Here is a 72,089-nt window from a genome sequence, read left to right as displayed (position 1 = left end):
AATAGTCTGACATGGATATAGCGTTTCAAATGTAGTCATTGGACTTTTTGCAGTCAAGATGACACGGTCGCATCATTTCGTGGAGAAAGGAGAAGAAAGTAAAAGGCAGAAACGTCATTTATTGTCTCGCACAATAGCTGAAGTTTTGGCACAAATTCATGCCAGCGATTTTGAAGATGACATGAGTAAGCTCGAATCCAGACCCAGAGAGTTTACACCCAACCAAAGTCCACCAGTATCACCCGAAAAGTATTACCGTATTCGAGAGACGGAAAAGCGCTCCTCTAGAAAATTATGAACTAACGCTTACACGTACACGGTGAAGTTTAAAGACTTCAAGTCCGAAGTACAGTTGGTGAAAGCAGAGGGGTTAATAATTGAGGTGAGGGTTTCTTTGTTAACCACACTGAAACCACAATGTGAGGTCAAATAAGACGATTGTTTGAGACTTTTCATTCATCGGAGCCGCCCGTTTTGATCGAGTTTAGCAGCCCGGCAGAATTGACACCTTCCAAAGTCATCGACAAGATCCAACACGTGCAACAATTCAACGACAAGTTTCACATCACCGATGGAAAAACGACGCTGTTCATGACCAACTTGTTTCTTTACTAAGAGACCGGACAACGCAGAAAAATATTATTGGTGGACGACCTTCGTAGCCTCAAGCAAAGCCTCGTCCAAATTAACACCATTCAAGACAAGATATCTTTAGCCAGCGCCATCGTGGTGGGACTAAAGCATGCCGATAAGAAGGACACGGCAGAATATAAAAGAGCCTGGAAAACTATGCAACGATCGGACCGAGCCAAAGAACGAAGAGAAGCAGAACTACTGTTACAGCAAGCGGAGATTTTCAAAGACACACCCTGTGGCATTCCTGAAATGCAAAAATTGCTAGACGTCTTGGCTCCACGTACAATCTGGAAAATGCACCCTCAAGAAGTGCGTGGAGCTCTTGTTTCGAGGCAGAGATTTCAAAGACGGAAAATACATTCACCTCTATCATAACGATGAACATGTGTATGCCATCACAAGTATCACTGGATGCCTGTGATACGGTTAATATTATGAGAAATGTGACTATGGCTATAGCAATCGAGAGCAACACAATCATTGCGGATCGAAATGCTCATGATGTTTGGCTTCTCAACCCTGTCTTGACGAAGGGAGAAAACGATGTAATTGCAAAGCCTGTCAGCGAACCTTTGTCAGCCCTACCTGTTACCAATAACATCTGAAGACGCAAGGTTCACAGCAGAAAACTGCTTGTTAACGGATGCGATTGTGCCCTACTTGTGGACAAGGCATACTTACCAATACTGGCCGTCATGAATAGCCTATCGTGTGCTAGAAAATGGCGTTAAACCCTATAACAACAACAACAACAACCAATAGTGCCAAGGCACACATTTTTCGAGGAAAGAATCGATGTCAGCTTTGTCACCAAATCGTGGACTTGGAACACGAATGCTTCATTCACAAATGCCTTTACAAACATCATGAGGGACCCGATGACCAGAAGAAGAAGGAACTTTCATCTTTTTCGATTTCGAATGCATGCAAGATAATGACATTCACATTACAGATTCCTGCGTGGCTCATCGAGCGTGCGAGAAGTGCATCCAAGAGCTTATCTTTAATCATTTCCCTCACTCCATCACCATTCCTGCAGGACGTGAAAAAATCTTTCGGGGACCTAACATGCTTGCCGATTTTGACCGATGTATCTTAGACCACATCGACGAGACGTGGAGCCAAGAGGATATCGAACGTTACGGAGATTGTCATCGCCATGCCACGGCAATGGCTCAGAATTTCTCGGTATACGATGGACAGTTTCCTCTCAGATACTATATGGAACAAAGTACCAAACGTTCGAAAGTGACTTTGAACGGAGCCAAATTCATTTCAGTGGAAATGGGACAAGTGCAGTTTAAAGATTCGATGAGTTACTTGGCCATGCTTTTGAGCCGAATGACTAAAAGTTTGGAATGAAAGAAATGGCCATAGGATATTTCCGCACTTTTTCAATACCGAAGCCAATCAACACGCCGTTCTACCCCATTGGCGTGAGGCTTATTATTACGACTCCGACAACATGCGCACCGAACAACGAGAAACTTTCTGAGCTTGGTACCACACTCATTCCTCTGACCCCTTCGACTTTCAGGGTATTGTCGTTCTGAGCTGGACATTCTACACCGTTGCTGTGAACAATTTCGAAAATTATTCATGGAACACGGAGGGATCGATCATTGGAAAAAACCCGGCTCCATCGCGAAAGTGTGTTCCTTTGTATACTGCCAATGATTCATGCCCGAAAACACCCTGGCTATCATTATCCATCAAACGCCCAACTTTGTCAAACGTCGATACTCGGTCAAAGCCCTACGCTGGCTATATTACCTATGCGACAAGGAAGACAAATGGATTCAACATGCCCGAAACGGAGGAGGTGAAAAGACCATCGGAACATATTCTGTGCATGGCTGGACTTAGAAAACCCCAAGATCGTGTACAAGTTGAATGGGTGGTTATTTCACGGATGTCCTTTCTGCTACCCTCTGTCACAAGATGAAGCCGGGTTGGGACTGGATATGGAAAGACACCAAAAGCAACTGAGTTTATTAGATATTTTAAAAAAAATTATAAAAGCAAATTAAATATTAACAAATCTGACACCATTAAAAACAAAAAGATAAGGAAAATTATAAAGTTCCTAACATGGAACTATCAACAACAATTAACTCAGTGAGGAAAAAACCCAAACATGAATTGAAAAATTGGAATTTCAAACAAACGTGAATTAAGTCTTACCACCGATCAACAAAATAAAAGTAGATGATCTACACCCCAACATAAACAAGCTTGAATGTATTGTTCATATAACGATATTGAAATGCATGTAAATTTGAATGTATCGTTCATATAACGATATTGAAATGCATGTAAATTTGAATGTATCATTCATATAACGATATTGAAAGGCATGTAAATTTGAATGTATATATCATATGACGATATTGGAAATTTGAATGTATCGTTCATATAACGACATTGAATTGCATGTAAATTTGAATGTATTGATCATATGAGATATTGAATTGCATGTAAATTTGAATGTATCGTTCTTATAACGATATCAAAATGCATGTAAATTTGAACGTATCGATCATATAACGACATTGAATTGCATGTAAATTTGAATGTATCTTTCATATAACGATATTGAAATGCGTGTAATTATGAATGTATCGTTCATAAAACGATATTGAAAAGGGAGAGAATGAAATTATGAAGCTGTCGATCGTTTCCATAACGATATTGAAATAGGAATGAATGAAATTATGAACCTATCGATCGTTCATATAACGATACTGAAATAGGAATGAATGAAAATATGAACCTATCGATTGTTCATATAACGATATTGCAATAGGAATGAATGAAAATTTGCTTAGATAGCAATAGTGAAAATAACAACATGGAACACAATATATATATATATATATATATATATATATATATATATATATATATATATATATATATATATATATATATATATGACTATCGTGGCGCCCATTTGGCGTCCAAGATTTACTTCCGGTTCCACTCGCCCTAGTCAATGGTCAGAGAAGTGCCCACGCATCGTCCGCCCCTCTCAGTCTGTTGAAGGATCCCTCGAAAGCCCACACAGACCCGATGGTCGCGAAGCCTTGGTCCCTCGCATTGAGAAAACCAGTACACTCTTCCGATCCAACGTCACCATAACACAGCGTATACGTCACACGAAACCACACAGAGTTCTGTGACTCCTCATCAAACCATGTATAGGGCATGACAGCATGTATACGGCATAGCAGCATGTATAAGGCAGCTAAAATTATAACCAAACCGTAAAGTACATATGACACGGTTAAGTACTCCTGCATTGATATATGTTGCGCATGCGCGCACATGAATTTTTTGCCCATTACATTACTCGTTCAATGGATGCAGCTTATAATTAAATTTCATTTTGTCTGTTCAGTTACCACAAATAGCTAACTCGAACCAGACTATAGTATTTCTAATATGGCTTTGTATAACCTAGGTATTGACTCTGTATAATTTATAATAAATTCTAAAACATCTAAAGTATGAAACAATTCTGTCATAAATCGAATAGTAATAAAAAAAAATGCTTAAAGCTAATTACCTCTACAGTTGGAGATTTGCTCCCGTAAAGGTGTTAACACCTCTTAGTCTCATCCCAACATACATGGTTGGTTAGGACATAGAAGTGGCACCCTGGTTTTATTCCCAAATAGTGTTGTATGCTATGGGTTTCCCTGTCCACCCACCAATGTGCTATAAGTTTTTGTGTCATAAAATAATAAAATAGTAATTTATTTTCCAGGGTTACTCTTTGTTTAGTTCGTCAAATGTTATTGGTTTCATTATCCCTTTGAGGTTTGGAGAAAATGTACTATCTTCCCTTTGCCTGGGTTGGCAGTGGGCCTGATTTCCATTTTCTCACACGAACTTAGGAGAGTACGAGCTCCCGCTAAAGTTATATAAACTTTGAGGTAGTTTCCTTCTTTATTTGCTTATTTGTTTGCTATAATAGTGACTCTGCCAGAGCCAGGAAAATACAATGTGTTTTGTTCGTGGTGTTGATGTTATTTGTGTATGGACAAATATATCCATATCTATAAATAGTAAACAATAATATGGCTTTGTATAACCTAGGTATTGACTCTGTATAATTTATAATAAATTCCTTGAGCACAGTAAGGAAGATGTAATTGCACTTGGAATATAGTCGAAATTACAGTACAATTTCGAAATGTGTAATCAAGCTTGAGAACTCATGACATGGCTCATGTAATTCAGATTTGCAGAACTATGAAAGTACATTTTGAGGAAATTCTGGATGTAAAACTGTGAGTATATTATTTTGCCATTCTTATTTTTTTTTATTTTTTTTTTTTGGGGGGGGCACCAGACAGATGCCTTCCCCCATTTCCAAAAAATAAAAGTATTTTATGTTTCTGTGTTTCCCCCTCAGATGTGTTGTATGTTTTATTTAAAACAAAATTTTATATCAAAAATGTAGTTTTTAGAATTTTTGTTGGGGTATTTAATTTGAAATTTTCTTTGAAATATGGCTGTTGTGGGGTGAGAGGATGGGGTATGGGTATGGCATCGGCTCGCATTTGCGCTACTCGACCCTTCGGTCTGTAATACCGATTCCTCCCTCCCCCTCTCTCCCCCAATTCAACATAAATTGCGATATATCAGCCTGACGGTAAGGATCTGTTCTTCGTAAGACGTATTGAGTTCTTATTGTGGTTAATATTCTTATTTGTGCCAAGTATCTTATTTAAAAATCTTTATCACCTGTCCAGAGGATATTATCGTAATTACTATATAGTCTATAATTTTTAGAACGATTTTGTTTTCGAAGTCTACATCTATGAATAAAATGTTATTTTGTTATACTTATATTTTTTGCATATTTCCATTATTAACTTTGACCTAATACGTTTAGTTTTATCACATTGGGCAATCGTATGTAGTTTGGTGAAGTTCGCTGTTTTACATAAAGGGCATTTCGGCACTATCCTGATCATGCGACGTTTGATTGCTTCTTCTCCTGTTAGTCAGGCGTTGTGCAGGTATTTAAAAAAGTATACTTTGTGTTTTGACAGATCTTATTTTTTCCCAATTTTTCCATGTTTTTGTCCAATTTACCCCCAGTTGTCCTGCTCTGCTCTACATTTTATATTTTTGGCTACCTCCTCCCTAATCCAAGCGTGACTTTTACTTATTTCTATTTTCCATAAATCTGTTTTGTCCCTATATTTTACAATTAGTTCTCTTATTTGTTTAAATTTGCATGGTACTTCGAATTTTTTTATTAATTTGTTATTTTTGTATATCTCTGGTCGGTTTCTCAAGGTGAAACCAAACCAGTAGATGTACAGTGTTTCCCACGCTGTAGCCGGGTCTGATTGTAATTTTTTAAATCTATTGATTATGTTGGTTAATTTTAGTAGTAGGGGGCTCAGCAACCCCAAGCCCTGTCTACTTTTGGCCCTATATGTCTATTTTTTACATAATGCATTTTATGATTCCATATATAATCTATTATTTCATTGTCTATTTTGTTTAAAATTGTATTATCCATATATATGGATTTAATTATGTAGTTAATATTTGACTATAAATAAGTCTTGGCCACTTGGGCCCGCTCCATGATACATAATGGCGCCATGGGCAGATTTTCACATTTTCTCTTATTTTGTTGATATTATATTCATAGTTTTATACAGCTTCTTTTTTTACCAAAGTAAATCCCTAGAGCATTTACCGTGTCTTTCAGTAGGTGTGTGTGTGGGTAACCCAGGGTGGTTGCCCCTTCAGTTACCTATTTTTAAGATTTCGGTCTTGTCGTGGTTTATTTTGGAACCCGACGCTTTACCAAATTTTTCAAATTCTTCTACTACATGCTTATAGCATTTCCCCTCTCTTATAAAGTTGGTGCAATCATCTGCATGTTGAAGCATTTTTAATTCTTTTTTTAGGTTTGGTATTTGTATGCCTTGTATTTCTGGGTTGTTTCTTATCTTGTGACTTAGAATTTCTATTGACATTACGTATAATATCATTGATAGTGGACATCCTTGTCTCACTGATCGTTTTATTTCAAATTCTTTCGTGCATTTCCCGTTTACCTGTGCACATGAAGTTATCCCAGTGTATAGGATTTCGGTCCATTTCCGGAAGTTGGGTCCGAAACCAAATTTTTTTAAAACATTCTCTATATAGTTTTGTTCTAATCGGTCGAAAGCTTTCTCCTGGTCGAAGAGTACCATAGCACCCTTCGTACCAGTTTCATTTAAGAAGTCAATTATAGTTTTAATGTTTGTTTTGTATATCCCTCCCTTTTCCCCCACAAGTTTGATTTACATTAATTATTTTGTTTATCCCACACTTTACTCTATTTGTTAAAATCCTACTTAAAATCTTATAGTCCGTGTAAAAAGTTGATATGGGTCTCCAGTTTTTAACCTCGTCTCTATCCCCTTTCCCTTTGTATATAATTGTGATAACCCCCTCCGTCATAGATTTAGTCATTTTATTTTTACTTAAAAGTATATTATTATACAAAGCGTTTAAGATCGGCGTTAGTTCACCGTGGAACTTTTGGCAGAATTCCATCTTTCCCTGGCGATTTCTTTTTAGTGAGTGTAGCTATACTCTTTGTGATTTCTTCATCTGAGATGACGCCATCACATTGGTCTCAATGTACTGTTGATGTCATCTCACAGTCGACATTTTTTAGGTAGATTACGATTGTGCTGAAGTCTATGTTCTGTGTGGTGTATTATAATTCTTTATAATATTGGGAAATACTATTTAGGATATCTTCTTTTACAGTATATGTTACGTTGTTTATTTTGATTTTGTTTAAAATTGTATCACCCCCTTTTCTAACTTCTTCTCCTTTATATAAGATTTTTGCCTTGTTGTAGATCTCTGTAAATTTTCCCGCCCTTATTATTCTCCCCTGATTTTCGTCTTCTTCGACGATTTTAATTTTGTCTGTCAATCGTTTTTTTCATCGTCGTTTGTTGTTTTGCTTGGTTCTAATTTGAGTTCGTGTGTGTCTTTTTTCTGCTTTTTCGCCCTTCTATTTGAGTACTGAATAGATATTCTTTTTATTATGTTTTTTAAAACATCCCAATCATTTATTATATTAATATTTTCTTCATTTTTGAAGGTTTCAGTTTCTTTTTTTATTATTTCTACATATTCTTTGTCATTTAAAATCTTTTTATTTAGTTTCCATAGTCCTGACCCCCATTTTTCTCTTTTTTTCATTTTTAGGTCCATAGTGAACATGAAATGGTCTGACAGTATTTGGTTGGTTATTGCAATATTAATATATATTAATGGATCATAAAAATTCCCGTAAAATGTATCAATCCTGCTAGACTGGTTTTGTTTATAGTTAAATGTAAATTCTCTTCTTAATATGTTCTGTTTTCTATAAATGTCATGTAAATTGTGTTTATTTAGTATATTTATCATTTCAGTTCGGTATATTTTGTCACTTGTTGTTAGGTCAGTCGTTCTGTCAATTTCTTCCTCTGCCCAATTGAAATCCCCCCCCCCCATGATTAGATTTTCCATCGAATATTGTTGTAGGTAGTTAGATAAGTTTTCTATAAAATTTAGTTTCTTATTTCTATTTGCTGGCATGTACACATTTATTATATGCCAATTTAACATTTTAACATGTAGCAACCGTCCCTTACAAAATTCCCCGTCCTAAAACCTTTCCAGCTTACTCCCTGTTTATTTTTTATTATTGTTGCTACCCGTCCTCTAATATCATTATTTGTAAAATTGTTGCATATCACTATTGCGTTAAGTTCGTCTTCTAATAAAAATTTGAATTCTGGCGTAATTTCATTGTGTGTTTCTTGTATCATTATTACATCAAAGTTTGTTTCTTTGGCTATTTTATCTGCTTTCGCTTTGTCTATCCCATTGTTGTCTATAGTAGCGATCCGGAAGTTTGTTTCTTCCATTTTTGCTTCACTCCCAGGTGCTGCATCACTTTTATATAGAATTAATTGTATGTATTTCAGTTAAAGTTATTATATTCAATTTTTTTGTTTTGGTATTTATATTATGTTTACATTCCTGTGGGACTCTGGATTGGTCCCAGAGCCTCGTTTGATTGGTTGCTGCTTTCTGTAAGCTGTGAGTTGTTTATGGTTTCCATGTCTGATTCGTATTCGCTTTTGTTTTCCGTGTCAGTTCCATTTTCGTTTTTTGTTTGTTCTGTCGTGGTTTCAAGGTCCTTGTCTTTGTCTTTCCTTTTTTTATGATTTTAGCCCTTACGGGCGGGATTAATGTTCCTTGTGTTTTGTTTAGTATTTGGTACACATAGCTCGACTCCCCTTCAGGGGAGGAGTCATGCGACGACGTGGCGTGTTTGCGCTTCTGCGCCGATGTTGACTGCGCCGGTGTTGATGTTGATGTCATGGGTTTGATTCCTGGTGACTCTTCTTGTTTCCCCTCACTCTCTAAGATAATTTCATCCTCAAGTTGTATTAGAAAATACGGGTTTTTCCCCAATATTTAATCCTCGTATTTGGGGGTTCCTGGACGGCAGGTCTTTTTGGGGTCACAAAGTCTTCCCACTCTAGATCTTTGCCGATCGTATTTATTGTGGGTGTCTGAGTGTTTCCATAAGGTGTGGTTGTTGTGTTATTTAGTTGTGAGGTTGTCTGGTCAATTATGTCCGTATTTACAAAATCAATAAAATTTTCGCCATTTCTTTCCTCATCAACAGTTTTTGTTGTATTTGTAGCCGCCGCATTTGCATATGTGCTTGGGGCTAACGGATTTGTACAGTCTCTGGGCGCATGCCCAGTTTTCCTACATTGTGTACAGGGACGCTCGCACTCACATCCCTTGTACCACGTTTTTAGCAGGAAACCCAAAACATAGAAAAATGCTGGGAGCTTGGCTGCGTCCTCTTTGGCAACTGTAATGATTTCTTACCCCGCTTTTTATTTTCTGGTACCCCCACACAGTTGACTTTTGTTTGGGTTTTAATGTTGATCTGGAATTTCTGTTTTATTTTGTCTATCAGAGCTTCGTTATCAACTTGCAAGGGGAGCCCCGAGACCATTACGTCTCTTGTTCTGGGCTCTAACCCTCTAGTGAATTGGGGGGCTTCAGACACCTTTGCTGTCATTCCCTTAATGTCTATTTGCCCCATGTCTAATGGGGGGGGGGGATGGTGTCATAGTCTTTGGGGTAGATAATAAATCTATTTCTCCCTCCATTTTGTATTCCCTCAATCTCATCTGTGGGTAATCCTTTAGCTTTGAAAGTGGTGATTATGTCTGATTGTCGGGGGCAATCTGCAACGTCCCCGAAATCTAGCAGTTGGCATCCTTTGGGGTGATAGGCTATTAAAATATCTCTCCCATCCGCTTTCTCTATTTTAACTGCAAAGTACTCATCAAGTCTTGCCCCTTTATACATAATTTTATGTCCCTGGGCCATAAAACTATTTGGAGAAAAAATTCCCAAAATGTTTCCAACTCTAGCACACTGTAGTAGAAAAGGTACAATTCTCTATACTACACAATTACAAACAAATGCAAAATTAAGTAATACAAAAAGGATTAATTGGTATAATGGATCACTGCTGTGGTCCAAATTATGTATCAGCTAATCCTAAGAGCGACGTGAATTTCGCTCATATGGTCTCACGCTGTTGCGTAAAACTATGTGTCATGTATTTATTAAAAAAAAAAATATTTCAAAATTACAGATTGCTACAAACGAAAATTTAAATTGTTAAGCAACAAACATATGAAATCAATGTAATTATTGAATTAATAAAAGATTACGAACAAGTAGTTTCAAGTTGATATAAAGCGCACCCAAAGTACTTCTGCACTCATCGATATCCTCTTGTTTGTTTCTTAATGCCAGCTAAAGGAAAACAGTTTATGCCTTTATAGCTTGCATGTTATTTGTAGCTACCAAGCAATTTTATGAAATCTGGTGTCTATCGCAAAATCGGAAACAATGTATCAAAAAGTTAACGTGGAATGTAGCAAAACAGCTGGTATGTTGCAGTCCACGACACATCTGCTTTAGTTCATTCAGAAACTAATTTAATCAACCATAACATATTGCATCTACTATGCAAATGTACATGATTTGTTTACAAAGTAGTTCCTAATACACTATTGGGCACACGTGTCCTGAGCGTGGGTGCAAATGAAGGTGTGCAATATCGTAAATTATTGAACAATTCTGATAATGAAAAGTTAACGGAGAAAAAAATGAGCATATAATAATAAAAGGTTACTGCATTTGTATGGGAAAATATGATATCGTTTTGCTGGATGGATATAATGTACTCCCAAAGTCGTGCAGTATTTCCATCCGTAAAATTCGTTCATATTTTCCCCTACAATCACAGTAACCTATAAATGTTAAACTAAATGTGTCTGATGTATGTCTGGCCATGCAACGAATTCTTAAGTTTGACGCTGCGCTTAAAAAATAATAATAATAATCTGCGCGTTCAAGCATAAATGCAAATAATTCGTTTTCGCAAATATAAATTCTCATCAAAAGCAATGACACAGATTAAGCAAGAGATGAACATTATTTAGTAAAGGTAACCTTCAACTGATGAGAAATTATTTGCTGTTGAAACGAAATGTGGTAAAATGAAAAAAAAAATTGAAAATTTGTTTCAAGAACACCATACATGCACGTCATGATTTTGCAAGTTTTATTCCAAGGTATCGATAACGTTTTTATCATTAATAGTCTACATCCATTTTACTTTTATGCTTTTGGTTATTTGTCTTGTTTTTTCTTCACCGATGCATTTTGAAACCTTAACATAAATATACCTTCAACGGAGATACCCTTTGGTTTTCATTTGTTTTTGGCCTAAGATGTAGAATATTCATTTTCTTCTTTCTAGATTACGATGATACATTCATAATTAGAAGTAAGCGCTTTGGGTTTAATCAGCTAGGACTTGGGGAGAGGGCTCCTAGCACTGGCCCAAAACAATGTTATGAGTTAGACAATTATACAACCTGCAATCTACAATACTGAAATAATCTCAGACAATGTAATGACTTAAACAACTATATAACCTACAATCTACAGTACTGACGTAATTTTAGAAAATTAACCCGTCCCGTACACCATTTTCCTGAGATAAGAGTTTCAGCAAGGTTTGTCTATGCGATATGGGCGCTAACCTATAGACCCAAAGATCGCCACATTTTATGGGAAACACTACTTTGACATCGCCTCACCGATGCTAATGGAATAACATTTAGTTATACTAATGGAATGAAATTTACTTATAGCTAATGGAATGAAATTTAGTTATACTAATGGAATGACATTTAGTTATACTAATGGAATGACATTTACTTATACTAATCGAATGACATTTACTTATACTAATCGAATGACATTTACTTATACTAACGGAATGACATTTACTTATACTAATGGAATGACATTTATTTATACTAATGTTATGACATTTACTTATACTAATAGAATGACATTTCGTTATACTAATGGAATGACATTTACTTATACTAACGGAATGATATTTACTTATAATAATGGAATGACATTTACTTATACTAACGGAATGACATTTACTTATAATAATGGAATGACATTTACTTATACTAACGGAATGACATTTAGTTATACTAACGGAATGACATTTACTTATAATAATGGAATGACGTGTAATTATACTAACGGAATGACATTTACTTATAATAATGGAATGACATTTACTTATAATAATGCAATGACATTTACTTATACTAATGTAATGACATTTATTTAGAGGCAATTTGTTTTGTCATGTCAAATCTTTCAACAATATATCATGTAAATATTCTCTACCCTAGGCCATATATCTCTTGGTTCTATCGGAACCAATGCTTCTAAAATCGTTTGTCTACTATAAATGTTTCTATTTTGATGGATATGACTGACCTGTCTGGCTCGATTTGATTAACCTGGCTATTAAGCTTTACATCCGAACATTGAATTTCATATAATCTACCTAATAAACGCGTCGACTACTACACTTGGCTTTATCCTAATCAGTCTTACATTGACAGGTTAATTAACAGTTCATTTTTGTACATTTTAATATTACAGGGCGTCTTGGTATAACATAAAGGATTAAAATACGTATGTTTCAGATGTTGGAAAGAATTTGAATAATTTTCCATGAATGGTTTTATTTTCCCGCCAGCTTCGTATGCAAAAGATTTAGAAATAACCACACGATAGCGTTCTCGCGCTGTCGGCGACATGAGCGTACATACCTTTGATTTAACTCCATTACTTATACACTATAGCAGGCATTGATGCAATACTCTTTCATTTTTCTTTCTTTTTTTCTTCTTTTTCTTTCTTTCTTTCTTTCTTTCTTTCTTTCTTTCTTTGAAGTTTAGTTCAAGCATATTGTCTTGTGAATCAAACAGTTGGGAAACAAATCCTTTCAGCTTAGGCTGTCCTCTACCTGCAAATCATACCCTATCGATATATATTATCAAAACAGGCCATACACATGGTATATACTTATGTACAATTTGTACTATATCAATCTACAAAGTGTAAGAAAAGAGAAGAATCGAAATGACTCAGGGAGGAAGACGAATTAACAAGAAGTAATAAGAAACCCTACTATAGTAAAATGACCTTGACATATCTTGTACACTACTGCTTCCTTGTCAGAGTTTGATATTGTGTATTATTAAAAAGTCTGTCAAGAGATACCATATTTGGGATGGCTGTTTTTTATCTCTTAAAAAGAAGAATATGACGTAAATGGAGTGGTGAACTCATCAACATAATTTCATATTTTAATTGTAGATCAAAATAGGATTAACTTGACATGGTAAAATACATTGCTGCTTTTCATTCTCTCGAGGCAAGTTGTACGTTTTTGCAGTTGGAGTACTAGTTATTTGAGAAAAATTGGTGACATTGATATACAGCATTCTGGAAGCGAGATACAGCAATCTGTGGAAGTCACACGTAGGTAAACATTTTCTGTTTATGTGCCATGCGTGTGCTTAGTCTCGTCATATTAATCTTACAATAAATGAGTATAACTAAAGAAGAGAGATTTAAAAAAATGAAAATTATGAAATAAGTTAAGTTTCACTCATATATTCATCAACATTCATGAAATTTTCAATATCAAATGACTTACTTTTCTGTTCAAATTTCACCTCTTGCCCTCCTTTCGTTCACTGCATGTACCAATGCAATATTAATCTCTCAATCTTTACAGTTTTCGGCTTATTACTCCTTCGTTAAGAATAGCCGTTAAAAATTAAAATGAAAACTACGTAATATTAGCTAAATATCTTAAATATGCCTTATGTATGCAGATATCGAAGATATATTGAATTTGCTGGTAAGTACGATAACTAGTGTATGGTTTAAGATGTATTACCGCTAGTGTGTGAGAATGTATTTTCTTCAAGCAAAGATCTTGGTTCAGCAGAAGATAATTGCACATTTTAAGGCAAATACGAACTACCCATGTGAGACACAATCTCAATTGCATATTCAGACTATTGTGGTTCATTCGGCTCTGTCATATATTGCGGTTTCACTAATCACTAATGTCAAAGTAGCCATAACACAACATGCTCAGGCACCCTGAATATGACCTATATAAATGTATACATCCAAGTGTCTCTACAGTGGATTCTACGGTGTGTCGAATGAACCATGTGTAGGTAAAGACTTGACACTTACTTGTATTATTAGTTATAAACATCTTAGTGGTGCTTCAGTTACATTATTTAAAATTTTATGATAAATAGTTATTGATAATGTTTTGTGTGACATTAAAACTGGGTAAGTTAGCTTTTATCTTCGTATAGTGGAGCCATTTACAAAGACATGGGGGTGTTTTAGAAAGCAGGGTACAAGAAGGCGATTTTATGTAGCTGGTGGTCTGCGTGGGCCACATATTCAAATAGTGACCTACTAAAATGACAAAGGTAGTGTGCAATAAATTACATAGAAATTTTAATGTTATTTATGTTCATATGTCACTATATGATAATTATATGAAATGTCACGTGACCAACAATATGGTAATTATATAAAATGTCAAGTGAACAGCAAAGATCGACACGGCTTCGGGCTGGTTAGTCTTTGCAATTGTCGTCCCTTGCATATACCATCTTCAGCATTACCTCTGTTGTCACTGTGGTCATTTCACTAGAAAGAAAGTATCGTAATAACAGAAATTAATCGATCATGGATAAGTCACCATTGTAATCTCCGTTTTTTCAGGAGCCTGGAGTGTAACTGAAGAGCACAACGCTGAGAAGTCGATGTGTTACCGTTATGCCATTCAGGCCTGACATTTTTGTTCCCATATACATTTATACCAAAAGCTCACATTATTTACCAGTGCCGAAAATTTGTCTAAATACCAGACAGTGACACTAGACACAACGGCCGGTATTATTAATGTGTCAACATTTAGCTTTCACTGTTTGCATATATAATAATAAGATGACAATTTTAATAGTTTCCAAATCATCAACCTGGTAAGGGTTCCGATGAAGTGGGCTATGTCCCAGGGAAGGGTAGAGATGAAGTGGGCTATTTCACAAGGAAGGGCTGAGATGAAGTGGGTTATGTCACAGGGAAGGGTTGGGATGAATTGGGCTATGTCCCAGGGAAGGGCTGTGATGAAGTGGTCTATGTTACGGGAAATGATTGAGATGAAGTGGGCTATGTCACAGAGAAACGGCGAGATATTGTCAAAATGAATGGGCCAATATTAGTCACATATGACCTTGGTGTTCAGGGTCACTAACTGTATACATAGATTGAAAGAGGTTATTCCAGTTATTTTGCATACTGTGACCAAAGGTACATGTCGCCACAGGGTAGGACTGAATTCAGTACACACTGTTGCACATTGTGATTTGCATATTCATGTTAATTGATGGCTCACTATTAACAATCTTGTTGTTTTTTGTTCCTAATATCAACAAACGTTTGAAATCCTTACAACCCAATCTTCTTTTATTTTCCCTAATGTTCTGCAATATCACACTCTTTACATGCATTTTGCGTGTTTTAGCGATGAGTTTCTACCTACTTTCATTCATGAAGGAAAGGAAAAGGTCTGGCACTCTTCACTATGTATACCTTTTGCCTTGAATCTATTACAGCTATATTACGAACGTTATCTGATCCAGAAGATTTTACGTTACAGATAGACAAATTTGTGAATTAGGTCTTTATTTGTAATTAATCAGAATATAACGAAGACACTAAACGCATTTCCATGAATGAGGTGTTTCTTAATAATGTGGTTGAAAAATAATTGAATCTAACAACAAACTCGTACACATAAAATCCAAAAACGGAATTAAGAGAACGATATGTACTGGGTTAACCACTAGGCCACCTGAGCGGTCTAACAAGTAAATTGATTTACTGAATAGTAAAATTGTTTATGATAGCACTTGCGATCTCCAGTGAAGTGAATATACTGCCTGGAATCAGGATTAAACGAAAGTGATTCAAAACAAGAAAAGCTTGTCATCGAAAAGACATCTCTTGCTCCCACTACAAAAAAAAAAGAAAATAACCTTTCGAAGATTTTACATAAAAATGTGTGTCAGATTATTTTACGAAAACCTCAGTATTGATAGGTTTGCAGATGTATATGGAAACAACATTTGGAAGGTTGTCAATTTACGAAAATGAACAATACTTTTAAACTTTGTATTCGCTTCCGAGTTTAGGCAATAAATATAATGTTTTTCACAAGAAAGTTAGTGAAATCGTCGTGTGGCGGAGCGATAGATTATATCATACATGATGAGCTTTTGTCAGTACTTCAGACGTTTAACCGGAAGAGGCAGACTGAATAAATGATATAATTATTAACACTTAAGTCAGCTTTGTTTGCCGTTTTCAACTTTGTGTTGATATGTCTTCTTCATCCTGTTCAACTAAACTTAGGTTTGATATTAACTCTTTGGAATTCGACAAAAGTGATCCGAATAATAGCACTTCTATGGGGGTGAGTGTCGCTTTCAGAAAGGTCCTAGTTGCAACATGGACATTCTTTTGTCCATAAGCTAGTACATTATATTAGTAAAAGTCTTCGCATATTGCGCACAGCATTTCTTGGCACAGCGAAAGCTACTTACTACGTATGGTATGACAACTTATTTTGCAACTTATATCATGTTGGTATCAATTCCAGAATATTACACGCTAATATTTAGAGCAGAGATATTCTTTTTAACAGAATTTCTCGAAGATTTCCTGTTTTAAAAGGAGTTGGCCAAAGATTAGATATTATCCCAATGGCTTTAAATCGTGTTTATAAATAAATATATTTATGTTTTATCAGCGTGTAAGTATGATTTTTAATTTTGATAACCTTGCTGGTGTCGTACACTAACAGATGATATGTTTTCTATACGTCTTCCTAAACCAGGCATGGATCAGTTACTGGTAAAATATAGCGAATACTCAATAAAACTGAGATTTACATATAATTCAAAGAAAAGTAACTTTATAACATTCAAAGAAAGCTCATCCGACTATAAAAGACCCATATGCCATTGCTTTGGGGTTCTGAGAAATTCTAGAAACAGAGTCATGTCGACATTAAGGTGTAAAGTTGTAGCATACTATATACCATGCTTTAAAAGTATAAATATACATTACAGACTCCGCACACCCACCCGGACACTTTAGCCTGAAGGAATTTTAGCACGCCCTGGGATACTGGGAAATGAGCATGGGATATAGTGGGCCTGTATAAGGAAAGTGGGGTTGTTGTATAAGGACAGTAGGAATAGAACAGATGTGGTGAAGTCACGGTACTGAAGATTGGTAACAATGTTGCAACAACGTAGGAACAGTTGAGGTGACGTTAATCAAGACCTAAGAGCGGGAAAAAACATAAAACACATGGCGGGAACGGGACTGGCGGGAAAGAGACATTTATAACAGATACAATTTTCATCATACAAACACAAACAACTATACAACTAACTAATAAAATTTAGGCAAAAAAGAAAATCTTTTCGAGGCATATGAGTGGACCTTAAAAAGGCCTTTGTGTTCTTCCTTTTCTATTTTCTCCAGTGTTTTTCACCATTTCCTCACTTTCTCAATGATTCCTTTGTTCTTCTTCTTCATTTCCGTCTCTGGCATACAGTCAGGATGTCCCATGGAACAAAAATTTCTCCTGCACCTTCATCCAGTTGTCATTCAGCTTTTCAAACTCCTCTTTTTCCTTTCTATTTTCTTTGTCCTTTGTGTTTTCTTTTACTTTCTCTCCTTTGTCCAGATATCTTTAATCTTTTCACCTCTACTTCCAACACCTTTTTCATCATTTGTTCTGCTTTCTGTAGCTTTTCTAGTCCCCACTTCACAAATGACCACTCTGTCCAATACAATGTGTTTTCTCGAAAGCACATGACTTTGATGACATTATCAAGTGCATACTTCAAGTTCCCACTCTCACATATTTTGTTGTAATTAATCTTCTTAATTTCTTCACTTCTTCCTCTATCATACCTTCTACCAGGTCTCGGGCTATTTTTAGACTGGTCACAATGTCCAGGCTACCTTGAAACTTACATTGTTTCCTTACAAACCCTAACTATTAACAAATACTCATTTACTATTTCACATTCTAAGTAAGCTAAGTGCTTATAGACACACTTCTATTTTTTTTTAACTTACTAACATACCACTGGCAATTGAATTAATATCTGTTTTCTAGAGTATTGGGGTATACCTGAAATTGTCTGTTTTTTTTTTTCGGACAGGGAGTTATGGCAATCATTTATTGTCTGAGATTACAACCCCGTCTGGTGACAGGTTTTCCCACAGGATAGGTTCTGCATCTTTGGAAAGAGAAGGAGAACTCTTTAGTGTCTTCACGACAGTCGACAAAACCTCTGTATGGTTCCTGCTGATTCTTTTGCTGCTGTTCTCTCTGTTCTCTATGCTTCTGAAGTCTGTACTTCGTTCAGTCTTCCTTTACTTCTTAATTTCCTCTCAGATGAGCTCTTCAATCAGGTTTTCAGTCACTTTCAACATTCTGAACTTCTCTAACTCTTCAGGCCTAAGGTATCAGACTTCGCCTGACACGATGTAAATTTACGTAAGCTTCGTTCAGCTTGGCTGTTCTGAGCATATCTTCTTAGGAGGATGAGTAAACAATGGATGGTCAGACTGACTGATTGATTATTTGGATTTAAGAGGCGTTCGCACGGAGTGCATGTGCCTCTGGTTTATGTCCGCACGGTGGAGTGATAATTGTTCCTGGGGGAAGGAGTTAGAGCCACATACCGCAGGCGTCTATATGCTCACAGAGCACTGCCAATTTATCCATCAGGTCGTAGGACTGTTTCCCTAATAACCTGAATGAAGGGCTTCCATGAGTGGGAATGGGCCAAACACACACTCATTAAAAAGCTGGATTTCAGTCAGTTGTGGACTGCACTAGGTGTCAAACCAAGCAGTATGTAATGTCCGCTGCGATTGGTCGCATCGATGATGTCACATCAGAACTTCTAGCTTTAGACCGGTGGAAAGGACTCCAAATCTCCTTCTGTTTACTTTGTCAGCGACAGGCAGGGAGGCAAAGAACTCTGCAAGCCGGCCATGGATGTGGCGTACTCCCCAAAACACCAGCTCGTACTTAACCAAATTTAGTCTAGTTATTTAAATGGACAATAGAGAGTGCCAATACTGTGTGAGCCACCTATGCAATTGAGTCAAAATAAATAAGTTATATACATATTTTCCAACGACTTAGCAATCTCATAATTCTAGTACAAAGTGTACGCAGTTAAGTCCCTACTAATTTCTGATTGCTGATGTCTGAGCGACATATAAAACGTTTTATCACTGTTAGGGTAAACATGTTTTGAAGCGGTGGTAAAAATGATCAAGTTAGAATACTTGTTTCATTGAATTGGGCTACCAAGCCAAATTGGTTCCCGAAATAAGAGGCACATTTAGTAGCCCTTATACGGTTTTTTTCACCAGCATGTCTTTTTAAAGGTGTTTCGGCTGGATTCTTTGTCACATCGTTTCTGATCCGTCCGGGATTCCTTGTATGGCCGAGTAGGGGTTCCTCTAGTCCATGATGTTGAGCTAATTATTCGGCGTCTTCGATAATTATTCAAGAAGCATGAAAGGATGAATCCTTTGAAAGAAACCTGCACCATTGCCAAAGCGTGTTCCTTAGTGTAACACTAACGATTCATACCCGAAAACACCCTGGCTGTCATCTGCTCTCAAACAAACAACTTTATCAAACGTCAATACTTGGTCAAAGCCCTACACTGACTACATTACTTGTGCGACAAGTAAGACAAATGGGTCCATCACGCCCGCAACGAAGAAGGCGAAAAGGGCATCGGAACGTATTCGGTGGATAGCTGAGACTTAGAAAACCCCAAGGTCGTATACGAGTTTAACGGTTGCTTATTTCACAGATATTCCATCTCTTACCCACAATATGACACTAAAAATCAGCTTTTACAACGTACCATGGAAGACTTGTACGAGGCCACCTATCAATGGCCCTTGAAGTTGGAACAGCAAGGATACCAAGTGGTGTAAATGTGGAAACACGAGTACGATCACCGTTTGAAAACCGATCCCAAGTTTAAACTTGTCGTGGAAAGTCGGAAGCTGGTGCACCCTCTGAACCCGCGGAATAGTTTGTATGGAAGATGGAAGAATGTCACCTGTTTGATGTAACAACCGGACAAGGAGACAGGAGAAAAAATCAGATACTTGGACGTGTGTTCGCTGTATCCTTACGTGAGCTAATATTGTTCATTTTCCGCAGGGCACCCACTTCGACGTGAAAATATTCGACAATATGAAGGATTGATTAAATGTAAAGTTTTGCCTCCCATGGACGTATACCATCCCGATTTACCTCATCATTGCCAAGGAAAACTGATGTTTTCCTTGTTCCGTACTTGCACCGAAACGTGCAACCAAGACCGACATTGTCAGCACCCCAGGAAGAACGCGCCTTGACTGGAACGTGGGTGAGCATGGAATTTTTTAAAGCTCTGGACCTAGGATACCAATTGTTAGAAGTGTACGAAATTTACCACTTTCCTAAGACACAAAAATGCTACAAGAACAACGAGACTTAGACATGCATTTTAGCAGACTACGTGGATGCCTTTTAGAAACTGAAACAAGAAGCCAGTGGCTATACATCTTGGTGCAACACTCCCGAAGAGCAAAATAAATTAAAACAGAAATATTGGGAGCAGGAAGGCATCACTTTAGACAACGTGGAGAAAAGCGAACGAAGGCGATCGTTTGCCAAAGTGATGTTAAATGGCTTGTAGAGCGAAATGGACAAACGACCGTGTTTATCCAAGACGGAGTATTTGGCAGAACCGTTCCGCTACTTCCAGATGATTCAAGACAAAACCAAATACATGAAATACGTGGACATCCTTCGTGAGGATTTGACCCTGGTCAATTACGAAGAAGAATTGGAATTTGTAGAAGCTGAGGAATTCGGAAAGGTAATAATTGCGGTTTACGTGACAGCCCATGCTTGCTTAAAATTGTACGAAACATTACACCAATTACTAGATCGTGTGCAATATTTTGACAAGGACAGTTGCATCTATATCGATCGCTTGGGTCACCGACACCCTGACATCGAAGGAGACTGTTTAGGAACCTGGACGGACGAGCACCCTAACGACGCGATTCTAAGTTTTGCTACTGACGGTGCCAAGCATTACGGGTACGAATACCGGGACTAACAAGGGAAAGTGCTCACCGAGTGTAAAGTGAAAAAATTGACTCTCACTAGTCAAGTGGTGACATTTGGGGTATTGAAAGATGCCTTGCAGTCTGGAAAGGATCAATATTTCCAAGTGACCACCTACCAAGCTCACAAGATTGTAAGTTGAGCCACACACCTGATCGTCAGACGACCTTGCAAAAAGTTTATCAAGTCGTGTACCAGAAACAAGTGTGACTTCACAACCACTTAACTTTACCGTACTGACACAATGACATAACAAATCTGGTTCCAAGACATTAGCCATCAACACGAAAGATGACTTCGAGCCAGCAAGAATCGAGTGAGAGGCTCAAGTATAATGAGAAACTCGAGTGCGATGCTGTGTCTAACGATCACATCACCAATGAAGTACCACAACTTAGTTGTTTTTTAAAAACGCCATGGAAATATATGTGCAATCAGTGCAACTTCCAGACTTCAAGAAATTACCTTATGAACACGCTGATATCAACCAGCAATAAAAGGTTCGACTTCCAAGAACAACACTTCATTGCGAGAGGAAGCGCCAAGAAAGAAGAATAACGTTAAGCAGATGAAAAAAGATAAGGAACTAACATCATTGCCCTCTTTCACCATCACCATACCTTCACAGCAAAGTGCGTCCAAGAACGGAAAGGATTCAGTAGACCTAAAGAAGTATTTTAGCATCCGAATGACTCAGACAGTATTTCGAGAAAATTTAGGACGACAACTTACTCCTACACAGTGCAATTTAAAGACTTCGCGTGTGACATTCCACCCAAGGAAGCAGCAAGATTCATTACGGACTTACTTAACTGTCTGTTAGAGGAACTCAAACGTCAGTACCAAGTCAAAGATCGAGGTTGTTTGAGCCTATCTATGTATCACGACAGTTTGAACTCTCACGTATGTCTCGGGTTTAGTATACCTGCAGAATTAACTTCTTCCAAACTTTTGAGGGCTATTGAAGACGTGCAAACGATGAGAGGAAAATTTGACATCACCGATGGAAAAATGATCATTCATATGGCATATGTTGCAACTACATGGGAAGAAGACGATGAATCCACTTGATCTGCGTACCGATAAATGTACCAAGCACGATGGACATAACAGAAGATTTACGAATGAAAGGGAGTTCGTGATGGAAAACATCTACACTGGGACTCAAGTGGTAGCTGGTCAGTTTTTAAACAGCGTGTGTGACGATATAGAGAGAAACATGAACTTTGTCCTATCTAATAGTTTTTTTCTTTGTATATGAGGTGTTTTTTTAAAGACATGAACTTTAGTTTTAAGAAGTAGCTTACTAGAACCAACAACTATATAACTTTTAAACAGGTTTGTTTCATGTCCAAATGATTACGTATTTAATGGATATCGCTTAGACCATAACACATGCCAGAGAGCCCTTTTTATTGCTTAAATCAATCTTTTGTACCCAAACAATAGACTATTCTTATTGATCTCTATTATATCTGTGAGTCTTTCTTTGGAACATCTCTCTCTTATTTTCTGTGTGTTTCCATCTTCTTTGTTTGGATGTGTATTTGTTTGTTTCTGTGTGTCTATGTTTGTCCCTCTCACCCTTTGTCCCTATAAATGCATTTCACTCTATAAATGGCCCCGAGTGGCCGAATGATCTAAAGCGCTCTCCGTTACGGATCACTGCCATCTCACCTTTGTCTGCGCTGGTTCGAGTCTCGGATTCAGCCAATGCGGGTATGTGAGAAAACTTGCCAGTAGCTTCTCGTGGGTCGATGGTTCTTTCCGACGTTTTCCCGGGTTCTTCCTCTACCATTAGCAGCAGCAGGGGGGGCGAATCGGACATTTTGTCCAATCGTCATTTGGCTTAATTAATACCTTCTGCACTCATCGGATCCGGTGTCGTCAGCGCCTGGTAAAAAAAAAGACGACGTTGTCGTCGGGGGATCGTCCAAACGTCATTTGGTTTAATTAATACCTTCTGCGCGCCGATCCCAGCGTCGTCAGCGTCCGGTAAGCACATCGACGACCGCGTCGATGTCATCGCCCCCCCTGCTGCTAAGTGGCTACTTACAATTTAACCGAATATTTGGTCGAGTCCGATACGATATCGTGTCCGAGGATCATGTAAATTTATCGTTACAAATCCATGTGGGGTCGACTGAGCATGACTAAAAAAGTTTCGAAAAACATTAAAGTCCATGTCACCGCCGCACCATGTCTGCCAAATATTTCGTAGCGTGTGTGTATCAACGCCGTTGAATACAGCAAGAATATTACAGTTATCTCTGATTACTTTTGGAATCTGAGTGTATCGTTGAGTGACATATATCACGTCAGTGTTTTTATGCCTGCCTCTGGAAAATATCCTAGCTGGGTTTTTTGATTGTCTAACATAACATCATCGTACACGACTAGATTGTTAACGTCGCCATCAATATCATCGATACCCGGTGCATCATTGATATCCGTAATAAACTCAATGACATTTTTTTTAGCGATCGCTGATGCATTCTCGTTGAAATCTTTTAACACCTCGTAGCATCGTTGATCATCTACGCTAGGAGCAACCAAATACAACTTATCCCACTTCATCCATCTCATTATTAAATTGAGTAACAATTGCGTCTTGCCGGATCCAGATGGTCCGATGATAATCATCCGGATCGAGTTTGGTAGCGCTGCAACATGCTTAACTGGTTCTCTTGTTTTAGTCGCTGAAAAGTCAATTATATTCATGTCTCTATACATAAATTATGGATCTATATTGTGTAAAGTGTAGAGTGCGTACTGGCACAAATGATATGACAACTGTTACAACAAGAAATAACAGATCGGCGCTTACTGGTAAGTGTGTACAATGCGGTACAAAGAAATTTAGATTTATTTCTATTAAGCCCGGGGATGTTTTAAAAAAAAGCGAGGAGGTGATATTGCAGCCAAGTTATCAAAACTCCCCGGACCCCCGTGGGCAAAGTATCCAGGAGAAAAACACCTCCCAGGATATAGCTACTGTGGCCCCGGAACGCGATTAGATATCAGACTCGATGATCAAAATCAGCCCAAACCCGGTGAGTATCCAATAAACGCTATCGATAAGGCGTATCATGCTCATGATGTTGCTTACAAAAGTAGCGATCTGCAACAGCGTCATATCGCGGACGTAAAATTAATTCACGCGTTAAATGCTATTCCTGATAAATCCTTCAAAGAAAAATTGGCCTCATGGTTGGTAAAATCGGCTATGAAAGGTAAATTAATGATGGGCGCCGGTAATTAATAACAACATGGAATCCATCTGTTATTCTCCGAGAGGATACTGGAAGGGGAAGGCCGCAATTGGTAAGCTTGCAAGCGCTGCAAAGGTAACAAAGGCCACTGCGGCTAATTGGTTATCCAGACAGGCTATATGGCAAATCTCTCTACCACCGCCTAAACAAATCAACTTCTCGCGCTTTGATGTCAGCGTACCTAATGAAGTTCATCAGGCTGATATACTATTTCTGCCGCATGACAACGGTTACAAATACGCGCTAACCGTAGTTGATGTTGCGAGTCGATACAAACAAGCGGAGCCGTTAAAAACAAAGTCAGCAACTGAAGTAGCCGCTGCGTTTGAAAGAATTTATCGAAGAGGTCCTCTGCGCTGGCCAAATCTATTACAAGTTGATCCTGGTAGTGAATTTCGCGGCGCTGTTTTATCAACGCTGAAACATCATAGCGTCGCGATACGACGAGGTCATACTGCGCTACATCGTGATCAGGCAATTGTTGAACGATTCAATCGGACTGTTGCTGAACGGTTATTTGGATATCAATACGCGAAGGAATTCATCCAAGAAAAACGATCTCGTGAATGGGTCAAAAGGTTGCCAGGCGTAATTGCCGCGTTAAATAACGAGATTACCCGAGCAATCAACATGAAGCCCAGCGACGCGATTAAATACGAGTATATACCCGGAAGATCAAAAATAGATAGCGTTTCCAAGCCGATTCTCGGCGACGTCACTGTTAGATATCTATATGAACCAGGAGAGCTTGAAGGCGGTAAAAAAAGGGCTACTGATCCTATTTGGAGTGTTACCACACATAACATATTAACGATAACACGATCAACTGGTAGACCACCGATCTACAGACTGGATTCAACTGCTCCTCTGCGCGGATTTACACGCGAGCAACTACAAGTGATACCTGACGATACTCAATTGCCCCCACGTGGCCTTAACTAGCGCCGTTGCGTCTATTGCACTCAAGACAGGTTAATCTCACATTGTTTTTGACATGACCGAGACTGTTATCGATCCTGTCCACGGTAAATTGGCGAGCGTCTTTATCCGAATAGCGCCAACTCATTATACAATTGCAACTCGCGCAGTGATTATTCTGTTGTTGTCGTAACGCAATTATTAATTCGGCATCAATATCAAAACGCCGCTGTTTTTTTTTATCCTGTTGGCGGTAACCCGAGAGTTTTCTATCAATGACGCTTGCATCGATGGTGACTTTGTCGCCGGCTTCGTCGGTGGCTTCGCCAATAACAATTCTTCGAAGCTGATTTATTCTCCGTACTCGGGACACTGCAAGATAGACTAGATTCGACCATTCGATGCGATTATCAACTATCCAAACAATTGTGTCCGTGATGGTTAGTCCCTGCGATGAATGTATTGTTGTTGCGTATCCCAGCGTCCACGGGGATTTATCAGCACGTAGCGCGTCCTCAACGACGCTGATATCAACGAGCACGATATCATTCAGCACGAGAATTTGTTTTTCTGTCCGGCCCGGGATTTCAACTTCAATGTTCTGCCGCCGTGTGTCCGCGGGTCTATAACATAACGGCACTGGGCGCGTTGGAAACCTTTCCTTATGCAACGTAAACAACCTCCGCTGAAGTGTGTCTCTGACTATCTTTCTACTTGCTACAATTAAATCGTTTGGTCTCCATGTTTCCCAGAATTCATTTAACGGCGTTTCCGGAATCACCTCGCGGATTATTTCACACTGAATTCTATCCGGCTGTAATCTGATTAATTTTTTAACCTCGCGCAGTTGTTCATCAAGTGCCCGGTAATCAGTATCGGTTTCTTCATAATAGTCCACAAACCCGCTCAACCAATCATGTGGACCCTCGCCGACAAATGGTGGTGGTTGGCCATGATCCCCACACATGATTACCGCTGTATTCGCGAGCAGCAACCACTCAAGAAACATTTGTAAAACGTCTAACGAAACAGTACATATCTCATCCCAGATGATAACCTCAGGAATAAATTTTTCACCCATTCGATCAGGAGTCCACACACCGCCGCTGTATCGAAAAAAGCTGTGATAAGTAACGGCGTCAACATTTCGTTGTTTTATCTCTCGCGCTAGTCTATGGGTCGGTGTAAGCACGATTATACTTGCCCGCGTTCGAAATAATTCAATTGCCCGAGTCGTCTTTCCTGACCCGCCACAGCCGCTTAAATAAACTGTTTTGTGCCTACAAATTGGATCAGAACACGGTGGTGCATTAGACCATTCCGATAATTTATCACCGCGTAAGTAATTATTTTTAACAGTGACATCTGCTGACGGGGAATAATCGCGTCGTATTTCTTTTTTAATTCTCCATGTACCCCAACTCTCGTCCGGACTAGTAAACTCGGCTACGTTTTCCTTATACGCTACGTCAACATAAAACGAATCAACGGCTACTCTAACCGCGGTGTCGGGGAATCTATTTATCATCGAGAATAAATTGATAGCGGCGTAACCCAGCATAGACGCCCTCAAATGCGGGTATGCCGGGCTGTCTCCATCGCTGTAGGTAACAACTGTACCCAACCTTGTTCCATTGGACAAGAAAGCTGTTTCGCAGTTCACGTATCTATTTTTCGCCACTGCGTCCTTGATTACGAAATCATATTCTGCGTCATCTATAATCAGCCGTGAGCAATATCGTTTGTAGTCGCAGTTTTTTCCACCTTGTGTGAACTTGCCAATTATTTTTCTACCGAGATCTTTTGCCTCGCGGTTTCGTTGGTTAAATATCCTCCTGGACCATTCGACGATATATTCCTCGTCGGCATCAATGTGTTTTCTGGACTCGTCAATTATGCTATCTAGACGCTCCGGTTCTGGTAACCAGACTTCAGTCTGCGCCCGGTATGATATAATCGCGTCACTGACAATCAACGAAACTAGCATTTTACAATCAATCATATACCGTAGCAGCGCTATTGGCAGCCACTTTTTTTCAGACATGTGTCTACCGATCCAAATATAGCAACAGCGATGAAGTCCTGCTGCGAATTCAAATGATACTACGCGAGCGAATCCGGTTAAATCAAAATCAGGCAGTGGTCCATTAATAGCAACACGAGTCATTTCATGTCTGGGGTGTCCAAATCGTTTGAAATACTCAGTGGCGGATCCATACCCGAGAAAACTCGCTGGATAACAGGCAACCATATCAACCGAGATCATAGCGTCGCGGTTGTATTCAGTGTTCCATAGTCCACCGTGATAGTATTCCAAACAACTGGATTGTACATCCGGTAGAAATTCCTTGCGCGTTGGGCTCCACGCATTTTTCCTCGCTGCAACATGAGCCGCAACCGATGGAATCGTAAAACAATTTGTTAGCAGTTGTTCATCATGCTCTTCAAATTCCATGGCGGTTTTTTTCATCCTGTTGTGAAATGCTTCAGTGCGATATAATTCACCATTTGGTCTTACAAACTGATCAAAGGTATCAGCGCTGCGAAGTAGCCACACTGATACAGGGTCGTTTTTACACAAACAAGCAATAGCATCAAATAGTTTCCTCTCCGCGAGAAACCCGTTCTCTTCCAGGAATTCCCCCGGGATATACTTTACTGTTCTATCCCGTGGAAACACTGTGATCGCGGGCGTCCACGCGTGTTCGTTATGATCAATAATTTTGATTGGGGCTCCCTTTGATTTATACTTTGATTCGTGTAATACTTCACCGGTTATCGTTGTAACGGTTATTGGAAATCTCAACGACGTTTCTAATCTCGCTATGTCGCTGATGGTTGCTCCTCGCTCGCGCACTGTCTCCTCCCACTGGTTGATTTTGCTACGTCGTAAATCAGTCAATTTGTTTCCTCGACACGCATTTGTAAAATGCTCTATTATTCGTTCTGCTACACAATTTATCCCCGTTGACTGTTTCATCGGCGCTAGTTTTCCGATATCAGGTTTCTTATTTAACGGGTATATTCCATAAACAACTGCTGTTTCAGGATACGCTCGTTCATAGTATGGTCTGTCAATTCCGGTTAACAACCCCGGCTTGGAGTCGCGGCTAACAGTGACTGTTTTCTTGTCGCTGAGAACTGGTTCAAATTTATCACGTATGATCCAATCACCTGATTCCACCCGGACAATGAATTTTACTCTGAAGAAATACTTTTTACCGTCAAGTTGTGATATTATCGTTGCTGCGCGGTTGTCGTTCATGGCAGCATCAACGACGCCATCAATTCGAAATGTTGACCAACTATGAGATGCACCATCACGCTTGAATTCATTGATACAATCGCGTATTTTACTCAACAGGGTTCTATCGTTTATTAACGCTTTTGGTGTGTCCTTGAGGACTCTATCGAGATTGAACTTAATATTTTTCCAGGGCTTAATTGCTGCTAATCTCTCGAACTCATCCATATAATTAAAACAAGTATTTAAATGAAAGAATATAGTATAATGAATCACTGCAAATGGTTGATGATTGGGTCGACAACCCCGTGCAATAAATCATGTAGAGGTGAATTCTGCGGGTATCATTTACAAAGCGTTCGTAATGGTTCTCTTGGCCCCCTCCCATGCTTGGTTTGCCACGTCGGTGTAAGAGGAAAATCGCAGTTGTGTATCAATTGTGGCGGAAAGCGATACAGGGAACTAAAATGCTATTATGACAAACGAATAAAAAACGCCGTCATTGACCCCACCGCCGACTTCGTCATCAAAACCCCCCAAGACTACGTTGAAAGATTTATAATTAAACCAAATAATAAATTAGACAAATAGTATTATTATATAAATGGACCAAGAGTTCAGACCTCACCCCTTGCTCGTCAATTACGAGGCATCTCGCGACGGTGTTGTTAGAAACCGCAAACTGAAGAAGCCGGTTGGTACCGTAAATAATCAGGGGTATCTGATGTTTACTGCTGGAAAAAAAAATATCTCTGTCACAGAATCATCTATGAATGTTTCCACGGATTAATCAAAGATAGTCTCGTTATTGATCACATTGATGGATACCCTCAAAATAACAGACTGTGTAATTTGCAAGCTATCTCTCAGAGTGAAAACAGTAAAAAAGGCCAGACTGGTAAATACCCAAAGAAAGCAAAACCCGTAAGGTCATTTAATACAATAACTCACGAGGAAAAAACTTTTCACTCCATGAATGCGGCAGGAAAATATTTTGATATTTGTATGCCCGCAGTACGATTTGTTGCAGAACGAGTATATCAAACAGCGATCTCAAAAAGGACCGGACACAGAATTCGATTTTCGTATATAGATACGAAGTCGCCGTGACAAGGTCACGTTTGTTCCGGAAGAAAACGAATTATTAAACACCTCGGGATTGATACACGGGGTTTCATTTTTTTTTTATTTAAAAATAGGATGTTTTATAAGAATAATGAATATCGAAGACATCAATAATATATTAGCCGAGATTTCAAAATTAAAAAATCAAGGAATTGAATTATCTGATGGTCTCGACATCGAAAAAATATTATCCGATTATGAAATTATTAACGAACAATCGAAACGGGGGCGTTTTACCCTGGCCCGCGAGTACTTTTTTATAAAACGATTACAACATACGATTAATGAAAACTTGTACCACAATGACGCAAATGCATTCATTGGACTATTCACTGCCGTTGAAATAATACGAAAAAAACTTGGACGTGTTTATGAACGACGCCGGGAGATTTCTAGTAAGATCAAAAACATTAGAAGGATCATAGACGAAAACTCCGGCGGGAAATTAGAAATTGCTTCTCAATTGCAATAATGGTGGGCGAATCACTTACTACTCGGCTAGCCAGAGAGCGGCTAGCGGCGCTTAGAAAGTTCATACCACTACGAGACAGGGTCCGAGAGCAACTTCAAACGCGGCAGCAACTACAAACCGATTTTACTGCTGGAAGCGAACAACTCTTTGCTCCGATAACGAGTGCAACCAAAGACGTGAAAACAGCGATATACGGGGATATTCCCGACGAAGAAAGAAAGAAAAAGGCGTCACTGCTTGGCGTACTTGAAAAGATAGCGGCTCAGACCGAACAAGCAAAAAGGTCTTTGAGGCAACCACCACTCGCTATAACGGAACCACAAGAACCTTATGTTACAATGGCCGACGAAGAAGAACTAGGTGCTACCGCAAGAGAACCAGAAGAAGAAATACCGGAAGAAATACCGGAAGAAATACCGGAAGAAAAAGAGAAAAGGGGGAATATACCCCGTAATGTACTCAAGAAGAGCACAATAGATCAAATTAGAGGCTTCAGCAGCGGGGAAGAATTAATTGATTTTACTGCCTCTAATTTTGCTAAGAGCATACGAGATAAGGAGCATATCAATAGCGATTACGAGAAAAATATAAGGACGTTAAAGGACTGGACAAGAATAGTGTATTTAGCGAGTAAACACGAGAATGCATTACCACATCGTGGCGATCCCGATTACGACGCATTCCACGAGGAAGTTGAAAAAAGGGTAAAACTAAAAAAAGGAAAAGGATACTCTGTTGGCAAAGAATCCTACGGTGTTACCTGTCCTAACAGTGTTCTCAGTGATATATCACGGCTAGAGGTACTAATCGGAGGAAAACGAGCCGGAAATAACTCTCCGGAAATAATCAATGAAGCCGCTGATATTTGCAAGCGTTTATTTACGGGCGGTATGATGGACATTGGTGCGTATCGAACGCTCATAGACGAACTCGTGGACGATTAAAAAAATTATCGTTTTGTTAATTCTGACCGCTTTTTGCCATTTTTTGGTCGTTTTTTGCCATTTTTTGCCATTTTTTGAGGGCAAAAACCCCAGGAAATCATTTAGAGAAAATCGATGTTTTTGCTGAAAAATCGAAAAAAAAAAACCACTATAGGCAACAAAAAACGACCAAAAATGACTAGAAATCAAGAAAAAACCGGAAAAAAACCGGATTTTTATCGAGGGTAAAAACCCAAGGAAATTTTGATAAAATTTATTCCGGTTTTCCACACGGCGGTGGGAAGGGGGTGGTGATCACAATCACTAATTGAAAAACCGGTGTTTTTATAATAAAGATGATCATACACTACAACCACGATAAACCAGTACTCGTCTACGTGGTAAACTCGCGATTGCCTGTTTACCGCGCGTACTATGGAGATGGTCTCGGTAGCACCATTGCGGGGTTATTTACAAGAATGGCTCCAAAAGCAGCGCCGTTAGCCAAACAATTAGGAATGAAGGCTATTGATGTTATTCGTGATAAGGGTATTAGTGCTATTGGGGATGTTGCCGGAAAGGCGCTTTCTGCAGCAAAGGACAAACTAATGTCGTTGGTGAGGAGAAAAAAACAGAAACCACCGGTGATGCCATCAACGACAGTGGTGCCTGCGAATGTCAGTAAAGTAATAAATAACGCCGTGGAAGAAAAACTAGAGTCGTTGGCGGCTCAGTCATCCACCAACGCGCCCATGAACACAATAGCGGGAGAGTGGTCTTAAACAGAATTCAAAGAATTTACGACGAAAAAATCACAATTGAAAACATCAACACGATAAATAATAGAAATGTTTGCGCGAACCGCTGATCCCGCGTTTGATATGGATGCCCCAGTGCGCAGGGACGATTCTGTCCGTGATTATCAATTTTATTCTTATTATGCAGCGCAACCTGACCTACGATCGCGAATTGAACTTCAAGTCCAAGATACCAGTAGATACTTTCTGCCATGTGAAGCGTTTATCGAAATCGAGGGAGAACTCGTGACAAATGCTGCCGATAATGCACCATACGCAGATGACAATCGTGTTCGAGTTGGTTTCGTCAACAACGGTATCATGGCGTTATTTGAGAGTGCCAGATATCTTATTGACGGGCGAGAAATTGAATCAATAGAACGCGAGGTTGATGTTGCAACAACGATAATTGGGTTAGCGAGATACTCGGATGATTATACAAAATCGGCGGGCCCATCTATGATGTTCGCAAAGGACTCCGCTAATAGCGCTGATCATCTTCAGTACATCAACGTGCTGACGGCAAGAGATACCGCAATTGACCCACAGGCTGAAGCAAATAACCCAGACCGCAGAGCAAGACCAGGCGCTGACTTCAATATTATAAAAAGTCTTAACGGTAATTACAATATGGGATTCGCAGCACGAGTAGGAATGTTGCAAGGACCACGCCGAAAGTTTTCATGCGCGATTCCACTCCATCACATATTTGGATTCTGCAGAAATGTCAGGAGGGTTATCTATGGGGCTAAGCATACAATCGCGCTAACGCGAAGGGGCGATGATAACAATGCAATATGGCATGCTGCTGGCGTCGCTGCCGGTAAAGTCGTTTTAACTAAAATGGCATTGTGGATGCCGGTGCTGACTCCATCAGTTACCACGGAAGCACGATTGTTAGCATTTATGGAACAGGGAGGGAAATCGTTGTTGAGTTGGCTAGCGGTAACAACTGATGCTAAAGAGGATAACGTCGCCGATACGTTTACATGGCACCTGGCATCAAAACAAGGTGTTTCAGCCCCGCGTCATATATTTGTTGCGTTACAGAATAGGGAACGATTGGGTAATCAAGAACGCAGCCATATGATATTTGATCAATTAGGAGTCAAGGATGTTTCGCTGAGAATAAACGGACAACAGGAACCATCCGAGGATATACAGCTTAATTACGACAACAACCATATCGCACGTGTGTACCATCGATTGCTGTCATATATGGGTCGACACTGGTTTGCAAATATCACAATTTGATTTTAAAAACCTGTATCCGATTTATTATTTTTCATTGGAACATCTTGATTTAACGAGACAATCCGTCGTTGATATACACTTCCGAGCTCGTATAGCCCCGGCTGGTGCTGATTATAGAGCGATTGCTGTCATTCTCAGCGATAAATCAATGCTGTTGGAAGGCGTTGGTGGACGAATGAGAATCGTTGATGCGCCAGTGGAAAACATGTAATTGAAAGCACAAACGCGTTTACAATAAATGTCGTATAGTGTCGTCAGTGTAGAGTTGACTAATGGTCAAGTCAAAAAATTACGATCAAAGTCGGCTAAACAATGCGGAACCACAATAACGCTGAAGCCGTCACAGATGGCAGGTGGTAATCATAAGATATCGTTGACGGCGCGTCAAATAAAACATTTCAATAATGCGATGAAGAATAAAAAGGGTGTTCAAATAGATTTTTCAGCCGCAGCGATTAAAAACATGGAAAAGACCGGTGGGATATTTCCGCTGTTAGCCGCGATTCCAGCGTTGATTGTCGCGGCCGCACCAGCAGTGGCTAAGGCGGCGGCGTTAGGAGCCGTTGGTACCGCGGCGGGAATGGCACTGAAAAAGGCAACCGGGAAAGGCTATAAAAAAAAACGATCCGTAGCCGGAAAGGGTCTAAGACTACCGGGAACCGTTTATTGACTCAGGAGTCAATGACTCCTATGTCTAATTTTGATTTAATAGATGCCGCCGACGCGTTAGCGATAAAAAACTTCAGAGGTGTTTTTATGAGGGATCAATTACCGGCGGCCCCAAGGAATATTGAAACCGGCATAATTAACCTCGATGGGTCCTCCGGAGCGGGAACTCATTGGGTTGCGTACGCGATTGATCCGCGTGCGATCGTCTATTTTGATTCATACGGGTTAGCCCCGCCAAACGAGTTTATGCGATATATCCGGGCGTGTTCAGCCCGGGTTTTTTATTCCACTCTGCCAACACAGCGATTAAGTGACCCACCGATATGCGGCCGTGAGGTATTGAACGTACTCGCGGCGATTTCATCATCGCGGAAACCACCTCATGTGGTTGTAAACGAATACACTAGTGGGGTCGTAGAGGCCCGGCGGGTTAATTAGAAACGCCGTTTTTTTTTTTACAATAACGATGATTGATATCTGGGGACGACCGGTTTCGGCGCCGAAAGGGTCCACAAAAACGCTCGCCACCGATGACTTAAAAAAACTAATCGAGAATGAAATCGCTGATACGTTGAATTTAACCAGTGTTGACCCGGGCGAAATAGTTGTATTTCAGGACCGCCAGGGTAAATTGAAATCCAGTAATGTGTCGCTGGATGACGTTTTAACACGATGCCGCCGAGGACGCTATCGCGTTGTATACCGGCGACGGACGACTCAAACCGGGTGAACATATATCGACGATAACATTAATCCGAGACGGTTTTACAACGCTGTCGGGTCAATTTTACACGTTACGAAAAAATGTTAACAGGATCGATAACAACTTTGATAAATTCTTTGGTAAAAAAAATGTCAAGCTGGATGAGATTACAACAACTATAAATGATATCACTGCGTATGGACAGGAAATAAAAACAATCAAAACTGATGTTGAAGCGAACAAAGAGAATGTAGACGCGAATGGACAGGAAATAAAAACAATCAAAACTGATGTTGCAGCGAACAAAAAAAATGTAGACGCGAATGGACAGGAAATAAAAACAATCAAAACTGATGTTGCAGAGAACAAGAGGAATATAGACGCGCATACAGGGGAAATAGGAACGATCAAAACTGATGTTGCAGCGAACAAAAGAAATACAGACGCGAATACAGGGGAAATAGGAACGATCAAAACTGATGTTGCAACGAACAAAAGAAATACAGACGCGAATACAGGGGAAATAGGAACGATCAAAACTGATGTTGCAACGAACAAAAGAAATACAGACGCGAATACAGGGGAAATAAAAACGCTCAGAACTGATGTTGCAGCGGTCAAAACTAGTATAGACGCGTATGGAGGGGAAATAATAACGCTCAAAACTTATGTTGAAGCGAACGAAAGAGGTATGAGCGGGCATTGGAGGGAAATAGTTAAACTCGCTGCTAATAATGCAGCGATCAGAACTAGTATAACCGAGAATACACAGGAAATAGGAACGATCAAAACTGATGTTGAAGCGATTAAAGACGGACTACCGAGAGTAGTAGAGCAATTCGAAAAAATAAAAATCCCTCATGAGAACACCATCAACACAGTATACACAATTCGGCATGGATCATTCGATTGGACTCCTACACAGAATACAGTAAATATCACCGCAACTGTTAAGGGCATTTATCGATTGACATTGATTTCGGCGATGCAGTTTAGTATATCATCGTCGAGTTCATCCGGGTTTAACAATACAGTGTCAACAATCATTGACAGGATACAATTGAACGGTTTGTAATTAAGGCCGTTGATAGCAGTCTATTTAGGACAAACATCACATGGTATGTGGAATTTGTAGCGGATCTAAGTAATTAAAAACACTAGCTCTTTTAAAATAAAAATGACCACCAGGGTAATTGAATCAGAGGTATCACCGACGTCACATCAATATCGATTCGATACCGCAAAAGAATTCTCCGCGAATTTGAAAACGCTTTCCGAACAATACCGCGTAAAAATAAAAAAATACCGCAGAAAAATAACCACCATCGACGCGGTCGTGTACTCGGTGTCGGGTATAGTAGCCGGTACCGGTGTTATTTTATCCACGGTGACCACGATAGCCCCGATCGCTGTTCCAATCGCTATCTCCGCGATGACAACAATTGCTGGAGTCGCCAACGCAATCACTAAAAAGATATCGTGTTTTCAGAAAAAACTCGACGAGTATACAGTAAAACATCAAATAGTATCCGACGCGTACTGGAAATTATCCGGGTTGATCTCGTTATCGATTGATAATTTGTTCATATCCGATGTTGAATTCTCCACGATGGTCCAGTTGTATAGCTCCGCGATGTCAAAAATCGAGGATTTTTAACTGGAAGCCGGAACCACCTGGTTGTTGAAATTAGACACTAAAGACAACGAATAATAATAATGTCGCTGAACCCCGAAGGGTCTCAATTACTTCAGCGGATCGCGGAGAATACCACTCCGGTACAAACAAATATGATATGGATAACGTCAACGAAACCCGAATTCAGTGTGAACTTTCCATCACCGGTTCCAGTGAAGGAAATAGCGCTGGCAAAATTGCGAGTATATCACAGTTGGCCTAATATCCGAGCGGACGCATTTAACGGACAACAACCTAATAACTGGCTGGTTTTTGCGTGGACAAATAAGCCCGATGGGACCCCAGACTGGAATGAGGTTACAATACCAACTGGGTCATACCAAATAGAACAAATCAATGGAGAATTTCAGCGCAGGATAAAATCGATCACAGGAAAGGAATCAAAAATAGCTATTACGGTTCATGAACCGACGTTATCGTCGACGATTGAAATAAGCACACCGGGGTATATGGTTGATATTTATAACAGTTCAGTAAGAACCATACTAGGATGGCCTAAGAATTCACCCGCGGACTTGCACACGAATGAGCAATCGTGTCATGAGATTAATCCCGGGTATCGAGATGATTGGTCTGTTATAAGGAGCGCGTTATTACTCAGTTGGTTTACATTTCAAGACAGGAATACCATGCAATGGTATTTTCAGTATAAGAAAACTCCTGAATTATCCGCCGTGGTCACAGTTAATTTAAATGATATCACTGATGCGTTTGCCGAGATTAATCGTATTTACCAATCACAACTAGAACAGCTACGGGAGACAAAAGCACGAAAACACGTTGAGGTGTTAAATCAACTTATATCAGACATGGAATATATCAATGAACTAATCGTTAAAACAATATCCGCTAACAGCGATGATAATAAACAACGATTCCTAACCGAGTATAATATCATAGAAGCCAATTTACCCGATTTCAAGTTTCCAGGATACAACGCGCCAGAACTAAGAAAGTCTCTTAATGATTTTCTCGATCCATCAACTTATATCCTCAAACACGATAACGGAGATGGTGGTAGGCATATTGCCCCGTACAACGTAAATATCGCATCAGTGATAGCGATCAATCTAGTGTGTGATGTTATCGAAGGGAGTTACCAGGTGGATACCAAGCAATCAAATCAAGCTCAACAGGGATATATCCTTTATTCATTTTCACCAACAGCCCCTCCGGGATTTTTAATCGTTGAGAGTCCGATTAATCCGGTCTATATGCGATGCCATGATCGGTTTTTAACGAGAATTAATTTTAGAATTACCGATCAGTCAAATAACCTAATTGACCTACAAGAGGAGGAGTTATTGATCACTCTGTTTGTAAGATCATAGCAGCAGGGGGGGGCGATGACATCGACGCGGTCGTCGATGTGCTTACCGGACGCTGACGACGCTGGGATCGGCGCGCAGAAGGTATTAATTAAACCAAATGACGTTTGGACGATCCCCCGACGACAACGTCGTCTTTTTTTTTACCAGGCGCTGACGACACCGGATCCGCTGAGTGCAGAAGGTATTAATTAAGCCAAATGACGATTGGACAAAATGTCCGATTCGCCCCCCCTGCTGCTCCATTACTACTGGCCGCCACACAACAACGACAACAACATCACGCAATAAACCCCATTACTTTACCCATGTTCAATTCCGATTGACCCCAGGGGATATTCCCATGTTAACTTCCTATTGTCGCCAAAGTGCAAACCTCATATTTTAACATTAAGGTCCCATTGTCGCTAAAGTGGCTCTGTATTCCAATATTAAAGTCCCATTGTCGCCAAAGTGCCGGCCCTGCATTCCCCATGTTAAAGTCCCATTGTCGCCAATTTTGATATACCCATTTTACATATTTAGGTTTCATTCTTGTTAAAGTGGCCCCATATACTACTTCCTTTTATATACACTCAAGTAGGAAACATCATTTTATAATCGATTTTCCACATTACATTCCTAACCAAATGCAGTGATCATTTAGACGAACCATTGATAGGATACATTTTTCAGCATTATAAGCATGTGATTCATACAAAATGAATTAACTGATATAAATTTATTCAAAGCACGATACTGAAAAACGCCTATATTTCTAATGTTATATTTATGTATCTTCAAACACTTTAGAATATAGATTTGAGCAATGGGCTCAAGTGAATTGTACATTTTTGCCAATATCGAGTTCGAAAGAATTTTCCAAAAGGGTAACAAACTTTATTACTTTGAGAAATAATTTATAATTGGAATAAATATTGATCGAGCATTCTCCCATGAATTCATTTTAGGTTGAATATTCTGCACAATAACTTTATAACTTTCATGACACTCTATTGAAAGGCAAGAACATTTATATTAATACCGCGCATTTCTTTAAAGTTTTCACACCAAACAAAACTCTCTCATAGTATGTGTGTATATCACTGTAATTGACTGTAATACAATATCAGCTCTTGTCAGTCTAAGTTTGTAATTCTTCTCCCCGACGTCGGATCTGCATGACGAGTGTCGTAAAGATTTACGTATACCTGCAAGGGTCATAGGGCGTGGAGAAAATAAAAGAACTAGGGTATTGGAGTCTCGTAATTATTGTATTTCCAAACAAAGAAGCCCGCACGCTCCAGAGAGCATGAACAGCGCAGATCTTTTTACAGCTACATATTATAGCCTACATGTTAAACAGTTTTACATTGACTCTAATACATACAAAATGCACTGTACTGGAAAAGACCTTGCGTCATATACTCATATATTTATACAAGGCATACACATAGTTCCCAGTGCAACATAAAGACGTGGATTCAAACCTGTTCAATTAACCCGTTGTTACGTAGAGAAATAGCAATCAGTTACTGGGTTCCACTCTCAAAAGGTGACAGGAAAGGATAATACAATAAGCTAGCCAGAACCGTAAAGCATGTTTGAAGAGTTAATATACAGTGTCAACGTAACTACAGCTTTTGTTTTATTCTTGGTCTTTCTGTTGGTTTATTACATAACCAAATTACCAACTGGCATTCCACCATTCCCAAAGCCCGTTCTCCCGATATTTGGTAATATTCTTTCGCTTGTTAACAAGGATGTTCTTAAATATTTTCAGAAACTTCGGATCGAACATGGAGATATATATAGTTTCTATATGGGCAGGAAGCTGATTATCGTAATCAATGGATACAGTGCCATTAAGGAAGCTCTTGTTCAAAATGGTCGCTTTTTTTCAGACAGACCAAGAAACTTCGTGTCAGAGATGCTGACCGAAAAGAGAGGAATAATAGTCACTTCTGGAGCATTGTGGAAGGAGCACCGACGCTTTGCTGTGAATGCGTTGCAGGAATTCGGATTTGGGCGCTCGTCATTCGAACAGAATATACTTGAGGAAGCTCAAGAATTGGTAAAACTTTTCGAAGAACAAAATGGCCATCCTTTCCAAACTAAAGGCATAGTAAATACATGCGTTGCCAATGTTATCTCCCAGATAGTATTTGGTAAAAGATTCAAGCATACAGACGCCAATTTCAGAGATTATTTGGATAACCTAGATCAGGCAATGACACTTCTTGGCAATGCTAGTGTTCTCGTGAATTGTTTTCCTCTACTTGATTATTTGCCTGGAGATCCTTTAAAAATGAGGCGTCTAAAGGAGAATTCAAAGCAAACAAACAGGTGGTTTGAAAGTATGATTCAAGAACATAAAACCATTTTCGAGGATGGGTCTGCGCGTGACTTCATTGACCTCTATATCTCCGAGGCTGGCAGAAGAGAACAAGAGGGCGAAGTTTCCACTTTTACTGACTTGCAGTTATGCATGTTGATTGGAGATTTATTCGCTGCCGGGAGCGAAACTACGGCGACGAGTATAAGATGGATATTACTACATTTTATTCATTTTCCAGAGATTCAGAAGAAGTGCTTCGAGGAGATAGATAAAGTGGTTGGTAGAGAAAGATTGCCCAGATTAAAAGATAAAGAATATCTCTCATACTTGGAGGCCACCATCTTGGAAACATTGAGGGTCTATCCCGTGGTTCCCCTTGCAGTACCCCACGCCGTATCGAAAGAAATCCTGTTTCGGGGATACCGTATTCCTGTAGGAACAACAATCCTCATAAATCTTCATTCAGTACTCCACGATTCTTCAACCTTTAAAGATCCAGACGTTTTCCGACCAGAAAGGTATTTAGATGCAGATGGTCACATATCAAAGCCCGAGGAGCATATTCCGTTCTCCATCGGAAGGCGTGTGTGCCTCGGTGAAGGTGTAGCTCGTATGGAGTTATTTCTCTTTCTTGCCACACTCATTCAAAGGTTCGAATTTCTTCCGGTAGAGGGCGAGCCGCTTCCAGAACGGAAGGGAATTCTGGGAATGACCTACTCTCCAGTGCCTTTCTTAATCAGAGTTGTGAGACGAAGCTAATAGCATGCGTCAACTTGAGGAGTAAACAATCGAGTAAAATGGTAAAAATATTCCATTCCTTTTCGTTTTCACATATTTCATCTGTATAGATGATACTACTACCATGAAGTCATCGAGTACATGTGACTCTTGTCTTTGAAATTATTTTTGATCATTAAAATTTTCATTTCTTAGAGTGAGACCTTAAGTCCAGCTTGTTTTGAGATACAGTATCGCTCATGCTTGTGTTTGACCATATAATTCAAACACATTTTATTTATGATGGTTCGACACAGACTGATTTGACGGTTCGTATTTTACTGTCATATCATTGGTTTGGGAGAGTTATTTTAGGATATTCGTTTTTTATAAAATAAAGGCAGTTCTGAGACTAATCTCAGGCAGTTTGAGTCTGGTAGATTACATGCAACAGCGAAACACAAAGGGGCGTTATGGAAACATCCGTTCTCCTCGCTCATCCAGGATTCATAAGTTTGAACTTGAAACGGTAGATTATTTACTTTTTAAAATTTTATTTTATTTTATTTTATTTTATTTATTTATTTATTATTATAATTCGATCTTTTTTGATGTGATGTAAGCGATCTATTGATGTTACAATACTGACTGAAGCTGCTTTAATTAAAAGTCTGTCCTTAACAAAATCCTGTACAATGTATCGAAATGTGCAAGAAAACTTCATGACACGGTCATTTGGTGAATTTTGCAATCATACTATAAAATGAAATATCAGTCGCAACTGTACGTGCATTTCCAAGACCGTACACTCATGGTATATTTTAGGTAATGGAAATGCTCGTGGATTTGGTATTTATATTTCATTTTCATTCTATAGGAAAACATTACATGTACTTATGTACAGGTAAAACTAGATTTCATTTCGTTTTGTTGTACCGAAAACCTGGTGATTCTTGCATATATTTTAAGTCTAGGTACAAGCTTAACAAGAATTTTGCAGTCGGACTATTTTGATTGCATTTATTTATAACTAAAGAAATTCTTCGTTGTAAATCTGGTTAACAAGGATATAGCACAGCCATATACAAATGCCAATCAATTAGACTTTCCAAACATTCATTAAAGAGAAAACTTTGAATGTCCTTGATACTCGTAACAAGCAGTTTGCTGGAGCACGGTTTTAGTGGTCAGAATGAATTCGATTTTATACCGGAAACACAGCCTGAATGTGAATATATTCTCTAAAGGATATATTGCTAATTATGAGGAACTTTATTATTATTATTATTATTATTATTATTATTATTATTATGCAGTGCTGAGTAACACGTACTTACTGTGAGAGATACACGAGCAACTGGACGTAGCCAACTAAGTGGGGAGGTTCGACCCAGAATTCCAGTGCAAGAAAGATTTGCTTTAACTTATGTTAGGACTGCAGTTCTATTTTGGTTTCGGTGCGAGAGGACTTATTGCGTCCACCTTAGTCACTTAATGTTCCTTCTTTTTCTTCTCATCAACCCCCCGCATTTCTCCTCCCTCTGATTGCACTGTGTAGTTCACACAGTAGTCAGAGTGGTGGATGAAGTTCATGCAGTAGTCATATTAACTAAAATCACATCGGATTCTGAACATGGATGCAAAAATTATTTAGCCGTTAACAGTCGGAATTCTGTGGGAAAAAAAAGATATTTTGTCATTTATCCTTTTTATCGATTTATGAAAATTGAATTTGATAAACTCCATCTTTGCGATATCGTTACGATCAGAGTGAGGTTGTGACACCTGGATTATATATCAATCTGTTAGCAAATTATCAGAATAGAGATACAATGCTTTCCATGAAAATGTTGTGGTGTTCACGTGGTTTTATCTTAGCAGTATCGTTTGTCTCTGTCAAATACATTACCTGGTCACATTAACATTAGTGATATCTCTCTCTTCTTCCTCCGAAACTAGCCCTCACTGAAAGACAACAAAACGTCCTTCTGTGTGTGTATATATACAATTACATGTCTACTCGCTAGGTGGCTACCGTTTTACCCGTATGTAACCAGCATTTAGTTTTGCTTAAGGCTTCAAACTTGGACCTTCATGAATCGAATTTGTTCTGTATTTAAATTCAACCATCCACTTTTTATTTCAGTGGCAAATTTAGTCTAAACGATTTATATATTGCATGCAACACTGTGTGAATTCAAGTGAATTCATTCGAATTGATGCAGTTATCGAACCGTGATTGCCACGTATGATTTCGGCCAGTAGCATTCAATTTATTTGCATTTAAACGTCATTTCTATAAATTGATTGCATTTCTATAGGGGGTAGATTACCAGTTCCACAACTTACATTAAGCCCCAAGTGCAAGCCTTGCTAAGAGTTCAGGACATCAGCCGCAGAGATGGCGACGTTCCTGTAAGCAGCACTACAAAATATATTCCGTAGGTTTGGTTTTTGCTTCAGGACATGAACAACCTAACTTCCTTCATTATGTGACGTATAATCAATGCAGAGAAATCCGATTATTTCCTTCTCAATATTGTGTACATCTTGGGATGGAATGAGCGTTCCATATATATCATCTTGGCATTTTTTTCCCAAGAGAGAGTTTTTTCAGGCATTGGAGAAGGCATCAAACAAGAGGTTTATTTTCAAGCATGGGAGAAGGCATTAAACAAGACGTTTATGCTGGGCCTTTAATAAACCTTATGCTAATGGTATGTCCCGTTCAGGACGTACACTGCGGTGAAGGCGGCATTTCTGGACTACATGCTATACAAGCATGTTGTATAGCTTTGGTTTACGATATGAACAACCTTATTTCTCTCATTCTTCGTTCAGGATGGATAATCACTTTATATATGGAACTCTTAGCCCATATCAACTTGTAGCCTTCCACACAAACGCATTGCACGTATCAGATACAATTCATCCACACCCACACTGCTAAGTCTCGAAACGCGAAGATATAAGATGCAATTTGATTGGTTGATTAAATTAGCGATTATGGTAATAATATAGGTTACCACAACATGTCCCCAAAGCGGTTGCTGTCAGATCTTCGCTGGGCTCACATTGGGAGCTTCGCTCCACAGACCTCTCACAGACTTCTTTACATATCCCCCTCCCCACACAATATTTACAAAAATTCACCCCTGTATTGTGATTTTTTTTACTGTATGTACTGAATGAGTTATATAAAGATTGCATAGCATTTCCACAACTGCAAGAAGTGCAAGTAAACATGTAAGCTTTACGCGGTGTTAAGTACAGAAGTACCTGTAACCACAATAGTCTGACGTTTTATTAATAAAGTACGGCGAAATCTCTGACAACATGAAATCATCTTATCGATTATATAAATGAACACTAGACGGTAGTAGCCCATTCTACCAGTTTCTACCCTGCAGTAAATATGCGTTAGGGTCTAATAATTGTAGCGAACACGGCGCAGAATATGTGTTATTTTTTATTCTAGGAAAATTAATATCAATAGATTAGTTGAATGATAATTATCATTTTCTTAAAAGCTCACTGACCAACAGTTGTCTTGCAGTAGGTACTCTTGCAGTTGTCTGCATAGTAGCCTTACAAAATTTAATTTTATATTAATCAGATTTAATGCCTACTGACAAGTGAACTGGAAATACATGCCAACACTCATGCACAATCTCACACTGTAATCCAGTTTAATTTAAGGCGCTTTCTCTGTTCTCAGCCTTTTCAGCATTTGTTTTTATCATGAGTAGTTAATTGTCACAATAACTGAGTCACATATCATGAGTAGTTAATCGTCACAATAACTGAGTCACATATCATGAGTAGTTAATTGTCACCATAACTGAGTCACATATCATGAGAGGGAGCAAGAGAGTGGTCACAAGCATTGTCCATTTTAACTATACAATGGCAGAATGTTGTTTTTTTTTTTTAAGGTAAATCTAGCGACTGGGACTGAGATTGTAATCTGAAATTTTAGAATAGTATTGTTGTGTTTGTTTTATTCATCATGTTGCAGATTAATTTTGTGCATGGATTTTGAAGAATATTTTCTTTACTGGTGCATTGGTATTGAAACTTTTTAATTTAACTATTGTATTTATCGTCTAGAAAAAGACATTTGTTTTTTTATACTGAAAATTCAATTCATCATGCTGAGTAGGGTTATGCAATAAACGTGACATACTGACAATTTGATAAATTTAGGTCTATTATTGGAAATTCTGTTTTTGTACATACAGAAAAAACTAAATTAAAATGTGACATACATAAAAATCTAAATAATTGTTTGTAATGTTTTCATGCAACTATTCACATCCACAAATGCCTGCATGGTATCCACCGTGATTAACTGTTTTATTACAGTATTCATTAAGCAATGATACAAGATCCACATTTAATTGGATGGCAATAATTTGAAAATATTCCATTAAATATTACTTACTGCAGAGTGAAGTACCCTTCCATGTTATCCATTGATGTTTTACTACTAAGCAGACTTCATTGATTTTCATGCATATGTGAATAACCCATAGTTTTGTCATAGTTTGTGTTTTGTTGTATAAACATTTTCTTTATGCAATAAAAGTTTTATTTAACTTTGCCTTTTTCATAAGCCAGATCAAATTCTCAAATAATGTCAGAAGTTAAATCATTTCCCTGTCTCTGATTTGTCTTATTTTTCATTACTTTCAGACATACTTAATTTGCAAAAGTGCATTTCGTAAAGAACGGTGTCGAGTTATTCCAAATTAAATTATAGGGTTCAGTAACAAACGATATTTCAATGGCCATGATGTTATATTATTCAAAGCATCTTTTCTATAGTGATACAAATAAAACTGTCTGAAACAAGCTGTTTCTATTAACAACTTACAAAGAAGAAGTATGGACTGATATATGTAACTTTAAACACACGAACTTAAAATTGTACAATATATCACCAAACCTTGACATGTTTGGGACTAGCTTTATTTTGGGTTGGGTTACATTGATTTAGTTATGTTTTGACTTGGGTACATATTGACTTGAGCAAGTTTTACTTCCCTTCCATATCTTTATGGGGTTTGTTTTTGGTACTATATATAAATTCACAGACAGTATTATTCCATTTACCTGAGTTCTGATTTACGTTTGATTTAATGCAAAATCTAAACTAAACAATCTGCACTCATGTCAGTGAATAAAGATATACTAAGTGTTTCTTTGAATTTAACCTTTTTAGTGGTGTGCAATCTTTATAGGCAATATCTGTAGTAACATAACCACCATTGTTATTTCTCTCAACTGTTAATGGTTTAGTTAGGGTTGTCTTGTACATTATTGACACAAAAAACAACTTAGAAGAGAATTCGTTGTCTTACAAGGCAGTGCATGCTCATATGATCATGGTATATGTTCACTGAGCAGTGCTGGTGTAGGTTGTGGAAAGTTCAGCATATGTGAACCTGACATGTTCTGTGTTCCTCTTTATTAAAGCTCTCTTTCATTATAACACTGTCCATACCAGCCATGGAATATACTGCCTTATCGTCTCATACTGAAGAATATGACACACATAATTTTACTACATTATAATAAAATGGGGTACATGACAGTATGTGCCATATAACAGAAAATATATTATAATGGAGCTCTGTACTAAGCAGTGTTTCCCTTTACCTTCATTTATGCATCATAACCCCCAAAATGTTTAATCTGAGCCCCGGTTATGACACCATGGACACTTTTGACACTGTGGATGCTGATCAGGCCTGATTTGATGGTAGGATTTGAACCCATATATTTTAAGTCACATGTCTGGCATGCTGACCAATGTGCATTTGTGGCTTCTACCTCTATTATCTGTCTTTTATCTTTTATGATATTTAATTGAGTACATTGGCCTGTTCGTCATAGCTGAGCTTCAGAAAGAATAAGGGTTAGAAATTATACAAGTCAGATGGTGCATATTGTCATAATAACTGAAATTATCCATAATAAACTGGTACATTTCCATTTGCTTTATGCACTAAACTTCTTTGTTGTACAATTTCAGCTAAATTTTAATTAGGCTCCATTATATTTTTACAAGTTACCAGATGAGTTCTTCATTACTCTATATGTGTTTGTAATGTAAATATTTTCCTATGTCACACTATGCAATAACAATAATATGAAATATTATAGCATCATAACATTTCCTTGAATTCATTAATATACTTTGTTCAGAACCTAACACTTGTGTACTTTGTAAATTGGCAATTTGCATATACCATATTTTTAATCTTGTGAGCATTTTTGACTCACATTATGTGTAGGTCATAGGTAGTCATGTTCCTGTTGTACATTACCATCATCTGGGACATCCTTGTCTCGTTCCAATGTGAGTTGAATAACTTTGACTCTCAGAATGGTTTATAAAAATTATATGTTGTACAATTAATGGAAATAGGAAACTAGACTGCTTAATATAAGTAAATTTTTCATTCGTCATCTGCTTTGCTCTCTCTATCATCATCGGAAAATCATACATGAATCATTATTTTCTCTCTCGCGATGTCATTCATTGTAATGTATCGTATTACGTATTGATTTTATCATTCGCAATTCTCTCTCTCTCTCTCTCTCTCTCTCTCTCTCACACACATCATCATCATTGGTTAATCAGTGGTATAAAGTATCAGCTATTCTCCTATCCTACTGTTGTTTTCATTCAATGATTATCATCATAATAACTAATACATCTCATACAAGTATCATGCTGTCTTGTCCACTATTATTTTCTTTTATGAAAACATATAAGTACAAACAACAAATAATCGTAGCAGGTGGCAACCTCTAGAAAATCGATGAACATTTCGTTCAATCTACCGGGTCCAGCATCCGTTTTTAATATTTGAATTGTGATGACGTCATCAACAATTATTTCTGCTATCCGAAATTCAACTACATATTTCTGTTCTGGAAATTTATATAAAATTATAAAATGATACAATCTGAAATAAAAAGCAAGCTAAACATTTTATCTTGTTAAATTACTTTCATAATGTCATTCAGCCCGCGGTAGAATGGGCTACTTCCGTCTAATGGATTTTATATGTGAGGGTTTTTGACTGCAGTGGGGAAAATAAAGGTTAATTCGCCAGACTGGATTAATGAAATGGTCGTCTGAGAGTTATGCATTGGTATGTCACTGTCTTTTGAATGTATATGTGTAGTTTTCCAGTCTCCTTGCGATTCTGAAGCGATAAAAGACACGTGAGAAAAGTCGAATGGAGCGGAGGGTTGTGATCGCCGTTCCACTCATTGTGTTCATTTATACAACCGATAAGGTGATTTCATATTGTCAGAGATTTAGCCGTACTTTATTGATAAAACGTCAGACTCCTGTGCTGCAACCACCTTATATAAATACTGCATATCATATCCACTGTTACAAAAGCAGGAAGACGTGTATATAAAGCGGTATATTGATTTTGTTTTAAATACGGTATTACCTCTCATTTACTGGGTTCCATTTTCATGTGACGAGAAAATTGCGCCTCAAAATCTGAACGAGGATCACATGCGTATAAAGTTCAAAACTGTGTAACCATAATTGTTCATCATGTTTTTGAAGATCTATCAAAAAGTGTAAATGTAACCACGGTGCTGGTATTCTTCTGTTTGCTTTTATTTATTTACTTCGTAACCAAATGGCCATCCGATATTCCACCATAAGTTTGATAACAAGGATGTTCTCGAGTGTTTCCAGAAACTTGGAACCAGTTTAGTATTACTATATGTGGTCTTAAAATAAGTCATATAAAATAGTGAGAAGCAACAGGCTTTGTAATAATTAACAAATAATTTATTTCCCTAGAATACAAAGTGAAATGTACCAATAGGAACTTACGGTATTGTGAATTAAGTCTCAAATAATCCTAGAATTGCAGACGCAAGTTCTAATAATTAAAGTTCTAAACAAACTTTTGTCGAAATCCTAATTAAATCCAATGATCAAATTGTTGATCTGGCCGTGGTGGCCCGTATAATGCTGGTGTGGCAACAGTCTTTTGTTGGATCACAAAACTTCAGTCCAAACATTAAATCCTTATTTGAAACTTCAGTATACTTTCAAGTTTCTATTTCCAAGAATATTATTTTTGATGAGACTTTTGTATTTCTAGAGCAGAATCACTTTAAATTAATTAATTTGAAGAAAGAAAAAAACAAAAAAACAATCCAACAGAAATGTATTACTGTACACAACATAATACCTTAGATACTGCCATCATTTTAAAGAACGAATGTATAATTTTTCCAGTCACAAGATTATTTAGTCTTCCACCTGACCTCAGGTCACAATTAACATTTCTAAAAATTCCTTAACTAATGGAAAAATAACCTTCTAGAACGTTTACAGGTAGACCCGGCAATTCATATGGAATTTCTAAAGTTCACGATTCAAATTAGGTAAACATATTCACTGCAAACCCAAAGTCAATAATACAGTCAGGTAAAAAACGAACTTGATTATTTAACAAGGTCAGGTCCAACATACAATGTCACATTATCCAAAGCATGTAATGAAGTTTTAAAAATACTAACAAACTATGTAAATTAAATATACGTAACAATTCATACCATCCTTTCCTACACCAGTCACTAAAAGGGAATCAAATGTCGATGCGTTTTATTAACCAGTAATGGTCACTGTAACAGTATTAGAAAGGTCAGAGGAAAGAGGAATCCAAATCCAAAGGTATGTTCTTCACGAAACCGTAGGACTCTCAGTATATCCAAACGCGAACGAAGTTTCTTACTGGAATCTGTTCTTTGAAAATTTGACAATACTGATTTCATCAGCATCGTATCGCAGTCTCCACTTAGCTGTAATGTCCCGCTGAACAGTTTATCTGGTGAATTTTCATCCGACAATGACCTATTGCAGAAAAATGAGAATAATTTTACACTGAAGATACAAATAAAACCAAACCAATGATTTTTGTAGAAAGCATGCATGTGAGATTTTGAATGAGGCAATCAGGTTAATTCCTTATACAACTGGTGGCTTTTATAGTGAACCAACACTGCCACAACCCCTCTTTTAGCTGCCTTGTTAAAGGAAAATATTCAAAATAGCTTTGTGCTGTAAAAAAAATGAATGCAAACATTCATTTTTTTACAGCACAAAACTATTTTGAATATTTTCCTGTGACAAGGCAGCTAAAATAATCAGCATGTGCCGTATGAATGAATTAAGTTCACTAGTACTTAAATAAATTAGCATACTTTTCATCACCCCACTACCATCTCGATTTTTAGATATTTACCTTTGTAGCAGACATACGTAAAAACGTAAGCCATGTCTGCTGTTCACTTGCAGCCCAAGCTAAGCATTTAATCTCCAGTGCTAGTCTAACTATGACAGACAGTCACCAAACAAGCCAACTCATTTTCAAGCCTAACTCAAAGTAAATCTAAACCACATTACATGTTTAGCTTTTGTGTGAATTTATAAATCCTAGGTTTATGATAATTAGGTTCATGCCTTCTACCTTAAAAATTAGGGTGGATTCAAAATACGAAGCTATCCAGTGAGACCTAAAGTCGTACAGGTTTCGAAGCAGAATACGCATGTCATTAATTAATGAGGATAGCAGCGTCGTGTCATTAGCCAGTGGAACACATGGGATACTTAAGGTACCAACCTGTATTCAAGCTTGAATAAGAAACTGAACAAACTCTTAAGCACTTTGCCTGATATATTTTCCGTGAAGCCAAACGATGGTTTTAACATCTTGAAATAAAGCACCAATTAATCTCCACGCTTTTCATTTCATTCCAAGAAAGCAAAGTTTGAAGTTAAGCTGATCATGCTATATTGTAGTGTGTGTTTGTGTGTAATTTTGGGTTTATAAAGTAGCTTTAACAGTTTTTCAGTCATATTGCTACTATGTCTGTAATGTGGCAGTTTATATTAATGTCTAGCAGTGAGGAATCGTGCCTCAGACATGTAACATAACGTCCTACCCAATCGTATTATCCGGACACCAGGTCGAACAGTCCTAACACTAACCTCTTAAGGCTGAACGCCTTGCTAGGCAGCTGTTAGTATCATTTTTATAAAAACAATTTGTATGGCTTGGCTGCGATTCGAACCGGCGGCGTCGCGCATCCAGTCCGAACGCTCCATCCACCTGGGCCACATTAACAACTCAGTAATTTGGAAAAGCTGTGGAACTGGATGCAGGGAAGTTCTGTGGAACACTAAAACTAAATTAAGAAAGGCTTAAGATAAAATATCTGGACGGAGACATAAATCGGAAACCTCATTATTTGATTCGTGACGCGTAGCGTCAGCATTTTGAATTCCGTAGAAATGACAGACTTGGTAATCGTTTCATCTCATATTTTGCCGATAAAATTAGGAATACTGTCAAGCCTATTTGAGATCAAGATATTGAAGACGAAACGGACAGCCGATCGTGCGTTAACATTATGCAAAATGAAATGAAGAGGTTGTGAGAAAGTTGAAGAAAAATGAATCATACGACCATAATAAAATACACAGAACATGTCATCAATCGATTAGTTCCATTGAGTGCCACATATATAATGGCATCGTTTACTTTCAGACGTATCCTAACTAGCTTATATGTTTAATTGTTTTTCTTGTTTTTAAACGTGGTGTGTGTGTGTGTATGATTAGGATTTTAACGTAGCTTAACATTGTTTCAGTCATATCGCCACGATGTCTGCATTTGCCAGTTTATAGTTATGTCTAGCACTGAGGCATCATTCCGCAGACATATAACATCATGTCCCACCCAGGAACATTATCCTGACACCAGGATACAGCATTCTATGCTAATACATTTAGAAAACTCATGCAAATTATAACCAAACACCCATCATAGGTAAATTGTATGCATGGGATCATTTATCTATCACACAATTCCCTGATGAATACAAACTAAGCTAAGATCCTCTAAGTTCGATTCCCTAGCATTAGTTTAACGGAAAAGTTTCTCCGCCATCATTTGACCACAACTTTTGTATTCTAATATTTGCAACGTTCATTCATCGATTGTACGCAAGTCTGTGCTACTTTATCAGCTCCTCTGCCATAGTTTGAGATAATAGTAGCCATTTTGATTTCTGGCTCCTCTTCACTTCACTGTATGCCACATGTTGCGACTTGGGTTTTTCTAGTAGCGATACATGTTCTTGATTTGCTGTATTTTCTTTCTCGTCTATTTTCTTTACACTTGTTTGCATTTTCTGCTACTTTTAAAAATATCACGACTCTTAAGTTTGTATGGTATATTATCCTTACGAAATTTCAAAAAGACACATCTCATTGAAATAATTGCTTCCATAGGAAAAAAAACCCACTATTGTAAAATATCACTAGAGTGAATTGGTGATATAGCCTCCTAAAATCATTCTGCAAAAACGTAATGGAAAGTTCTCACAGAATACTACATCCAATTATGCATGTGATGTATTTCGCAATAAAACTGAAATTTCCACGAGTCACCCATGTTACGATTGCTTGTGTATTAGTTTTAATGTTTGTAAAGTGACTAGTGGACAGGTAAAGAAAAATGCGTCGTAAAGGTCTCGTAGACCACCTTATGATGGGATGGGGTGGGGTGCTCCCAGTATTATCTTTAATTATTTCAGAAGACAAATTCATTTAAAATGTCAAATTCCAATTCAATAGCAGGAGGCAAATGACTTGCAACAAGCACATCACATACAAAAATACGAACTTATTTTACTATATAAGAAATTAATTCTAACAGTATGAAATATATTTTTTGTATCTAAACATAAAGAACATTTCCATACAATTATGAGATGCTTTATTTCCACAGATATCAAACTAGAAACTACATTTGTATATAGTACAGATAAGATGATTGAGTGTAAGGTACTTCACTGATAAAACATCAGTCTCCTTTGGTAGCAAATATAAAAATAAAATATATTGAATACAAATAATGTTTCTACCGCTACCAGTAACCAGCTCAATTTGTTTTTATTATTACTGCTACAATACATTACCAAACTTCCCTGATACATTTGGATATGAAATGAATGTAGTAGTTAAAAAGATTAGTACAAATTTTTACATATATCTTCTACAGATGTGATTGTTTTCTGTTAGAAGAGTACCCCCCCCACACATATTTTTTAAACACTTTAAAAGTTCTTAAGGCTGCTCACAGCTCAGGCTGTTGTAGCATCTATCGCCCCCCACCCCCTCCAACCCCCATATATATTTTCATTTGTCTGTGATCTTATCGTTATTTTATCCTGTTTAAAATATAAGTTAATATTGTCATGACACAAAAAATATCAGCACAAAACAACTATGCAATAAAGCAAAATAAATAATTAAAAACTATATACAGTCCTGTGTTTAGCTTTTGAAAGGAAATATTGAAGAAAAATTAATATTTCATGGAAACCGGCTTTCATAAAAACAATATTGTTAGATGAATTAGTCTAAAACAACAATTACCATTCACGTAGGCATTTATAAGGAACAAACACCTGGATTGTCTAGTCTTGAAGTTAAACAAGTACCAGTTTGTTACTTTGTGGAGATCATTTGATGTACCTGCTGTTGATGAGTGGTCAGTAAGCAATGAAATTGTTGTTCCCAAGTCGTATAGACACGAAATTCATAGTCTAGCTGGTCAGGTTGGTGTCAGTGAGACTTATCACAAGATCCTCAATCATTTTTATTTGCCGAAAAAAAAATTGATGTTTATAAGTACCATAGATCTTGTTACACTTGTCAAATGGTTGGAAATACCAATCAGAAGATATCTTTGGCACATCTGCAACCTATTCCTGCATTTGACCATTACACAAGCCATTTAGCATAAAAATTTACTGTCGGTTCCGTACCTAATACCAAATCAAGCAACCAATACTTGTTGACCATAATGTGTGCGTCCTCAAGATTTATATAGGCTATTCCTTTGGTAAATATTAAAGCAAAGACTGTTCTAATAGTTTAGGTAATGTTTTTTAACAGTTGTTTGTCTCCCCAAATCTGTACAGCAATTTTATGTTAGATCATTTCCAACAACTTATGTATGAATTAGACATCCAACAGTTTAATCTGTCTGCCTATCACCCTGAAAGTCATAGGGCTAACACAAGACTGCTAGCAAACACTCTCAAATACCCAGGATATATGTATACAATTATAATGAATCAAACCTTAAAAAGACTTGATCAGTAAATTCCTGCGTTGTGTAATCATGTTGGTAATTATCACCAAATGAAAGACCCCATGGTTACCCCAAAACAGCAAAAGACTGTCCCAAAACACCACTAACTACCCAGGATACATGTAGGCAATTAAACACAATCAAACCAAATAAAAAGACAGTGATCAATAAAATTCTATCCTGTATAATCATCAAGCAAGTACAGTAGAGTTTTTTCTCATGTTGATAACTTGCTGAAGGAAAGATCCTAAGAATGCCCCAAAACACGTTTTCCGACCCAGGATACATGTATACAATTACAATAACTTAATGAAATATGTAGTTTTGATGCTCTCTCTCTCTCTCTCTCTCTCTCTCATCAAAGATAATTCACTAAACTACTTTTATATTGCAAAGAGCACCACACTTAAAAAGTCGGCATCATGAGTCACCACATTCATATTTCAAAAATTCTTTTAAAGTTTATATTACAATGTGACAATGAGCAGCTGAATAATTAGAACCTTAGGGTGCTATGTTTATATCTTTTAATTCTTGAATCAATTTATTATTTTTAATTGGTTTGATAATGATAAGAATTACAATAAATAAAAGTAAAATCTCCTGTAACATAATGTCCTTTGTCTCTAATTATTTTCAGTTTTAGAGACACAAATTTTAAAGGATGCAAACCGGTTTTAAGGCTGTTGTTATATATAAATACATTCAAAGGTTAGAGGTGGAGGTTATGTACATTAAAAATGCAAATTAAGTATTGAAAAATAATTGTACACTAAATCTAGTACTTCTAATCGCAAGTAAACAGTGTTATCACGAAACAAACTTGATTTTCCACAATTTGATTATTTCGGCTTTTGTGACAAAATATCTTAAAAAATGAAGATTGTGATAAGAATAAGAAAACCTTTAAGAATTAAATTCTTTTAAATGTCATTTTACCTACAAACTTTTTTATGTGCTGTTGATGTTGCTATGAAGCATATTATTTTCGTCTGAGTTTATGTACAATAGTATTATAGGAAAGGATGAACGTCTGTGAGGTGCGTCAAAATGGGTGACGTACAATACAATAGGTACAACCAGGGTTCGTCTGATGAAAGCTCGTTAAGAAGTGTTAAGAGGGAATATATATTCGTCGTTTCTGATCCTTAATTTGCAAAAGTAACTGATGTTTCCAAATGTAATGATACATATCACTAAGAAGTAGATTTCTTAAACGGTGAAAGTAAATACTTAAGTGCGTCAAAACTGGGGCTGAAGAAGATGGACCACACTGCTGTAATTTTATGCGTCTTTCTTTTCGTAAGGTGCTGTAAATCACTTAGATCTCTGAGAAAGCACGTGGTTTTAGAGAAGGATTAAAACTTCGTTGCTAACGTACACCTTAAAAAAGGAACTAAAAGAAGTACAATATTTATCGACATAAAATGAATGCTGTAAAGCTCCGTGGGGAGCAATAATTATTTCTGGTGAAGGAAACACTTTAGAAATTTAGAGCGCCGTCTTTTTTCATAATGTCATGCTAATCTTTAGTATGCCATCATGACACCAAATGGCGACACATGTTGGAAAATAAAGACGATACTGATAAAATTTAGTATTTACATTGTTTTAAGGCCACATCTGTATGGGAACAGCAGTTGGAATGATGCAGTTGTAATGTGGCAAGTTTCTAAACAGAATACAATGACGCAGAAGAAAAGTAGATCTAAGCACTTGCAAGCAGACATTTACAGCTAGCGTCAATGAAGAATAGCACATTCATGACTAGAATTATGAATGTAGCACTTGCAAGCAGCCATTGACAATAATGCAAAAGGAAAGTAACACTTGCAAACTGCCACGTTTAATGAAGATTAAATTGCTTGTAGGGCGAAATGGAACAATGACCGAGCTTATCCAAGACGGTGTATTTGACAGAACCTTCCCGCTACTTCCAGAAGATTCACGACAAAACCAAATACATGAAACGCGTGGACGTCCTTCGTGAGGACTTGATCCCGGTCAATTACGAAGAAGAATTGGACTTTGTAGAAGCCGACGAATTTGGAAATGTCATCATTGCGGCTTACGTGACAGCCCATGCTCGCTTAAAATTGTACGAAGCGTTACACCAATTAGGAGATCGTGTCCTTTATTTTGACACGGACAGATGCATCTAAATCGATCGCTTGGGTCACGGACACCCTGAGGTCGAAGGAGACCGTTTAGGAGCCTAGACGGACGAGCACCCCAACGACAAGATTCTAAGTGTAAAGTGAAAGAATTGACTCTCAATTATCGCACCAGTCAGGTGGTGAACTTTGGGGTTTTGAAAGAAGTCTTGCAGTCTGGAAAGAATCAAGATTTCCAAGTGACCACCTACCAAGCTCACAAGATTGTACGTTGAGCCAAACACCAGATCATCAATCGACCTTAGTAAAAAGTGCATCAAGTCGTGTATTAGAAACGAGTGCGACTTCCCAACCACTTCACTTTACCGTACGGACACACTGGTATAAAACAATTTGGTTCCAAGACAATAGCCACCAACACTTAAGATGACTTCGAGTCAGCAAGAATTGAATGAGAGGCTCAAGTCCAATGAGAAACTCGAGTGCGATGCTGTGTGTAACGATCACATCACCAACGAATTACGACGTCTTAGTTGTTTATTTGCTAACGCCATGGAAAACTATGTGCAATCAGTGCAACTTCCAGACTACAAGACTTTACCTTATGGACACTTTGATATCAACCAGAATTAAAAGGTTCGACTTCCAGGAACGACACTTCATTGCGAGAGCAAGCGCCGAAAAAGATGAATCACTCTACGCAGATGAAAAAAGAGAAGGAACAAACATCGCTGGCTTCTTTCACCATCACCATATCGTCACAGCAAAGTGCGTCCAAGAACGGAAAGGATTCAGTAGCCCTAAAGGAGTATTTTAGCATCCAAATGACTCAGATAGCGATTTTGAGAAAATTTAGGACGACAACTTACTCCTACACAGTGCAATTTAAAGACGCCGCGTGTGACATTCCACCCGAGGAATCAGCAGGTTTCATTACGGACTTATTTGACTCACTGTTAGAGGAGCTCAAACGACAGTACCAAGTCAATGATCGTGGTTGTTTGAGCCTATCTATGTATCACGACAGTTTGAACTCTCCTGTATGTCTCAGGTTTAGTACACCTGCAGAATTAACTTCTTCCAAACTTTTGAGGACAATTGAAGACGTGCAGACGATGAGAGGAAAATTTGACATCACCGATGGAAAAGTGACTATTCATATTGCATACGTTGTACCTACATGGGAAGAAGACAATGACTGCACTTGATCTGCTTACCGATAAATGTACCTAGCACGATGAACATAACAGAAGAATGACGAATGAAAGGGAGTTCGTGATGAAAAAAATCTACACTGGGACACAAGTGGTAGCTGGCCAGATTTTAAACAACGTGTGTGACGGATACAGAGAGAAACATGAACTTTGTCCTATCTGATAGTTTTTTCTTGCTTTAGCTATTTCTTAAAAATGGTGCGTGAAAGAAAATGTCATTTTTTATGAAATGTAAATACATTGTATATGAGGTGTTTTTTAAGGCATGAACTTTAATTTTAAAAAGTAGCTTACTAGATCCAAGAACTGAATAACTTCTAAATAGGTTTGTTTCATGTCCAAATGACTATATATTATATGGATAATCCTTAGACCATAGCACAGGTCAGAGAACCCATGTATATACTTAAATATTTTGTACCCAAACAATAGACTTTTCTTATTGGAGTCTCTATTCTATCTGTGAGTCTTTCTTTGGAACATCTCTCTCTTATTTTCTGTATGTTTCCGTCTTCTTTGTTTGCACGTGTACTTGTTTGTTTCTGTATGTCTATGTTTGTCCCTATGAACCTTTGTCCCTATAAATGCATTTCACCCTATAAACCCCATGACGTTATCCATGTTCAATTTCCATTGACCCCAAAGTGCAAACTTCCTATTTGAACTTTATTGTCCCATTGTCCGTAAGTGGCCATGTATGCCCATGTTAAAGTCCCACTGTTATCAATTTTTATATACCCATTTTTTTAACTTTAAGGTCCCATTGTCGCTAAAGTGGCCCTTTATTCCAATGTTAAAGTCCCATTGTCGCCAAAGTGCCGGCCCTGTATTCCCCATGTTAATGTCCCATTGTAGCCAATTTTGATATACCCATTTTAAACATTAAGGTCTCATTCTTTTACACTCCAGTAGGAAACATCATTTCATAATCTATTAACCACATTACATTCCTAACCAAATGCAGTGATCATTTAGATGAACCATTGATAGGATACATTTTTCAGCATTATAAGCATGTGATTCATGCAAAATGAATTAACTTTATATAAATATATGCAAAGCACGATAATTAAAAACGGTAATATTTCTAATGTTATATTTTTGTTCCTTCAAACACTTTAGAATATAGATTGGAGCAATGGGCACTAGTGAACTGTATATGTTTGCCAATATCGAGTTCAAAAGAAATTTAAAAAAGGGTAACAAACTTTATTACTGTGAGAAATAATTGATAATTGGTAAAAATTATTGATCTAGCATTCTCCCATGAATTCATTTTAGGCTGAATATTCTGCACAATGACTTTATAACTTTAATGACACTCTATTGAAGGGCTAGAACATTTATATTAATACCGCGCATTGCTTCAAATTTTCAAACCAAACAAAACTCTCAAATAGTAGGTATGTGTATCACTATAATTGACTATAATACAATATCAGTTCTTGTCCGTCTAAGTCTGTAATTCTACTCCCCAAAGTCGGATCTGAATGACGAGTGACGTATAGATTTACGTAGTACCTGCAAGGATCATAGGGTGTGGAGAAAATAAGAGAACTAGGGTATTGGAGTCTCGTAATTATTGTATTTCCAAACAAAGAAGTCCGCACGCTCCAGATAGCATGAACAGCGAGGATCTATTTAGAGCTACATACTATAGCCTACATGTTAAGGAGTTTTACATTGACCCCAATACATGCTAAATGTACTGGCACTGGAAAAGACATTGTGGCATATTCTCATATATTTATACAAGGCATGCACATCGTTCCCAGTGCAACATAAACAGAAAAAGACGTGGACTCAAACCTGTTCGCTGAACCAGTTGTCACGTAGAGAAATAGCTAACAGTTACTTGGTTCCATTCTCAAAAGTGATAGGAAAGGACAATACAATAAGCTAGCCAGAATCGTAAAGCATGTTTGAAGAGTTAATATACAGTGTCAACGTAGCTTCAGCTTTTCTTTTCTTCTTGGTTTTTCTGTTGGTTTATTACATAACCAAATTACCAACTGGCATTCCGCCATTCCCAAAGCCCGTTTTCCCGATATTTGGTAATATTCTTTCGCTTGTTAACAAGGATGTTCTTGAATATTTTCAGAAACTTCGGATCGAACATGGAGATATATATAGTTTATATATGGGCAGGAAGCTGATTATCGTAATCAATGGATACAGTGCCATTAAGGAAGCTCTTGTTCAAAATGGTCGCTTTTTTTCAGACAGACCAAGAAACTTCGTGTCAGAGATGCTGACCGAAAAGAGAGGAATAATAGTCACTTCTGGAGCATTGTGGAAGGAGCACCGACGTTTTGCTGTGAATGCGTTGCAGGAATTCGGATTTGGGCGCTCGTCATTCGAACAGAATATACTTGAGGAAGCTCAAGAATTGGTAAAACTTTTCGAAGAACAAAATGGCCATCCTTTCCAAACTAAAGGCATAGTAAATACATGCGTTGCCAATGTTATCTCCCAGATAGTATTTGGTAAAAGATTCAAGCATACAGACGCCAATTTCAGAGATTTTTTGGATAACGTGGATCAGGCAATGACACTTCTTGGCAATGCAAGTGTTCTCGTGAATTGTTTTCCTCTACTTGATTATTTGCCTGGAGATCCTTTAAAAATGAGGCGTCTAAAGGAGAATTCAAAGCAAACATACAGGTGGTTTGAAAGTATGATTCAAGAACATAAAACCATTTTCGAGGATGGGTCTGCGCGTGACTTCATTGACCTCTATATCTCCGAGGCTGGCAGAAGAGAACAAGAGGGCGAAGTTTCCACTTTTACTGACTTGCAGTTATGCATGTCGATTGGAGATTTATTCGCTGCCGGGAGCGAAACTACGGCGACGAGTATAAGATGGATATTACTACATTTTATTCATTTTCCAGAGATTCAGAAGAAGTGCTTCGAGGAGATAGATAAAGTGGTTGGTAGAGAAAGATTGCCCAGATTAAAAGATAAAGAATATCTCTCATACTTGGAGGCCACCATCTTGGAAACATTGAGGGTCTATCCCGTGGTTCCCCTTGCAGTACCCCACGCCGTATCGAAAGAAATCCTGTTTCGGGGATACCGTATTCCTGTAGGAACAACAATCCTCATAAATCTTCATTCAGTACTCCACGATTCTTCAACCTTTAAAGATCCAGACGTTTTCCGACCAGAAAGGTATTTAGATGCAGATGGTCACATATCAAAGCCAAAGGAGCATATTCCGTTCTCCATCGGAAGGCGTGTGTGCCTCGGTGAAGGTGTAGCTCGTATGGAGTTATTTCTCTTTCTTGCCACACTCACTCAAAGGTTCGAATTTCTTCCGGTAGAGGGCGAGCCGCTTCCAGAACGGAAGGGAATTCTGGGAATGACCTACTCTCCAGTGCCTTTCTTAATCAGAGTTGTGAGACGAAGCTAATAGCATGCGTCAACTTGAGGAGTAAACAATCGAGTAAAATGGTAAAAATATTCCATTCCTTTTCGTTTTCACATATTTCATCTGTATAGATGATACTACTACCATGAAGTCATCGAGTACATGTGACTCTTGTCTTTGAAATTATTTTTGATCAGTAAAATTTTCATTTCTTAGAGTGAGACCTTAAGTCCTGCTTATTTTATGCCATTCATAGCTGAAATGTTCAAAACATGTTTTGAGATACAGTATCGCTCATGCTTGTGTTTGACCATATAATTCAAACACATTTATTTATGATGGTTCGACACAGACTAATTTGACGGTTCGTATTTTGCTGTCATATCATTGGTTTGGGAAAGTTATTTTAGGATATTCGTTTTTTATAAAATAAAGGCAGTTCTGAGACTAATCTCAGGCAGTTTGAGTCTGGTAGATTACATGCAACAGCGAAACACAAAGGGGCGTTATGGAAACATCCGTTCTCCTCGCTCATCCAGGATTCATAAGTTTGAACTTGAAACGGTAGAATATTTACTTTTTAAAATTTTATTTTATTTTATTTTATTTTATTTTATTTTATTTATTTTTTATTATTATAATTCGATCTTTTTTGATGTGATGTAAGCGATCTATTGATGTTACAATACTGACTGAAGCTGCTTTAATTAAAAGTCTGTCCTTAACAAAATCCTATACAATGTATCGAAATGTGCAAGAAAACTTCATGACACGGTCATTTGGTGAATTTTGTAATCATGCTATAAAATGAAATATCAGTCGCAACTGTACGTGCATTTCTAAGACCGTACACTCATGGTATATTTTAGGTAATGGAAATGCTCGTGGATTTGGTATTTATATTTAATTTTCATTCTATAGGAAAGCATTACATGTACTTATGTACAGGTAAAACTAGATTTCATTTCGTTTTGTTGTACCGAAAACCTGGTGATTCTTGCATATATTTTAAGTCTAGGTACAAGCTTAACAAGAATTTTGCAGTCGGACTAATTTGATTGCATTTATTTATAACTAAAGAAATTCTTCGTTGTAAATCTGGTTAACAAGGATATAGCACAGCCATATACAAATGCCAATCAGTTAGACTTTCCAAACATTCATTAAAGAGAAAACTTTGAATGTCCTTGATACTCGTAACAAGCAGTTTGCTGGAGCACGGTTTTAGTCGTCAGAATTCGATTTTATACCGGAAACACAGCCTGAATGTGAATATATTCTCTAAAGGATATATTGCTAATTATGAGGAACTTTATTATTATTATTATTATTATTATTATTATTATTATTATTATGCAGTGATGAGTAACACGTACTTACTGTGAGAGATACACGAGCAACTGGACGTAGCCAGCTAAGTGGGGAGGTTCGACCCAGAATTCCAGTGCAAGAAAGATTTGCTTTAACTTATGTTAGGACTGCAGTTCTCTTTTGGTTTCGGTGCGAGAGGACTTATTGCGTCCACCTTAGTCACTTAATGTTCCTTCTTTTTCTTCTCATCAACCCCCGCATTTCTCCTCCCTCTGATTGCACTGTGTAGTTCACACAGTAGTCATTGTGGTGGATGAAGTTCATGCAGTAGTCATATTAACTAAAATCACATCGGATTCTGAACATGGATGCAAAAATTATTTAGCCGTTAACAGTCGGAATTCTGTGGAAAAAAAAAGATATTTTGTCATTTATCCTTTTTATCGATTTATGAAAATTGAATTTGATAAACTCCATCTTTGCGATATCGTTACGATCAGAGTGAGGTTGTGACACCTGGATTATATATCAATCTGTTAGCAAATTATCAGAATAGAGATACAATGCTTTCCATGAAAATTGTACGGTGTTCACGTGGTTTTATCTTAGCAGTATCGTTTGTCTGTCAAATACATTACCTGGTCACATTAACATTAGTGATATCTCTCTCTTCTTCCTCCGAAACTAGCCCTCACTGAAAGACAACAAAACGTTCTTCTGTGTGTGTATATATACAATTACATGTCTACTCGCTAGGTGGCTACCGTTTTACCCGTATGTAACCAGCATTTAGTTTTGCTTAAGGCTTCAAACTTGGACCTTCATGAATCGAATTTGTTCTGTATTTAAATTCAACCATCCACTTTTTATTTCAGTGGCAAATTTAGTCTAAACGATTTATATGTTGCATGCAACATTGTGTGAATTCAAGTGAATTCATTCGAATTGATGCAGTTATCGAACCGTGATTGCCACGTATGATTTCGGCCAGTAGCATACAATTTATTTGCATTTAAACGTCATTTCTATAAATTGATTGCATTTCTATAGGGGGTAGATTACCAGTTCCACAACTTACATTAAGCCCCAAGTGCAAGCCTTGCTAAGAGTTCAGGACATCAGCCGCAGAGATGGCGACGTTCCTGTAAGCAGCACTACAAAATATATTCCGTAGGTTTGGTTTTTGCTTCAGGACATGAACAACCTAACTTCCTTCATTATGTGACGTATAATCAATGCAGAGAAATCCGATTATTTCCTTCTCAATATTGTGTACATCTTGGGATGGAATGAGCGTTCCATATATATCATCTTGGCATTTTTTTCCCAAGAGAGAGTTTTTTCAGGCATTGGAGAAGGCATCAAACAAGAGGTTTATTTTCAAGCATGGGAGAAGGCATTAAACAAGACGTTTATGCTGGGCCTTTAATAAACGTTATGCTAATGGTATGTCCCGTTCAGGACGTACACTGCGGTGAAGGCGGCATTTCTGGACTACATGCTATACAAGCATGTTGTATAGCTTTGGTTTACGATATGAACAACCTTATTTCTCTCATTCTTCGTTCAGGATGGATAATCACTTTATATATGGAACTCTTAGCCCATATCAACTTGTAGCCTTCCACACAAACGCATTGCACGTATCAGATACAATTCATCCACACCCACACTGCTAAGTCTCGAAACGCGAAGATATAAGATGCAATTTGATTGGTTGATTAAATTAGCGATTATGGTAATAATATAGGTTACCACAACATGTCCCCAAAGCGGTTGCTGTCAGATCTTCGCTGGGCTCACATTGGGAGCTTCGCTCCACAGACCTCTCACAGACTTCTTTACATATCCCCCTCCCCACACAATATTTACAAAAATTCACCCCTGTATTGTGATTTTTTTTACTGTATGTACTGAATGAGTTATATAAAGATTGCATAGCATTTCGACAACTGCAAGAAGTGCAAGTAAACATGTAAGCTTTACGCGGTGTTAAGTACAGAAGTACCTGTAACCACAATAGTCTGACGTTTTATTAATAAAGTACGGCGAAATCTCTGACGACATGAAATCATCTTATCGATTATATAAATGAACACTAGACGGTAGTAGCCCATTCTACCAGTTTCTACCCTGCAGTAAATATGCGTTAGGGTCTAATAATTGTAGCGAACACGGCGCAGAATATGTGTTATTTTTTATTCTAGGAAAATTAATATCAATAGATTAGTTGAATGATAATTATCAGTTTCTTAAAAGCTCACTGACCAACAGTTGTCTTGCAGTAGGTACTCTTGCAGCTGTCTGCATAGTAGCCTTACAAAATTTAATTTTATATTAATCAGATTTAATGCCTACTGACAAGTGAACTGGAAATACATGCCAACACTCATGCACAATCTCACACTGCAATCCAGTTTAATTTAGGGCGCTTTCTCTGTTCTCAGTCTTTTCAGCATTTGTTTTTATCATGAGTAGTTAATTGTCACAATAACTGAGTCACGTATCATGAGTAGTTAATTGTCACAATAACTGATTCACATATCATGAGTAGTTAATTGTCACCATAACTGAGTCACATATCATGAGAGGGAGCAAGAGAGTGGGCACAAGCATTGTCCATTTTAACTATACAATGGCAGAATGTTGTTTTTTTTCAAGGTAAATCTAGCGACTGGGACTGAGATTGTAATCTGATATTTTAGAATAGTATTGTTGTGTTTTTTTATTCATCATGTTGCAGATTAATTTTGTGCATGGATTTTGAAGAATATTTTCTTTACTGGTGCATTGGTACTGAAACTTTTTATTTAACTACTGTATTTATCGTCTAGAAAAAGACATTTGTTTTTTTATACTGAAAATTCAATTCATCATGCTGAGTAGGGGTTATGCAATAAACGTGACATACTGACAATTTGATAAATTTAGGTCTATTATTGGAAATTCTGTTTTTGTACATACAGAAAAAAACTAAATTAAAATGTGACATACATAAAAATCTAAATAATTGTTTTTAATGTTTTCATGCAACTATTCACATCCACAAATGCCTGCATGGTATCCACTGTGATTAACTGTTTTACTACAGTATTCATTAAGCAATGATACAAGATCCACATTTAAATGGATGGCAATAATTTGAAAATATTCCATTAAATATTACTTACTGCAGAGTGAAGTACCCTTCAATGTTATCCATTGATGTTTTACTACTAAGCAGACTTCATTGATTTTCATGCATATGTGAATAACCCATAGTTTTGTCATAGTTTGTGTTTTGTTGTATAAACATTTTCTTTATGCAATAAAAGTTTTATTTAACTTTGCCTTTTTCATAAGCCAGATCAAATTCTCAAATAATGTGTCCGAAGTTAAATCATTGTCTCTGATTTGTCTTATTTTTCATTACTTTCAGACATACTTAATTTGCAAAAGTGCATTTCGTAAAGAACGGTGTCGAGTTATTCCAAATTAAATTATAGGGTTCAGTAACAAACGATATTTCAATGGCCATGATGTTATATTATTCAAAGTATCTTTTCTATAGTGATACAAATAAAACTGTCTGAAACCACCTGTTTCTATTAACAACTTACAAAGAAGAAGTATGGACTGATATATGTAACTTTAAACACACGAACTTAAAATTGTACAATATATCACCAAACCTTACATGTTTGGGACTAGCTTTATTTTGGGTTGGGTTACATTAATTTAGTTATGTTTTGACTTGGGTACATATTGACTTGAGCAAGTTTTACTTCCCTTCCATATCTTTATGGGTTTTTTGGTACTATTTATAAATTCACAGACAGTATTATTCCATTTACTTGAGTTCTGATTTACGTTTGATTTAATGTAAAATCTAAACTAAACACTCTGCACTCATGTCAGTGAATAAAGATATACTAAATGTTTCTTTGAATTTAACCTTTTTAGTGGTGTGCAATCTTTATAGGCAATATCTGTAGTAACATAACCACCATTGTTATTTCTCTCAACTGTTAATGGTTTAGTTAGGGTTGTCTTGTACATTATTGACACAAAAAACAACTTAGAAGAGAATTCGTTGTCTTACAAGGCAGTGCATGCTCATATGATCATGGTATATGTTCACTGAGCAGTGCTGGTGTAGGTTGTGGAAAGTTCAGCATATGTGAACCTGACATGTTCTGTGTTCCTCTTTATTAAAGCTCTCCTTCATTATAACACTGTCCATACCAGCCATGGAATATACTGCCTTATCTTCTCATACTGAAGAATATGACACACATAATTTTACTACAATATAATAAAATAGGGTACATGACAGTATGTGCCATATAACAGGAAATACATTATAATGGAGCTCTGTACTAAGCAGTGTTTCCCTTTACCTTCATTTATGCATCATAACCCCCAAAATGTTTAATCTGAGCCCCGGTTATGACACCATGGACACTTTTGACACTGTGGATGCTGATCCAGCCTGATTTGATGGTAGGATTTGAACCCATATATTTTAAGTCACATGTCTGGCATGCTGACCAATGTGCATTTGTGGCTTCTACCTCTATTATCTGTCTTTTATCTTTTATGATATTTAATTGAGTACATTGGCCTGTTCGTCATAGCTGAGCTTCAGAAAGAATAAGGGTTAGAAATTATACAAGTCAGATGGTGCATATTGTCATAATAACTGAAATTATCCATAATAAACTGGTACATTTCCATTTGCTTTATGCACTAAACTTCTTTGTTGTACAATTTCAGCTAAATTTTAATTAGGCTCCATTATATTTTTACAAATTACCAGATGAGTTCTTCATTACTCTATATGTGTTTGTAATGTAAATATTTTCCTATGTCACACTATGCAATAACAATAATATGAAATATTATAGCATCATAACATTTCCTTGAATTCATTAATATACTTTGTTCAGAACCTAACACTTGTGTACTTTGTAAATTGGCAATTTGCATATACCATATTTTTAATCTTGTGAGCATTTTTGACTCACATTATGTGTAGGTCATAGGTAGTCATGTTCCTGTTGTACATTACCATCATCTGGGACATCCTTGTCTCGTTCCAATGTGAGTTGAATAACTTTGACTCTCAGAATGGTTTATAAAAATTATATGTTGTACAATTAATGGAAATAGGAAACTAGACTGCTTAATATAAGTAAATTTTTCATTCGTCATCTGCTTTGCTCTCTCTATCATCATCGGAAAATCATACATGAATCATTATTTTCTCTCTCGCGATGTCATTCATTGTAATGTATCGTATTACGTATTGATTTTATCATTCGCAATTCTCTCTCTCTCTCTCTCTCTCTCTCTCTCTCTCTCACACATCATCATCATTGGTTAATCAGTGGTATAAAGTATCAGCTATTCTCCTATCCTACTGTTGTTTTAATTCAATGATTATCATCATAATAACTAATACATCTCATACAAGTATCATGCTGTCTTGTCCACTATTATTTTCTTTTATGAAAACATATAAGTACAAACAACAAATAATCGTAGCAGGTGGCAACCTCTAGAAAATCGATGAACATTTCGTTCAATCTACCGGGTCCAGCATCCGTTTTTAATATTTGAATTGTGATGACGTCATCAACAATTATTTCTGCTATCCGAAATTCAACTACATATTTCTGTTCTGGAAATTTATATAAAATTATAAAATGATACAATCTGAAATAAAAAGCAAGCTAAACATTTTATCTTGTTAAATTACTTTCATAATGTCATTCAGCCCGCGGTAGAATGGGCTACTTCCGTCTAATGGATTTTATATGTGAGGGTTTTTGACTGCAGTGGGGAAAATAAAGGTTAATTCGCCAGACTGGATTAATGAAATGGTCGTCTGAGAGTTATGCATTGGTATGTCACTGTCTTTTGAATGTATATGTGTAGTTTTCCAGTCTCCTTGCGATTCTGAAGCGATAAAAGACACGTGAGAAAAGTCGAATGGAGCGGAGGGTTGTGATCGCCGTTCCACTCATTGTGTTCATTTATACAACCGATAAGGTGATTTCATATTGTCAGAGATTTAGCCGTACTTTATTGATAAAACGTCAGACTCCTGTGCTGCAACCACCTTATATAAATACTGCATATCATATCCACTGTTACAAAAGCAGGAAGACGTGTATATAAAGCGGTATATTGATTTTGTTTTAAATACGGTATTACCTCTCATTTACTGGGTTCCATTTTCATGTGACGAGAAAATTGCGCCTCAAAATCTGAACGAGGATCACATGCGTATAAAGTTCAAAACTGTGTAACCATAATTGTTCATCATGTTTTTGAAGATCTATCAAAAAGTGTAAATGTAACCACGGTGCTGGTATTCTTCTGTTTGCTTTTATTTATTTACTTCGTAACCAAATGGCCATCCGATATTCCACCATAAGTTTGATAACAAGGATGTTCTCGAGTGTTTCCAGAAACTTCGGAACCAGTTTAGTATTACTATATGTGGTCTTAAAATAAGTCATAGAAAATAGTGAGAAGCAACAGGCTTTGTAATAATTAACAAATAATTTATTTCCCTAGAATACAAAGTGAAATGTACCAATAGGAACTTACGGTATTGTGAATTAAGTCTCAAATAATCCTAGAATTGCAGACGCAAGTTCTAATAATTAAAGTTCTAAACAAACTTTTGTCGAAATCCTAATTAAATCCAATGATCAAATTGTTGATCTGGCCGTGGTGGCCCGTATAATGCTGGTGTGGCAACAGTCTTTTGTTGGATCACAAAACTTCAGTCCAAACATTAAATCCTTATTTGAAACTTCAGTATACTTTCAAGTTTCTATTTCCAAGAATATTATTTTTGATGAGACTTTTGTATTTCTAGAGCAGAATCACTTTAAATTAATTAATTTGAAGAAAGAAAAAAACAAAAAAACAATCCAACAGAAATGTATTACTGTACACAACATAATACCTTAGATACTGCCAACATTTTAAAGAACGAATGTATAATTTTTCCAGTCACAAGATTATTTAGTCTTCCACCTGACCTCAGGTCACAATTAACATTTCTAAAAATTCCTTAACTAATGGAAAAATAACCTTCTAGAACGTTTACAGGTAGACCCGGCAATTCATATGGAATTTCTAAAGTTCACGATTCAAATTAGGTAAACATATTCACTGCAAACCCAAAGTCAATAATACAGTCAGGTAAAAAACGAACTTGATTATTTAACAAGGTCAGGTCCAACATACAATGTCACATTATCCAAAGCATGTAATGAAGTTTTAAAAATACTAACAAACTATGTAAATTAAATATACGTAACAATTCATACCATCCTTTCCTACACCAGTCACTAAAAGGGAATCAAATGTCGATGCGTTTTATTAACCAGTAATGGTCACTGTAACAGTATTAGAAAGGTCAGAGGAAAGAGGAATCCAAATCCATAGGTATGTTCTTCACGAAACCGTAGGACTCTCAGTATATCCAAACGCGAACGAAGTTTCTTACTGGAATCTGTTCTTTGAAAATTTGACAATACTGATTTCATCAGCATCGTATCGCAGTCTCCACTTAGCTGTAATGTCCCGCTGAACAGTTTATCTGGTGAATTTTCATCCGACAATGACCTATTGCAGAAAAATGAGAATAATTTTACACTGAAGATACAAATAAAACCAAACCAATGATTTTTGTAGAAAGCATGCATGTGAGATTTTGAATGAGGCAATCAGGTTAATTCCTTATACAACTGGTGGCTTTTATAGTGAACCAACACTGCCACAACCCCTCTTTTAGCTGCCTTGTTAAAGGAAAATATTCAAAATAGCTTTGTGCTGTAAAAAAAATGAATGCAAACATTCATTTTTTTACAGCACAAAACTATTTTGAATATTTTCCTGTGACAAGGCAGCTAAAATAATCAGCATGTGCCTTATGAATGAATTAAGTTCACTAGTACTTAAATAAATTAGCATACTTTTCATCACCCCACTACCATCTCGATTTTTAGATATTTACCTTTGTAGCAGACATACGTAAAAACGTAAGCCATGTCTGCTGTTCACTTGCAGCCCAAGCTAAGCATTTAATCTCCAGTGCTAGTCTAACTATGACAGACAGTCACCAAACAAGCCAACTCATTTTCAAGCCTAACTCAAAGTAAATCTAAACCACATTACATGTTTAGCTTTTGTGTGAATTTATAAATCCTAGGTTTATGATAATTAGGTTCATGCCTTCTACCTTAAAAATTAGGGTGGATTCAAAATACGAAGCTATCCAGTGAGACCTAAAGTCGTACAGGTTTCGAAGCAGAATACGCATGTCATTAATTAATGAGGATAGCAGCGTCGTGTCATTAGCCAGTGGAACACATGGGATACTTAAGGTACCAACCTGTATTCAAGCTTGAATAAGAAACTGAACAAACTCTTAAGCACTTTGCCTGATATATTTTCCGTGAAGCCAAACGATGGTTTTAACATCTTGAAATAAAGCACCAATTAATCTCCACGCTTTTCATTTCATTCCAAGAAAGCAAAGTTTGAAGTTAAGCTGATCATGCTATATTGTAGTGTGTGTTTGTGTGTAATTTTGGGTTTATAAAGTAGCTTTAACAGTTTTTCAGTCATATTGCTACTATGTCTGTAATGTGGCAGTTTATATTAATGTCTAGCAGTGAGGAATCGTGCCTCAGACATGTAACATAACGTCCTACCCAATCGTATTATCCGGACACCAGGTCGAACAGTCCTAACACTAACCTCTTAAGGCTGAACGCCTTGCTAGGCAGCTGTTAGTATCATTTTTATAAAAACAATTTGTATGGCTTGGCTGCGATTCGAACCGGCGGCGTCGCGCATCCAGTCCGAACGCTCCATCCACCTGGGCCACATTAACAACTCAGTAATTTGGAAAAGCTGTGGAACTGGATGCAGGGAAGTTCTGTGGAACACTAAAACTAAATTAAGAAAGGCTTAAGATAAAATATCTGGACGGAGACATAAATCGGAAACCTCATTATTTGATTCGTGACGCGTGGCGTCAGCATTTTGAATTCCGTAGAAATGACAGACTTGGTAATCGTTTCATCTCATATTTTGCCGATAAAATTAGGAATACTGTCAAGCCTATTTGAGATCAAGATATTGAAGACGAAACGGACAGCCGATCGTGCGTTAACATTATGCAAAATGAAATGAAGAGGTTGTGAGAAAGTTGAAGAAAAATGAATCATACGACCATAATAAAATACACAGAACATGTCATCAATCGATTAGTTCCATTGAGTGCCACATATATAATGGCATCGTTTACTTTCAGACGTATCCTAACTAGCTTATATGTTTAATTGTTTTTCTTGTTTTTAAACGTGGTGTGTGTGTGTGTATGATTAGGATTTTAACGTAGCTTAACATTGTTTCAGTCATATCGCCACGATGTCTGCATTTGCCAGTTTATAGTTATGTCTAGCACTGAGGCATCATTCCGCAGACATATAACATCATGTCCCACCCAGGAACATTATCCTGACACCAGGATACAGCATTCTATGCTAATACATTTAGAAAACTCATGCAAATTATAACCAAACACCCATCATAGGTAAATTGTATGCATGGGATCATTTATCTATCACACAATTCCCTGATGAATACAAACTAAGCTAAGATCCTCTAAGTTCGATTCCCTAGCATTAGTTTAACGGAAAAGTTTCTCCGCCATCATTTGACCACAACTTTTGTATTCTAATATTTGCAACGTTCATTCATCGATTGTACGCAAGTCTGTGCTACTTTATCAGCTCCTCTGCCATAGTTTGAGATAATAGTAGCCATTTTGATTTCTGGCTCCTCTTCACTTCACTGTATGCCACATGTTGCGACTTGGGTATTTCTAGTAGCGATACATGTTCTTGATTTGCTGTATTTTCTTTCTCGTCTATTTTCTTTACACTTGTTTGCATTTTCTGCTACTTTTAAAAATATCACGACTCTTA

At 37.5% G+C, this 72,089-nt stretch overlaps 2 pseudogenes; both read left to right on the top strand.

The window, feature by feature from the left end:
* Window positions 1-39,260: 39,260 nt before the first annotated feature.
* Window positions 39,261-41,079, top strand: LOC149795978 (cytochrome P450 2U1 pseudogene; annotated as a pseudogene).
* An 18,468-nt stretch (window positions 41,080-59,547) lies between these two features.
* Window positions 59,548-60,822, top strand: LOC149795977 (cytochrome P450 2U1 pseudogene; annotated as a pseudogene).
* Window positions 60,823-72,089: the final 11,267 nt, after the last annotated feature.

This window comes from Sinohyriopsis cumingii, chromosome 7 (assembly GCF_028554795.1).
Source record: "Sinohyriopsis cumingii isolate HCF-2022 chromosome 7, ASM2855479v2, whole genome shotgun sequence".
In the NCBI taxonomy this organism is placed as follows: Eukaryota; Metazoa; Mollusca; class Bivalvia; order Unionida; family Unionidae; genus Sinohyriopsis; species Sinohyriopsis cumingii.
Note: the sequence above shows the minus strand (reverse complement) of the source record. Positions and strands in the feature narration are given on the sequence as shown.